We start from the raw sequence: 60,948 nt of genomic DNA on the forward strand, positions 1-60,948 counted from the left end.
AGACTTCAATCCTAACTATCCTCTAAATGACTTTAACACCCTTTACACTACCCGGGGTCTTTCCCTGCCAATCCATTGGCCACTTACTCTATGGGTTCTAACAACCAATTCCCATTGTCCAAACTGTGGTGCTTCTCAATTTGGGGTCTCACTCCCCCGATTCATCTCCCGGTGCCCTTGCACAATTTCTGGGCTGTGACGTGTAGCTCTCCCAGCAGGTCTACCCACCTGCACACCTCCACCACTGTAGTTGCCACCCGAGCTTACCTAGCTCCTCACCCTAACCTAACTAACTGGGGAAGACCCCTCCTGGCTCTGTCACCCCACTCGGTGCCCTCTGGCACTGGGCTACCCGGGTCCGTCCTCCGGATCCTCGGGCCCCATCCACAACAACTACTACCGGCTCCCAGAGCCCACCTGCGGCCTCACCTGGCCGACATCCTCACAGTGGTGGAGCGCCCAACCAACTACACACACTAACAGGCTACACGCCCAGCCATTTCCACAACACTAATGCACCCATCCAAAGACCATTCTTTCACCCGCACCACAGATGCCAATATCCAACCACAATTTACCTATACCCTCTACCTAACACTTACACTACCCGCCCCGGGTATCCGTGATGGGGGTCCACTCTTCCCCCATTCACACCTTCGCACCATCCACTCCACTCCACAATTTCCACCATACTCACTCCACGACCATCCATCCCAATACGCCATATATCCCATACCATTTATTCCACACAACCATTCTCCATACCTGTTGTTGCACACCTGTGCACTCATACCTGGTGCCACCTGCACCCTCCTTTCTTCCTGGACCATTTGGTCATCACAATACACAATCACCACTACTATCACTCAAACACTGCTCCACACACCTGTTCAGTTGCACACCTGTGCAATCACACCGGTTCAATTCTCAAACACACGGCATCATCTCAGCTAACTACTCCCCTCTGAAACTTGCGCTTCCCAGTCGTCCCTTTAACTATTGCGCTCCCTCGTCATTATAATCCACACTAATATACCTGCGTCCCCACTACAGGTATCCTTGTCACTAACTAACCTTAACGTCACCTAATGTCATCTTTGCTAGATCCCTACACACAATATCCTAACCCACCCGGGCTAGTTCTCACTGCCATACACCCCATAAGCTAGTGCTCCTTTGCCCCCCCGTCTGTGAGGGATGGTGGATTTGCCATCCCACCACATCGGGGGTCTCTCACTATAAATTTTGTTCGTCCAAATTCAATAAATCAAAAATTTGCCAATCACTCTACCATCATCAAATTTTGCTTTTTTCTAATTTCGGGGCCAAAACACTATCCTCATCACCCGTCTACTTATTAGATCCTCTCGGTGCGCCAATTCCCTTCTAAAGCTCGGCTTCGTACAGCCGAGCAATGAATACGGGTTGTTTTGTGCCAGCGGCTGGATACGTCCCGCATTCGGGGCAGGGACGGGGGCTTACCAGGGCCGAGATCCCACGCACCACCTCGGCGTGGAGCCATCCAATGTCCCGATCTCGACCTGCCGGCACGTCTCAACAAAAAGTGGTCGCCATGACGACCCTTCCTATCGAGCTGCCCGCTCCGCCTAGTGGAGCACGGACGCGGCCGTTCCAAGCGAGGCCCAGCGTGGCTCGCGTACGGCGGTCCTTTCGAACCCGCCGTGGCTCGGATCCCCGCTGGTTCTCGCGGCACGCGAAGCCCGGCACGCACCGAGGGCCCGATTCGGCTAAAAGTCGCTCTAACCGCTAACCCGGTTACCGTCGATGCCCCACCTGCATGCTTACACGCATACGCTACCCCTTTCTTGCCCATACCTCCAGCTGTTCCCATGCTCCTCGTACCTTTCCTTACACACCTCGATACACTCATTCCGCTCACAGACTTGGTCACACACCTGACCACCGAACACCTTGGCACACATTCGTTGTTCGCACACCTCACCAACACACCTCTTCGCGCCCCTTCCTCGGTCACCTCCTCTGTGACAATCACAGGGGTGCTCTCACTCGCACACCCAACCACGTGCCTCACTACCAACTCAAGTGTGCATTCCCACACACGCTCTACCATTCCAGGTGTGCATCCTTCGATGCCAGGTGTACATCCTCGCTCACCTGTCACAACCAACTCACGCTCCGTGTCACTCTCACTACTTTCACCTCCACTCTCGGTCGCGCACTCACCCTTACTCTTGACAGCGCACTCTTTCCTCATGCACCTGTCTGTTACACACCTTTCTCACGCATCCCCTTGCGCACACTCTTTCGTTACTTCCTCCGTAACACTCGCCACACCGCGCTTCCATGTGCTCCCTCGCAAACGCGCTACGACCGACTCACTCTCGACAGCACACTCACTGGTCGGCGCGCACGTTTTCCTCACACACCCCATGGTCGGACATTCTCGCACACCTCTTTTTTCGCACACCTCACCTGTCACACACTTCACCAACGGCCTTTCACGAACACCCGGATCCAAACCAATCCCCAAGCCGACTGAAGCTTTCCTCACATCATGTACATTTCCGATTATATCGCCACTCACCTTGGCACCTCGTCACCGCACCTCCTTTGCCACCTGCAAACTCTTTATTTGGTTAGTGAGCAGCACATCACGATTCGAGCACAGACCTTGTACCAATTCCATTAGTTCCTCCTTTATCTCCCTCTTAGTTTCTGTCCATCCCTTCTTAATTTCACTCACCTCTTCTTCCACTTCCTCTAATTTTTGCTTCACCTCTTTTATTTCCCGGTGCGTCTCCTCAAGTTCGTCCTCTAAGGCTACCGTGACCGTCTCTATGTGCATCCTCACCTGCCGGTCCTTTGTCTCCATTATCTCTGTCACCTCGTCCACCCTCATTGTCAGTCCCTCACGTACCATCTGACATTGCCTCTGTGTCGCTATTAATTCGTTTTTAATTTCTTTTTGTGTCGCCTTTAACCCTCCTAGTACCGCAGTGTTCTTTTGAACCTGTTCCACTAACTCTGTCTGTCCCTCTGTCAGCTGTTCCACCTCCTCTGTCAGGTCCTCTATGACCCCTTGTAACCTAGCCGTATTATTCCTCACCTCTTCTCCATACGCTTCTCACCTCGCTTTACCTCCTCGCGTAGCCCCGAAACCTCCTCACTTACATCTCGTCGTATCCCCTCTTTCATCCCCTCCATCTCTTTTGTAGATGCCACCCTCATCTGTCCCAATTCATCCCTCTGAGCATCCAGTTTACTTTCTAACCCGATTTGCACCTCCTCTATCTGGTTCCCCATTCGTTTGATTTCCCTGGCAGATTGTTCCCCTATTTCCCGCAATTTGTCTTCCATCCTATTTTCTAACCCCATTAACCCATTTTCACCTCTTTTATCCTGTTGTCTAACCCCTCAAAATTATTGTCTAACTTCCCAAATTTCTTGTCTAACCCCTCAAAATTATTGTCTAACTTCCCAAATTTCTTGTCTAACCCCTCACCGGTACTCCTCGCTTCGTCCCTCATTGCCCCCAATTGCTCACTCCGAGCCCTCGCTTCGTCCCTCATTACCCCCATTTGGCCCTCCAATCGCTCACTATTCTTGTCCATTAGGGCTTCAATTTCAGCCATAAATAATTGCATGTCTTCCACCGTTGGTACAAAGGGCGCGGCAAAATTTGGTGCCGCTACACCCACATGCGCGAGGACGCCATTTTGTGCGTCTGAAACTCCCTCAACCATATTGCCCATGTTCTCCTCTACTTCTTCCCCTAAGTCCTGGGTTACCCTTAACCCGTCTATCTCCCCCACCGACATCCGATCGCCTTGATTGTCCATGGCGCGATCTCAAAATTCGGGTTTTATAAAACAAAATTTCGGCAACTCGTAATTTTGACCAAAAATTTTTTTCCTACACGTTTTAAAAATTTGGTTCGGGCCTCGTATCTCACTCCTCGACACCAATTGTTACAGACGCGGTTTAGATGTTACTTTGGGCCGAGCGGATGGTCCAACCGCGACCGTTACAGGATCCCCAATTGGCCCGACTCCCCCAACGTTGAACAGATCGCACCACAGATATTCAATCGGGAAACCTCTAAAGCGACCGAAAGAGAAGGAAGAGAGAAGGAAGACAGAGTACAGAGGAAGAACAGATTTATTATACACACACAAGCAAAAAGAAGGAGCGACCAAAGTTATTTACAAGCAATGGATGGAAGAAGCAGTCACACAGTGAATCGTTAGCTTATACTATTCAATTTACTTAACCCCAGGACAACGATTAGGACAGACGACGTTCACACTTACACGGGGGAAATTGTAGGCAGGAATGGCGGAGGTGGGTTGCTGGAGAGGGAGGCAGGGTCAGGTCCCTGCAACCGGCGGGGCTGGAGGTAGCAGCTCCCAATTCTTCGCGTTTTTGGCGGGAAAACCCTCGGTCGCGTCGACGCTGCTGATGCTGTGGACGTCACGCGCTGGCTCGGTCACACCTGCTCCTCTCCTTCTGGTGGAGCCGTCTCCCTCCTCTCAGCGCGTCTCTCCAAAGCTTGTTTCCTCTCCAAGTATCTCTCCTTTTTGGTTTGGAGCGTCTCTCATCTCACAGCTCACAGCTCACAGCTCATCTCTCATGTCCTCTCTCATGTCATCTCCTGAAGCAGTCCCGTCCAGTCGCTTTTATTACTCGGGTAGGAATCAAGCCGCCGGCTGTGAGGGCACGCCTACCGGGTCGCTCACCGCGGTCCTGGTTGGCTGTTAGGGCTGTCCGATTCCCCCTTTGATCATGACGACATGCCACGCCTGTGAGTTGGCGGCTCCTACCCCCCTCTTCTCCGAGATGAGCACATGGGCAATGGCGGCTTGCGGGATTGAACACTACTCGCACCGCTTTTGAAAGGAACTTTGGAGAGCGGAGATGATTGGGGAAATTGAAAGGGGCCTACGCTTATTTCGTTTGATACAATGCAGTCAATCTAGTGGGAAACACATATTTAGCCTACATAGAATAAGGAAATAAACTATTTAAAAAGATATATCGTGGCCTGTGTGTAAGTTTCATGGAATTAACTAGGAGGACGGCTGCGACCATTATTTACATTACGAGGGTGTTACACACAACAAACCCATACTTTTCACATTCGTTACACTTTCTCCAAAATTGTTACACTTCTCCAAAACCGTTACACTTCTCAAATTCGTTACACTGCACCCTCCTTTCTTCGGGTCCGTGCTCGGGCCTACAAAACTTTAACTTAGTGTGACACGTAGGTGTAATTCCCTCTACAATTAACCTGACCCTGAGTGTGACAATCTTAAAACACAAATAAGTATGTCCCCCTATTGCATTGCACCCTGTCTAACAGACTCAAGCCCACAGCTAACCGAATTATGGAATTGTTCTCAAACTATACATTTACGGTGGGGAGCATTATTCACAGTAACGTTATTTCTTATTTACAACGCAACCCAGGACCTGTTTTTTTTTTTCTTTTTAGGGAACAAGAAAAAGAAATTCCTGTTGGGAGGGAGGAGACAGCACGCATTGCATCGATGCACCAGTACCAATACCACCAAAGCACCCAAAAGCACCACAAAGCACCAAAAGCACCACAAAGCACCAAAAGCACCACTCGGTGCACAGTCACCACGGTTCATAATAAATACAACAAAACAACTGGTGGTGGTCTTCTCTTTCTCTGCTGGGCCGATGTTCTTCCCGACGTCTTCTGGCTTCATGCGGCCTACTTGGAAATAATAAAAAAGCACAACTTGTGTTCATTTTTATTTAGGGCCTCAGGGGCCAACTAAGGGTGGTCCACCTGTTTGGCATAGGTGCCGCCTTACCGAGGTCCGCAAGCAAGATTCCCTGGCCACTATGGCCGGTCTCCAACAGAGGTGCCCTGCCCCAGAACCTGGGGTCCATCAAGTGGTACTTGGCCGCAGAACAGCGGTCCATAAAGTGGTACATCAACGCAATGCATGCTGGTTCTGAGAATCTCGTGCGCACAATGGCCATCTCACGCACGCTCCCCTCGGCACCCAATGGCGCACAGGTCCTCATGTGGGAGACAAAAGGGGGGAAGACAAATGAGCGAGGGGTAAGGTCACAAGGGTACATGTCAATAAAGGCAATGCAGGTTGAAGTGCGTACGGAGAGCGAAGTGAGAAAAACTCGTCCCTACCGTACGTCACCCCCCCTGTCACCTACACTACCCTTGCCCTTACCCCATATTTACAAGAATTTACACCTTTACAAATTCGTCACTACGTCTTGTCTTCCCCATCTTTCCCTTCTACACCAAATTCGTCTCCAATCCCTCTACTTCAAAATTTGCCATCATCAATTCATCATCAATCCTCATAAGGAAGGAGAGATGGAATTACGCACAATGTCACACCCACGTCATGATGCGTCTCACAATCCAAAACATTTGCATCAAAAATAATTAAACATGGCATGGTGCGGAGTACCTGTCACCTCAGGTGAGTGGATGCAGATGGTGCGAGGAGACTTCAATCCTAACTATCCTCTAAATGACTTTAACACCCTTTACACTACCCGGGGTCTTTCCCTGCCAATCCATTGGCCACTTACTCTATGGGTTCTAACAACCAATTCCCATTGTCCAAACTGTGGTGCTTCTCAATTTGGGGTCTCACTCCCCCGATTCATCTCCCGGTGCCCTTGCACAATTTCTGGGCTGTGACGTGTAGCTCTCCCAGCAGGTCTACCCACCTGCACACCTCCACCACTGTAGTTGCCACCCGAGCTTACCTAGCTCCTCACCCTAACCTAACTAACTGGGGAAGACCCGTCCTGGCTCTGTCACCCCACTCGGTGCCCTCTGGCACTGGGCTACCCGGGTCCGTCCTCCGGATCCTCGGGCCCCATCCACAACAACTACTACCGGCTCCCAGAGCCCACCTGCGGCCTCACCTGGCTGACATCCTCACAGTGGTGGAGCGCCCAACCAACTACACACACTAACAGGCTACACGCCCAGCCATTTCCACAACACTAATGCACCCATCCAAAGACCATTCTTTCACCCGCACCACAGATGCCAATATCCAACCACAATTTACCTATACCCTCTACCTAACACTTACACTACCCGCCCCGGGTATCCGTGATGGGGGTCCACTCTTCCCCCATTCACACCTTCGCACCATCCACTCCACTCCACAATTTCCACCATACTCACTCCACGACCATCCATCCCAATACGCCATATATCCCATACCATTTATTCCACACAACCATTCTCCATACCTGTTGTTGCACACCTGTGCACTCATACCTGGTGCCACCTGCACCCTCCTTTCTTCCTGGACCATTTGGTCATCACAATACACAATCACCACTACTATCACTCAAACACTGCTCCACACACCTGTTCAGTTGCACACCTGTGCAATCACACCGGTTCAATTCTCAAACACACGGCATCATCTCAGCTAACTACTCCCCTCTGAAACTTGCGCTTCCCAGTCGTCCCTTTAACTATTGCGCTCCCTCGTCATTATAATCCACACTAATATACCTGCGTCCCCACTACAGGTATCCTTGTCACTAACTAACCTTAACGTCACCTAATGTCATCTTCGCTAGATCCCTACACACAATATCCTAACCCACCCGGGCTAGTTCTCACTGCCATACACCCCATAAGCTAGTGCTCCTTTGCCCCCCCCCGTCTGTGAGGGATGGTGGATTTGCCATCCCACCACATCGGGGGTCTCTCACTATAAATTTTGTTCGTCCAAATTCAATAAATCAAAAATTTGCCAATCACTCTACCATCATCAAATTTTGCTTTTTTCTAATTTCGGGGCCAAAACACTATCCTCATCACCCGTCTACTTATTAGATCCTCTCGGTGCGCCAATTCCCTTCTAAAGCTCGGCTTCGTACAGCCGAGCAATGAATACGGGTTGTTTTGTGCCAGCGGCTGGATACGTCCCGCATTCGGGGCAGGGACGGGGGCTTACCCGGGCCGAGATCCCACGCACCACCTCGGCGTGGAGCCATCCAATGTCCCGATCTCGACCTGCCGGCACGTCTCAACAAAAAGTGGTCGCCATGACGACCCTTCCTATCGAGCTGCCCGCTCCGCCTAGTGGAGCACGGACGCGGCTGTTCCAAGCGAGGCCCAGCGTGGCTCGCGTACGGCGGTCCTTTCGAACCCGCCGTGGCTCGGATCCCCGCTGGTTCTCGCGGCACGCGAAGCCCGGCACGCACCGAGGGCCCGATTCGGCTAAAAGTCGCTCTAACCGCTAACCCGGTTACCGTCGATGCCCCACCTGCATGCTTACACGCATACGCTACCCCTTTCTTGCCCATACCTCCAGCTGTTCCCATGCTCCTCGTACCTTTCCTTACACACCTCGATACACTCATTCCGCTCACAGACTTGGTCACACACCTGACCACCGAACACCTTGGCACACATTCGTTGTTCGCACACCTCACCAACACACCTCTTCGCGCCCCTTCCTCGGTCACCTCCTCTGTGACAATCACAGGGGTGCTCTCACTCGCACACCCAACCACGTGCCTCACTACCAACTCAAGTGTGCATTCCCACACACGCTCTACCATTCCAGGTGTGCATCCTTCGATGCCAGGTGTACATCCTCGCTCACCTGTCACAACCAACTCACGCTCCGTGTCACTCTCACTACTTTCACCTCCACTCTCGGTCGCGCACTCACCCTTACTCTTGACAGCGCACTCTTTCCTCATGCACCTGTCCGTTACACACCTTTCTCGCACATCCCCTTGCGCACACTCTTTCGTTACTTCCTCCGTAACACTCGCCACACCGCGCTTCCATGTGCTCCTTCGCAAACGCGCTACGACCGACTCACTCTCGACAGCACACTCACTGGTCGGCGCGCACTTTTTCCTCACACACCCCATGGTCGGACATTCTCGCACACCTCTTTTTTCGCACACCTGACCTGTCACACACTTCACCAACGGCCTTTCACGAACACCCGGATCCAAACCAATCCCCAAGCCGACTGAAGCTTTCCTCACATCATGTACATTTCCGATTATATCGCCACTCACCTTGGCACCTCGTCACCGCACCTCCTTTGCCACCTGCAAACTCTTTATTTGGTTAGTGAGCAGCACATCACGATTCGAGCACAGACCTTGTACCAATTCCATTACTTCCTCCTTTATCTCCCTCTTAGTTTCTGTCCATCCCTTCTTAATTTCACTCACCTCTTCTTCCACTTCCTCTAATTTTTCTTCACCTCTTTTATTTCCCGGTGCGTCTCCTCAAGTTCGTCCTCTAAGGCTACCGTGACCGTCTCTATGTGCATCCTCACCTGCCGGTCCTTTGTCTCCATTATCTCTGTCACCTCGTCCACCCTCATTGTCAGTCCCTCACGTACCATCTGACATTGCCTCTGTGTCGCTATTAATTCGTTTTTAATTTCTTTTTGTGTCGCCTTTAACCCTCCTAGTACCGCAGTGTTCTTTTGAACCTGTTCCACTAACTCCGTCTGTCCCTCTGTCAGCTGTTCCACCTCCTCTGTCAGGTCCTCTATGACCCCTTGTAACCTAGCCGTATTATTCCTCACCTCTTCTCCATACGCTTCTCACCTCGCTTTACCTCCTCGCGTAGCCCCGAAACCTCCTCACTTACATCTCGTCGTATCCCCTCTTTCATCCCCTCCATCTCTTTTGTAGATGCCACCCTCATCTGTCCCAATTCATCCCTCTGAGCATCCAGTTTACTTTCTAACCCGATTTGCACCTCCTCTATCTGGTTCCCCATTCGTTTGATTTCCCTGGCAGATTGTTCCCCTATTTCCCGCAATTTGTCTTCCATCCTATTTTCTAACCCCATTAACCCATTTTTCACCTCTTTTATCCTGTTGTCTAACCCCTCAAAATTATTGTCTAACTTCCCAAATTTCTTGTCTAACCCCTCAAAATTATTGTCTAACTTCCCAAATTTCTTGTCTAACCCCTCACCGGTACTCCTCGCTTCGTCCCTCATTGCCCCCAATTGCTCACTCCGAGCCCTCGCTTCGTCCCTCATTACCCCCATTTGGCCCTCCAATCGCTCACTATTCTTGTCCATTAGGGCTTCAATTTCAGCCATAAATAATTGCATGTCTTCCACCGTTGGTACAAAGGGCGCGGCAAAATTTGGTGCCGCTACACCCACATGCGCGAGGACGCCATTTTGTGCGTCTGAAACTCCCTCAACCATATTGCCCATGTTCTCCTCTACTTCTTCCCCTAAGTCCTGGGTTACCCTTAACCCGTCTATCTCCCCCACCGACATCCGATCGCCTTGATTGTCCATGGCGCGATCTCAAAATTCGGGTTTTATAAAACAAAATTTCGGCAACTCGTAATTTTGACCAAAAATTTTTTTCCTACACGTTTTAAAAATTTGGTTCGGGCCTCGTATCTCACTCCTCGACACCAATTGTTACAGACGCGGTTTAGATGTTACTTTGGGCCGAGCGGATGGTCCAACCGCGACCGTTACAGGATCCCCAATTGGCCCGACTCCCCCAACGTTGAACAGATCGCACCACAGATATTCAATCGGGAAACCTCTAAAGCGACCGAAAGAGAAGGAAGAGAGAAGGAAGACAGAGTACAGAGGAAGAACAGATTTATTATACACACACAAGCAAAAAGAAGGAGCGACCAAAGTTATTTACAAGCAATGGATGGAAGAAGCAGTCACACAGTGAATCGTTAGCTTATACTATTCAATTTACTTAACCCCAGGACAACGATTAGGACAGACGATGTTCACACTTACACGGGGGAAATTGCAGGCAGGAATGGCGGAGGTGGGTTGCTGGAGAGGGAGGCAGGGTCAGGTCCCTGCAACCGGCAGGGCTGGAGGTAGCAGCTCCCAATTCTTCGCGTTTTTGGCGGGAAAACCCTCGGTCGCGTCGACGCTGCTGATGCTGTGGACGTCACGCGCTGGCTCGGTCACACCTGCTCCTCTCCTTCTGGTGGAGCCGTCTCCCTCCTCTCAGCGCGTCTCTCCAAAGCTTGTTTCCTCTCCAAGTATCTCTCCTTTTTGGTTTGGAGCGTCTCTCATCTCACAGCTCACAGCTCACAGCTCATCTCTCATGTCCTCTCTCATGTCATCTCCTGAAGCAGTCCCTTCCAGTCGCTTTTATTACTCGGGTAGGAATCAAGCCGCCGGCTGCGAGGGCACGCCTACCGGGTCGCTCACCGCGGTCCTGGTTGGCTGTTAGGGCTGTCCGATTCCCCCTTTGATCATGACGACATGCCACGCCTGTGAGTTGGCGGCTCCTACCCCCCCTCTTCTCCGAGATGAGCACATGGGCAATGGCGGCTTGCGGGATTGAACACCACTCGCACCGCTTTTGAAAGGAACTTTGGAGAGCGGAGATGATTGGGGAAATTGAAAGGGGCCTACGCTTATTTCGTTTGATACAATGCAGTCAATCTAGTGGGAAACACATATTTAGCCTACATAGAATAAGGAAATAAACTATTTAAAAAGATATATCGTGGCCTGTGTGTAAGTTTCATGGAATTAACTAGGAGGACGGCTGCGACCATTATTTACATTACGAGGGTGTTACACACAACAAACCCATACTTTTCACATTCGTTACACTTTCTCCAAAATTGTTACACTTCTCCAAAACCGTTACACTTCTCAAATTCGTTACAATATATATATATACATACATATATACACTCACTACCGAGTTCCAAACTGCCCCTGGAAGCAACGTCAGCACAACAACTGTTTGTCAGGAGTTTCATGATATGGGTTTCCATGGTCGAGCAGCTGCCTACAAGCCTAAGATCACTTTGCGCAATGCCAAGCGTCGGCTGGAGTGGTGTAAAGCTCACCGCCATTGAACTCTGGAGCAGAGGAAACGCATTCTCTGGAGTGATGAATTCTGCTTCACCATCCGGAAGTCTGACGGACGAATCTGGGTTTGCGGATGCCAGGAGAACGCTACCTGCCCGAATGCATAGTGCCAACTGTAAAGTTTGGTGGAGGAGGAATAATGGTCTGGGGCTGTTTTTCATGGTTCGGGCTCGGCCCCTTAGTTCCAGTGAAGGGAAATCTTAACGCTACAGCATACAATTACAGTCTAGACGATTGTGTGCTTCCAACTTTGTGGCAACAGTTTGGGGAAGGCCCTTTCCTGTTTTAGTATGACAATGCCCCCGTGCACAAAACGAAGTCCATACAGAAATGGTTTGTCAAGATCGATGTGGAAGAACTTGACTGGCTTGCACAGAGCCCTGACCTCAACCCCATCGAACACCTTTGGGATGAATTGGAAAGCCGACTGTGAGCCAGGCCTAATCGCCCAATATCAGTGGCCGACCTCACTAATGCTCTTGTGGCTGAATGGAAGCAAATCCCTGGAACAATGTCCCAACATCGAGTGGAAAGCCTTCCCAGAAGAGTGGAGGCTATTATAGCAGCAACGGGAAGACCAACTCCATATTAATGCCCATGATTTTGGAATGAGATGTGTGATGTTCGGGTGTCCACATACGTTTCAAGTCATCTTGAAAAGTAAGTTCACCCCCACAAAAAAAAATATTCCATATTAAATGCCAAGTCTGTATATATATATATAATTATTAGATATCATCATATATATATAAATTGGTCTGGTGTTGATATGGCGCAGTCATGGTGGGCCAAATGGCCTCCTTCTGCGTCTAAATTCCTTGTTTGTATCCTGTAGTTGCTCATAGCTGGGTCTAGCTTGACCTGAATCAATCTAGTAGCCCTGCGGTGAACCCTCTCCATGGCTGCTATATCCTTCTTGAGCTGTGGTGACCAAAACTGCACACAATATTCTACATGGGGCCTCATTAAATTCCGATACAATGTTAAAACCACCTCTTTTGATTTATAATTTATTCTCCTCGATGAATACAACCAAAAACCCGACTTGCTTTTCCTATATCTGCCTGGCATTGTGCTGTCTGCTTACCTCCCATATATATTACCACCCCCCAGATCCTTCTCCTGTGTGAAGCCTCCAAGATTGCCCCTTCCAGCATGTAATCTCTATTTTCATTATTTTTACCCATCCCCAGCACCTTACATTTATTTACAGTAGGTTAAATTGCATTTGCCAAAGTATCTATACTTTCCTGAATTTGATCACTACCCCCTCTGCTATCTATCTTACCTCCAAGCTTTGTCATCTGCAAATTATCTGCTTCTCCTCGTTCCACACACAGGTGCGTGTCTAATTTAGACTTTAATTAATTTGTTGCATCCTGGACAAGTGAATATTGTACACCGAATATTCGAGTTTACATTAGCGAGTATATCCAACACGAATAAGAAGTAAGGAAGCCCTAACCATGTGTCTGTTCACGCATGCGCAACCCCCACCTCCTCTAAAGACGTCAGCTTCCCATTCCACTGCACAACCAACATTCCTCCCTCCTATATTGGAAACTGTAACATTTGTTATCATGAAAATATACTTGACATTGGCAAAACATACTTTCAACCCATTACAAGTACCGCGGTAAGCCATCACCCAAACAGTTAGACTCGTCTTCTTAACATAGAACAAATGTTTAACTGAAATATGTTTTTTACCTGTTATAAACATACATGTAATAGTAAACACAGTAATTTGTGTTTTACATCACATTTCATGGCTACATTTTAAATCTTACAAATCCAGGCTCTGTGGAGTTCTAGATACTCTGTTGGACCTTCTACGTACCGTTGGAATTACTCTACTAAAGTCAAATTTTGAGCTAACGTTTGGGAACTGACCAGAATCTGATTTAGGGCTGGAGGTAATTTCTGGGACTGAGCTATCAGACGAAAATAGTAATGGCTGAGGAACCATACAAGGTTGAACAGGTGAATGAGGTTCCACTATTAAGTCAGGTGACTGCTGACTACTTCTAGGTATTAAATCAAGAACCTCTGACGTTGGGTTGTACTCAGGTAAACTTTGCTCTCTAGTGTGCCATGAGCATTTTCATTTTTACCTGAATCGTCAGCTATCAGATGGTCACCACGCACATATCTACGGTTATTTCCCAGAACTTTCACTACGTTCTGGGTTATTTCCCAGAACCGTAGATATGTAAGTGGAACTTTAATAGCCACTATCGTACATGGAATCCACTTTTCCTTTCCTCCCCTCACATTTCTGACACAGACGGGCTGGTACAATTCAAATTATCTCTTTGTAGAGTTAGGATCATCCCGGTGAACTTTTTTGTTTACTTTCTACCTTTCTTTGTAAACAGGGTTTGACCATAGAGGGAGTTCTGGGAGTTCTTTTTAAAAGCAATTCAACTGGAGTTCCACCCGCTGTAGTATGAGGAGTATTCCTGCAATGCTAAAGTGCATTTGCTACTTTTTGATACAAAGTCAGCGACTCGTCATATTTCTCAAACATTCTCTTGAATGTCTGAACATTTTTCTTAGCCAAGCCATTACTCACAGGATGGTATGGTGGACATAATGGGTGATCTATGCTGTTCGATAAAAAAAAAAATTCATCTGCACTGAATTGTGCACATTCACCCATTATCGGACACGACGTGTTGCGTGCGATAAACTATACCGAGCAAATAATGATCTTAGCACAGCAACAGTAGCATTAGCTGTTGTAATGTACATAGGAAAAACTTCAACAAGCCATTTTGAATAGCTGTCTACAACTATCAAAATAGTTTGACCTTTCACTTCAGCAAAATCTCTGCAAAAAATCTCAAAAAATCTTATTAAAAAATCCATCAAAAATCAAAAATCAAAAAATCTCAAAAAATCAAAAAGTCTCAAAATCAAAAAATCAAGAAAATCAAAAAATCTCAAAAAATCAGTCTCAAAATCCAAAAAATCAAAAAATCAAAAAATCTTATCAAAATATCCATCAAAAATTTAAAATCAAAAAATCTCAAAAAATCAAAAAGTCTCAAAATAAAAAAATAATAAAAAATCTAAAAATCTCTGCTCACCTTCATTCATTCATTCCTCTTTTCTCCCGCCTCTGGAACAAACTCCCTTACTCTCTTCAATCCCACTCCTCCCTCCAGTTCTTTAAAACATCTGTTCACCACCATCTCTTGTCTTCCCCCATCCAAAACCTTGATCTCTTCTACCCCCATTAATTCACCCCAGATCCACTTTTTTTTTTTTTTTTTGAATACCTACTTCTTTCCTGGAGGTTCTAGCAGTGTCCATGTGCTTTATGCCTCTCCCATTCCTCCTCCCACCTCCACCTTCCCCTGCCTCCTCCCCCCAAGCCCTCTCCCTCCCACAGATCTTCCGATGTCCCTATTCTCTGCTGTTGTACTTGTGTGCTCCCCTCTCTCTCTCCTCATCTTGTCTCCCGCCCCCTTTTTCGCATGTTTTGTGTGTCCGTTTTTTTTTACTCCCGCCAGGGAGTACTGCATTCGCTCGTGTCCGTCCGTGTGTGTGTGTGTGTGTGTGCGTGTGTGTGTGTGTGTGTGTGTGTTCGTGTGTTTGTGAACAAGATATCTGGAAAAGTTCTGAACGGATTTGGATGAAAGTTCGTGGGATGATTGCCCTTGGGATAACGAAGAATTGCTTAGTTTTTGGTGAAGCTCAGGATATTATTCTGGATCCAGGAATTTTTTGGGGCATTTGTTTTGGCATTTTTTTTGTTTTTCTTAAAAAACCATTTTCTCTGCAATAATTGGACCGATTGAGAGCAAATTTTCACCATAGGAGTGACTCGGTCTGTAGAATATTTTAATGGCAATTATGACGTCACAGGTCACGTGGTTCGGCCGCCATATTGTTTTGAGTGAAAAACACTAAAATCCAATTTTCTCCAAAACGCCTGAACAGATCGAGGCCAGTCTTTGCAAGCGGAATCGCATACTCATGCCGAACAAAAAGGTCAGCGATCACGACCTCATCCGACACATGGTTTCAGAGTTATGACGTTTTTAAGCACAAACCTTTAAAACCTAGCTCTTCCCTCATTTGTGATCCAATCGAGGGGAAACTTCACATATCTGTGCAGCATGTCAGTCTACTAAAATGTCCTTTTGGAATTTGCGATAGGTCACGTGGTTTGGCAGATATCGTTAATTAAACGCAAATAATAAAAACATTTATATCTCTTGAACCACTTCATTGATCGACGTGAAAATTCATACTGTAGTAGAAGTCATGAAGAGTAACAATTGTGCACAATTTGAAGATGATTGGATGTACAGTCTGGAAGCTAGAAGTTGTTATTGTGCGAAGAAGAAGAGTCTTCGACTGTGGACGATTAATTATTTATCACATGTACAGACTTGCAGGCATCGTTTGACACAATCTCCCAGGTTAATTTGATCCTCTAATAAAATTATAATTCCAGATTTGTCAATGGCTGAGGTATATTAACAAACGAATACAACAGATTTGGCAAAATTCCGAATTTTTAAAAAAAGATCGCATATTCACCCAGGGTTGTGAGAGGCTGAAGAAGAAGAAATATCGCATGGGCTTCCCAGACCAAATAAATAAATCTGGCTCTGCCATTTTCAGGTTAATTTTTTTGTGATTGATGTTAGCTCTTACACGAGGCTCGATCTTGTATACAAAAAAAATAAAAATAAATCTATGTGGATCCATTGCCACGGTTCCGTAGCCCAGGCCACAATAAAAGTGGAACAGTTTTTGGGGACCTTTGAGTCTTTCAGAAAATCAGAACATGATCTAACCATCTCCTCTATATCCTTATCCAACTCTGGCCATCAAAGGAATGACCTGGCTGGGGCCTTCATCCGACCCATACATCAGTGGTTTTCAGGTAATTCTGCAAGTATGTGTTCTTGCAGTGGGGATGGTATACCGGTAACTACACGTCTTCTCCATAACAGCCGTCTACAGACAATTCATGTCTGCGACACCAATATGGTTGAATGGCCTTGTCCTTACTGTGATTAGGCTAATCCGACATAGTGTACATATCTGACATACTCGTACACTTTGTTCAAGACCATGTCTTTGCTAGTACACTCTTCAATTAGTTTTGTGGTAATGGGTAGTGAATCTACTACAGTTTTGAAAACGTTTTCCTCTGGATCCGCAGTATTCAAATTATCCACCGGTAATCTACTCAACATATCAGCATTGGCATATTGTTCAGAGGTATGGTACTATATCTGGTGGGTATATCCTGACAACAACAATGCCCAGCGTTGACGTTTTGCTGCAGAAAGCAGTGGAATTCCTGCTTTTGTTCCAAATATTCGCATCTAGGGCTTGTGATCTGTTACCAGCTTGCAATACTGGCCAAACTAATACAAATATAATTTATTTTTGCCGTACACAATTGCTAACGTGGTCTAACCATCTTCATCAATTGCTAATCTGCGCATAGTTCTTCTATCCTTCCTTCTCCTTCTCATCTGCTTCTCCTTCGAACCATCCTTCTCAATCTGCGCATAGTTTTTTTTTTCCACAGCGCTGAGGATTCTAGAGGCATATGTCTTTCTGATCCATCTTCGAGTTTGTGACTTAATATCGCCCCCAACCCCTGGGAAATAACACCTACACTTAACACTCGTGGTTTCTTGGGGTCATAACGTAGGAAGAAATTGTCACTTGAGAGAAAGCCAGATCAGGAAAAGGTCCAAGCAATCGTGGATATGCAAATGCCCACAAGCAGGGCTGACTTCCAGTGCGCTGGGCCTAAGCAACTACTTATTGTGTTTCATTCCTGACATGTTGTCAATACAACCTCGCTTCAAAATTTGCTGAAGAAAGGCTCGCAGTGGCAATAGCAGCTGGAGAACGTAGCAGCAATCAGCAAGCTAAAACAAGCCATCGCATCTGCACCGGTGCTCAAAACATTTGAACGGTTGAGACCATCTGGTGTGCAGGCTGACGCATCATCAACTGGCCTAGCGGCCTGTCTGCTGCAGGATAACCGGCCGGTCGCATATGCATCTCGTTCATTGTCAATATCGAAGAGAACTATCCCCAGATTGAGAAAGGGATGTTATGGGTGATATTTGCCTTGGAGAAGTTTCATCATTATATCCATGTCTATAAGACTGAGATGCAGACTGACCATCAACCTCGGGTGACAATCGACAAGACACCCCTGTACAGAGCTTCACCTAGGCTTCAGTTGATGCTGCTTCGACTTGTACATTACGGCGTGGATGTAAAAACGTTCCTGAGAAGCTATTGTACATTCCAGACACTTTGTCAAGGGCACCAAGCAGCCCAATCGCAATGTACAACTCCATCTTCAAGGACATGCAGTTGCGGTGCACCAGCTAGTGACTCATCTTCCAGTCAGCCAGAGGAATCTGGAAGTATTACACGATGCAACTGCAGAAGATGACGATTTACAACTATTGTCTGGCTACATTCTGAACGGCTGGCCAGTGCACCAAGCCAACCTTCATGTGTCCATCAGTCCATTTTGGGATTTCAGAGATGAGCTTCATGTGGCAAGTGGTATGATTTTCATGGGTGAGTGTTTGGTAATTCCTGCTGCACACAGACATTTTCCGGACAATACACAAATGCCATTTTGGGAAAGATAAATGTGAAGCCAGGGCATGCCAAGTGGTCTTTTGGCCAAGTATCAAACAGGATACACAAGTACAACGTCTTGTTGCCAAGTGCTTCACATGTGCCAAGTATAAACCAGCTTTCAGAAAATAGCCACCTTTGCCACATGATCTGTCCCTGGGGCCGTGGCGGTAACTAGGAGTGGACATTTCTACTTCTCCAGGAAGCATTTCCTCCTGATTGTGGAATATTTATCCAGGTATCGTGAAGTCATGTGCATTTTTGGGCTCACTGCAAAACACGTCGTTGAAGCTCTGAAGGCCGTGTTCACCAAACATGTCATACCCATATCTGAGCATACCCAGACATTGGCATGTTATTTGCGGACACTATGCCTTTTGCCAGTCCCGAGCTCAGGAGATTCATCAAGGAATTGGGATTCAAGGTAATACGATTTGAAGTCCTACATATGTAATGCACAATCTGAATGTGCAGTACATACTATCAAGCAAGGAAGTTTTCTTGGTCAAGAAAACCATTGGTAGGATCATTAGACTTCTAATCCTAACACTTGTTTCACTTTTAGGACTTTCCAGATGTTAGTGATACAAAAAATATTCCGCATATTCAGCATATTCCTGAACGGTAAAGACCTAGTAGATCCTGTGTATAGGACTTATAGTTCAATCTGATACTAACAAGGCTGCTTTCTTGCTTTATAAACCCATACCTATAACTTCAAAGGACTTGCAATATCATGTATTATGTAATACAGTTATATCACAAATATAAAGACAATGGTTTTCAATTACCTTTGTTTGTTGCTTTTCTATAATCCTGAGCACTATTTTGAGGCCTTTATTGAATTCCTTGACCCAGAAAACATAGGATTAGTGTATTTAATTAAGTTTCTAGGTTGACTAGAAGCCGAGATAGCGCAAAATATGTATTTTATGGTGGCCATTTTGAAAATCCAAAATGGCAGCCATGCAGGTGTCTGAAAATGCCAAAATTGATTTTTGGATTCTCCATGCTCTGATGATTCCAAAAATGTACAGGTTTGCTAATCTCCCAAAATTTTGAATGAAATTATATTTGTTAACATAGTGAACCTGACGAATTGTTCAAACGAAAAAGAAACATTAACATATTTGAAATGAGGGCAAATATAATGGAAAAGCAATTACATCCAAATCCGAATATGCTGCTGAATGTGTCGTTCATCACGTTTCTGAGTTAAGTATGATGACTTTCAGGAAGAAGAAGAAGCCTTACTACCAACTTCGACCGCTTCTGGAATTGTTTTATTATTTGTGTTCAAATGTCTGGTGATTGTTTTGTATTTATTTATGCGAATGTGTACTTGTATATAACTGTCATTAATCAAAAAGACTTCGGCACAAAAGAGGGATTTTTTTAAAATCCCCAAAAAAGAACTTTTTTTTTTTTCAAAAAACTTTTTTTGGCCTAAAACACTCCCAGGCACTCTGATGAACCTCTGAAAGTTTGACGAAGATCCGTTCAGCCATCTCTTAGAAAAATGGCGACACACATACAGACAGACAGACAGACAGACCAACGGCTCTCTTATATAGTAGATAAACAATAACTATAAAGCGTCTGAAAATGCATATCCCATCAGCATCCGTTTGTATCCAAATGTCTTCTTCTTCTTCCGAATGCTCAAAATAATGAAAACAATTTTTAAAAAATACAAAATGAAAATTGTTAATTTTATGCAGCCTTGACCTTTCAGGTTTAAATCCCCCAAAAAATCAGCTTCTAGCTTTTGATTGGTGAACCAATTCTGTGACCCGATATGCAAATTCTTAAAATTTCAGGTCAATTGGACGAAAATTGACGATTTTATGCACCCTTGACCTTTGACCTTTTGATCCAAAAAAAAACATGGACTCTTACCTTTTCATTAGTGAACTAATTCAGTGACCCAATATGCCGATTCTTCAAATTTCAAGTTAATCAGGTGAAAATTGGCAATTTTATGCAACGTTGACCTTCGACCTTTTGATCTAAAAAAGACAATCAGCTTCTAGCTTTTGATTGGTGAACTAATTCAGTGACCCAATATGCAAATTATTAAAATTTCATTGCAATCGGATGAAAATTGACGATTTTATGTGACACTGACATTTGCCCATTTGACCAAATTATGAATTGGCCTTCCCTGTATTATCTTAATAAAGCTTTGTTGAAAATTTGATGACAAAACTCAAATGGTAAATTTAAATTTCAGGTCAATTAGATGAAAATGGATGATTTTAGGTGATGCTGATCTTTGACCTTTTGACCAGATTATTAATTTGTCTTCTCTGTATTATCATAATAAAGCTTTGGTGAAAATTTAATGACAATTGCTCAAAACGTTACGGCCCGGACAGACACACACACCCACAGTGCGCCGGGGATGGGCTAATAAAAACAATAATATGCCATGGACCCCTCGTTCGCCAGACCTCACCCCATGCAATTTATTCTTATGTGGCTTTTTTAAGGGCAAGGTTTACGCAACTCATCCAGCGAACATTCAAGACCTGAAGGAGCAGATTAAAGCAGCTTTTGGAGAAATTACAGTTGGAATGCACCAGAAAATGGCCTTGGAGTATCGCAAAAGGATGCACACGCTTCTTGAAAATGATGGGAATCACTCGAAATTCATGCGTAACTAATTTTGTACACTTCTGAATTCGATAGAACTTTTACCATGAACACTTTTCAACAACATTTCTAAATTATGCAACTATATGCTGTGAATATTTTTTTTCGATTTCGATTCTTAGCAACAGAATTACAAGGTTTGGATGGATGAATAGATGAATAGATCAATGGATGAATAGATAAATGACCCACTCTGCAGTTCAGGCCAGATCTCTACTTCACCTCGATTCAGCCGAATTGCGCACCAGCTGATACTGAACCTATCACACCACCTCAAAACATACTGGGACAGCCTGGCTCAGGCTTCTGCTAATGGGAAACATGGACTTTGGTTCTTGCTCAAATTTATAGCTCAAGCCTGACCAAGCTCATGACTTTTTAATCTTACTATAATTCACCAAATGTCTGTTTGTCTGTTCCCAGGTACCGCAAAAACGGCTGAACCGATTGCAAAGAAATTTTTGGTGGGTAATCCTGCGACCCACTGGAGTAAAATAGGCTATATTGTTTTTCCATTTTTTCCCCCAATTTTTCCAATTTTCCAGTTTTTCCAAACACGATGGAATAATATTTACCGATATGAACAGTGATGTGGCTTTTATTGAAATTCTACAAATACTGTTTAGATTTTGATGATTTGCGTGTGATATGATTTAACGGATGTTTATATGAATCGTTTAAAATAAAAAAAGCCTTCAATTTCTGATATTTAGCCTTTTCATTTGGGCCTCCCAATTGAAGCCCCGACCGTAGGGTGGGTACCGTTGCTAGTGAAGACAATGCATTAAGATTCCAAATCCTGAAAATTATAAAACATTTTGGGTTGTAGTGGAGCTGCCGCACACACATGGACGTCCAGACGAATACGCGAGACTGTTGCGTTTGTAAGAAATCCGATCCGGACGATAGGCTACAATATACAGGCTTTACTCAATCAAAGTCACCATGTTTAATCTCTCCTGTTCTTCTCCCGAATCTGTTTCCCATCGTCGAACGCCCTCGTGTGTCCAAAGTGGGATTCGCATTTTCCTCGTAAATACACGAACCACAAACAGGACACATTTCCCATTTTAATGAAGACATTTAGGTACTGCATAATTGCTTTTTGAAATGGAAATGGTAACGAAAGCAACCAGTAGGACAAAATGCAAGCACAGTAATTTTTTTTTTTTTGGTGCAAAATGCAAGGTGGAAAATCTCCCATATAGTCAGGTTCACTATGTTTTTTCGTTCAAAATCATGGTAGATTAGCAAACCTATACATTTTTGGAAACGTTATTACATGGAAAATCTGAAAATCAATGTTTACATTTGCCAATTCCGACCAATTCGATTCGACCAATTCGACCAATTCGACCAATCGACCAATTCCATTCGACCAATTCGACCAATCGCTTCGATCGACCATTCGACCAATTCGATCGATTCGATTCGATTCGATTCATCGAATTCGATTCGATCGATCATTCGACCAATTCGATTTGCCATTCAATTTGACCGACCTTTGCTTGTGTGGAACGGACTGTGAAAACGATGCGGACTATATTGTCGGATACGACACACAGGACAGTGATGACGAACTCTAAATGGCATATTCTGTAATCGTGTATGTTTGATGCCATTGACTGCCTGTGTATATTTTGTCATTGACTGCCTGTGTAGATGTGAAGTTATACTGACTGCATGTGTATATATGATTTTGCTGACTGCCTGTGTATGTTTGGTGATATGAATTATTGTGACACATTTTGATGTTATTAACTGCCTGTACAAAATGATAACATGTATTTGATTATGCAACTTATCGCGAATATAAAGACAGTATTTTGCAATTCAAAACCTTTGATTCGTGTCTTACCATTCCCCATAGCACTAATTTGATACTTTCATTGGATTCCTTGTCCCTGAAAATATAGGTCTAGTATATTTTAAAAAGTTTTTAGGGTAATTAGAGGCAGAAATAGAACAAAATCTGTATTTTACAGTGGCCATTTTGAAAATCCAAAATGGCCGCCATACAGGTATCTCTCCAAATGTAAACATTGATTTTTAGTTTCCTTATGCTATAACCTTTCCAAAAATGTATAGGTTTGCTAATCTACCATGATTTTGAACGAAATATAATTTATTGACATAGTGAACCTGACTAATATTTCCTTCTCTTCCCCAAAAAAATAGGGGCGGGGGAAGTAAATTGCGGCCCATTGTCAGTAACAACCCAGTGGAGATTCCCTTCTCTACTGAGCCCACAGTGGCCTTTGCGTCCCCCACACTGAGAGCAGGAAACATGAGTAATGAACACTGCGCTGACACTTGAAGTAAATGCCACCACGGGCTGCTTACTGTAGCCACTGGTATAGGTCACGGAGACGCTGTTTAGTGCACCCTCGTGATTTTCATGCGCCAGGTTGATCAGTTTGATGTGGAAGGACAGTGGCATGATCAAACGAGTCCCTCTCGTCACATATGCATTGTCCATGGCCAGTTCATGACGGACAACGAAGTATGAAGCTAGCTCAGGTGCAACTGCTTTCCTTGAGTTTGACCAGCATTTCTTAATGTGGGCATGCAACAGACAGTTCGGGCCAGGTTTCACAAGCAGCAGATAACTCAGCTACAGACAGAGCAGTCAGGGTGGGAGAACAGCGGAAATCAGCTCCTCTGCATCTTTCATCCTCTGCATCACAACCGGTATGGATAGACAATCGCCAGTCGGCAGTGCAATTGCATGTTTAGGGCAATAAGTCATGTCGTAAGAGAAGCAAACCAGTGGAGCCGACCATCTGGCGATTTGCAGTCTGGCATGACCAATGCCTTTTGTACCCAGCAGTGTGGTCAGTGCTTGGTGGTCAGTTCAAAAGGTGAGGTGACATCTCCATAGGTATGTCCTCCACTTTTCCACAGCCCAAAATACAGGCTAGAGCTTCGTTCTCAACTGTTGAGTATTTCCTTTTGACAGGAGCTCGTGTGTGGGATGCAAAGGCCACTGTGCGCTCACTCCTCCCAGACAATATCCAGACACATCCGTCAAAACAAACATGGGCAGGTTTGGATCAAAAAGAGAAAAAGCAGGACTCTCAACATTCAGTGTCTTCAAGGCAGTGACATTCCACTCAGCTTCAGCGGTCCAGGTAAGCAGTGTGTGCATCGGCTCCGCAACAGTGGTATAGTTTGGCAGGAATTTACAAAAGATGTACGTCCCAAGAAGGAGCACAGGGAAACAATATCGAGAGGAGCAGGCGCCTCAGTTATAGCTGTGATGTGGTCAGAGTCAGGAAGATCGTCTTTTGAAATGACATGTCCCAGAGAACGCGGATGGAATTGGTTGAATGAGCACTTTTGAGTGTTCAGGTTTAGTCTAGCCCCATGCAAGCGGTGCAGGAAAACATTAAGGTTTGCATCGTGATCAATTTTGGAACATCCGAAACAATTGTCATCCAGGTAGTTTAGTTTTGAAGAATTGTCACCAACGGATTTTGAAATGCAGCAGGGGCTGATGCCAAGCCCTATTCACCTTCACTCTTTCATTCCTCTTTTCTCCCGCATCTTGAACAAATTCCCTCACTCTCTTCAATCCCACTCCTCCCTCCAGGTCTTTAAAACAGCTGTTCACCACCATCTCTTGTCTTTTCCCATCCAAAACCTAGATCTATTCAACCCCCGTTAATTCACCCCAGATCCACATTTTTGAAATTCGGACTTCTGTCCTAGAAGTCCTAGCAATGTCAATGTGTTTTCTACCTCTCCCACCCCCCCACCCCCCACCTCTTCCGGTGCCTCCTCCCCCCAAGCCATATCCCTCCCACAGATCTCTGGATATCCCTGCTCTCAAATGTTGTACTTGTGTGCTTCCCTCTCTCTCCCATTTTGTCTCCCGCTCCCTTTATCTTATTTTGATGTGTCAATTTGTCTTTTTGTGATTAATGTTAGCTCTTACACGAGCCTCGATCTTGTATACAAAAAAAAAGGGTATGATTGTCGCACTTCCTTCACAGCCAGGTTATCACAAGTACCATCCTTTAGATCTATGTTAAGCTTGGGACGTGTGGTCTACTGGCATTAGTTTTTGGACGCTAAATACTCAAAATGAGCTCCAGTCAAACGCCAGGTCTGGTCAAACAAATCGTGAAAATTTTAGGCCAAACATCACGCGCCATCCTCCATGAGGCTCCAACCTCAACTTAATGGGAAAAGGCGCAATGTAGGAATATACCAATTTCAAAAAGCATTGTTGTTCTGATTGATGTGGGCAGTTTGCAAAGGTTTGTGTAATTGTAGACACAAAACCCCAAGGGCATTTATTCATCTTTGTTGCCCTAAACATCCAGCCTATTATGACTGTACATGTCAAGAAGCACTTTCCTGCTAGTCTGACAGGCCTGAAACAGTTCAAATTTCGAAACAAAGAGATAGGTTACCAACACGAGGGTTGATAAAAGCAGTCATTATATGAAACGTCAAAAGCATCTTTGTTCGTTCACCTTCGTGTGATCGGTCAAACCTCCTTTAGTTCTTTTGACTTTTATTTTTAAACGATCTTCGAAATGGAAGCTTCGGTTTCATGGTTATCAAATTACAGCCCTTGACCACGCAGCGGTGTTGCTCAAAGCTTTGCGTCCGACCTTTGGATCAATGTCGAGGTGTTGTGGTTTGTAAACGTATCCTCAAACATCCTATCGCATCTCCCACAAAGCATCTGCTTCATTTCATCAGATCAGTGAAATCCTATCATGTCAATTCTGGTACTTGGGTGACGTCACAATGAAATCGCATTGACGTCATAAAGGCTGCCATTTTATAATGAATCATTGTCACAATCAATAAAATAGAAACATTTATATTTCACAGACCTTGGTGAATCCTGTCTATTTTGACGAAACCACATTAAACTTAATTGATTGGCAAGTTCAGGAAATTATTCTGTTTCTCATTCTAGCCACCTGGTTATCGATGAATGAACAATACTAGTGTCCAGTATTAGATTAAAGCCCAACAGGGCGATGCAGAGGTACTGGACTTACCTTTGCGTTGTATTGTTTGAATTTGATTCCGACCCTTTGAGTTGCACAGTAGATGAGTTATCTCCGGCATCCTGAACAAATTACTCCGTCCCTAATCACCTTCAGTCAAATGTAAAGCATGGCCATCCGGTTCGTGAAAGACTTGGACAAAAAAGTTTCCCGACCACTCCCACCAGAAGGTGGGGATAGATAATTGGGGTCGTTGAAGAAGTACAGTGCCTCCAGAAAGTATTCACACCCCTTCACTTTTTAACATTTTGTTGTGTTACAGCCTGAAATAAAAATGGATTAAATTGAGATGTTTTGTCACTGATCTACACATAATACCCATAATGTCAAAGGGTAATTTATTTTTAGAAATTTTGACAAATTAATTAAAAATGAAAAGCTGAAATATCTTGGGTCAATAAGTATTCAACCCCTTTGCTATGACACTCCAAATTGAGTTCAGTTGCATCCAATTTCCTTTAATCATCCTTGAGATGTCTCGACAACTTGATGGGAATCCACCTGTGGCAAATTCAATTGATTGGAGATGATTTAGAAAGAAACACACCTTTCTATACAATGTCACACAATTGACAGTGCATGTCAGAGCAGAAACTCGACCATGAAGTCCAAGGAACTGTTCATATAACTCTGAGATAGAATTGTGAGGAGGCATAGATCTGGAGAAGGGTATACAACAATTTCTAGAGTGTTGAAAGTTCCCAGGAGCACAGTGAGCTCCTTCATTAGGAAATGGAAAGAATATGGAACGACCCAGACTTTTTTTTTCTTTTTTTTTGTATACTGAATCGAGGCTCGTGAAAGAGCTGCCATTTACTTCACAAACAAATCAACCAGACAAACAAAATATATAAAAAGAGGGAGCGCAAGACAAGATGGGGAGAGAAGGGGAAGCACACAAACACTTGCGAGCACACAACATTTGAGAGCAGGGAGATGTGTGGGAGGGAGAGGGCTTGGGGGGAGGAGGCGTGGGAAGGGGGGGGGGGGGGGTGGGAGAAGTATAAAACACAAGGACACCAAGGACTTCCAGGACAGAAGTTGGTATTTCAAAAAAGTGGAATTGGGGTGAAATTAGCGGGGGTAGAAAAGATCAAGGTTTTGGATGGGGGAAGATAAGAGATGGTGGTGAACAGCTGGTTTAAAGACCTGGAGGGTGGAGTGGGATTGAAGAGTGAGGGAGTTTGTTCCAGAGGCGGGAGAAGAGAGGAATGAAGGAGTGAAGGTGAGCAGAGAGTCTTGATTTTGGCAGTTTAACCACAAGAGGGTTGCAGGCAGATCTTGTGCGACCTGTAGGAATATTTGCGGGACAGAGCCCAGAGAGAGCTGGGGGGGCAAGGCCAGAGAGGAGTCGGTAGAAGACGGAAAGACCACCAACCTGCCTGCGGTGAGTGAGTGAGAGGCCCTTGGAGTTAGCTTCATCGCGGGAGATTCCAATGATTCTGAATGCTTTGGTTTCAACAGCGTGAAGACGAGCTAGGTGTGAGGCAGGAGCACCAGCCCAGAGGGGAGAGCAGTATTCCATTGAGCTGCGGATGAAAGCCTTGTATGTGGTGAGGAGCTCAGGTGTGCCAAGGAAGGACTTCGCACGACAGAGGATGCCCAGTCGGCGACTGGCTTTGGAGGCCAGATTTGAAATGTGGTTTTCCCAGGAAAGATCATGGCAGATAGTGAGACCCAAAAGCTTGAGTGACAGAACTTCTTGGAGAGGATTATTCAGAAAGTGGATGGGAGGGTTGTCCAGTCAGTCTTTTCGGAGAGACATCGTATAAGTGTGAGATTTGTCAGGATTGAAAGACATGTTCCACTTGTTTGCCCAGTCTGTGATTTTGTCTAGGTCTGCAGAGAGTGAGGAGGCTGCAGACTGCCTATCTGAGGGATGAAGAATGGAGTGACAGAGAGTAGAGTCATCAGCAAAGAGATAGAGAGGATTTTCAAGAGAGTCAGAGAGATCATTGATGAAGACCAGAAAAAGCACAGGGCCCAGAACACTGCCTTGGGGAACTCCAGCCTGAACAGGAAGAGGAGATGAGAGAAACCCATTCAGGGCCACACGTTGACTATGACTGAGAGGAAGTCCGCCAGCCATGCGTGGAGATTTCCATGGATACCAAAAGAGGAGAGTTTGGTGAGCAGAGCGGGGTGCCAGACCGTATCGAAGGCACGTGATATGTCAAGGGAGACAGCTCTAATTTCCTGTTTGGCATTGAGGACCTCCATCCATTGTTGAGAAAGCAGAAGCAGCATGTCCAGAGTAGAGTGACCAGGTCTGAAACAAAATTGATGATCAGAGATCAAGCCATTGGAAAAGAGGAAAGATTTCATATCTGAAGCAATGATGGATTCCATGACTTTTCTGATAATTGGGAGAAGGCTGATTGGTCTGTAGTTGCTGGGATCTGTTTTTGCACCTTTTTTGTGCAAAGCGGTGATGTTGGCTGATTTCCAAGCAGATGGCAGATGACCTTGAGCAAAAGAGAGGGTGAAGAGAACAGAGAGAGGGAGTGAAAGAGCGGAAGAACAGGATTTTAGGACCCGTGGGCTGATGCCGTCAGGTCCAGTTGCAGAATCAGAGTCGAGGGTTGACAGAAACTTTTCCACCTTGTCAGGAGGAAAGGACACAGAGTCCAGGAGCAGCTTGGTACGACTGGGTACGGTGGGTACAGAGAGGGATGGGTTTTGGACACAAGATTTAGAGGCAAACACAGAGTTGAGGCATTCAGCTTTTTCACGTGCGGAGTCAGCCGTGTGGCCGTTTGAGGTGAGGGAGGGGATGGAGGGGGAACAAACACCAGAAACAGATTCGACCAGACGCCACCAGGATTTGGAAGAGGGAGACAGATAAGAGTGTTCTGTCCTGAGAACGGAGAGATATTGTTTCCTGGCTCTCCTGAGGGTGGACACACACTTGTTTCGGGCTTTGTGGAAGGAAATGAGATTTCCTTCCATTGGATTTGCTTTCCAGGAGACGAAAGCAAGTTGTTTCTGGGCAATAGCCTCACCACAAGATTCCGTGTACCATGGACGGGAGGAAGGGTATGACAACTGAAGACGAGATGGGATAAATCTGTGCATGAGAGAGAGCCATTTACTTTGGAAGAATTCCCAGGATGAGTTGATGTCAGAGGCAGTAGAGATGGGAGACCAGACCAGATGATTGATGGCTGCTTGAAGACCGTGCCAGTTGGCCTGAGTGAAATGCCAGACTCGTCGACGCTGAGGAGGCTCTCTGAGAATGGTCAGAGAGATGTCCACTTTAACAAGCACATGATCAGATGAGCCGATTGGAGCAGAAGAAGAGCAGCAGACATTTGCAGGGAAGTTAGTCATAACCAAGTGTAGAAGCGAAGATGCTCCGTTGACTGAGATCCAGGTCGGGAAATTGACAGATTGTGTCAGTCCCAGTGAGTCACAGAAGTCCTTTGCTGAAGAGCCATGGCTGGTGAGAGAGGTACCCACACCCAGCCAACTGGCATGGTGACAATTGAAATCACCACATATGAGGAAGAGAGAGTTGGGATGGGTAGAAAGAAGTTGGTCCATATTATCAGACAGCGAGATGTAGATGGAGTCACCACTGTATGGTGGACGGTACAACACACATATGAACAAAAGGTGGGAGTGAAGGGGTAGCCGTAGCCAAAGGTATTCCTGGGGGTGAGGTGGAGAGAGGGCAGTGCAGGGCGAGTGAGGAAGAGAGTTTTTTTTTATAAAGATAGCAACCCCCCCCCTCCAGGACGAGGCTCAGGTCTATCGTACCGGAGGAGGGAGTAACCTGGGAGAGATACCAAGGAATCAGAGACATCATGAAGGAGGAAAGTTTCTGTTAAGCAGATCACGTCTGGTTTGTCAGAAGCAACCTGTATGGAGAGATCAGTCAAGTTTGAGCGAAGGCTCCGGATGTTTGAGGTCCATACTGTTAAAGAAGAGGAAGGGGGAGCATCGGATACAGAACAGGGGGGTGGGGGAGGAGCGGTAGGGTAAGATGTGGAAGAGGAGGAAGAGGCAGGGAGAGCTGTTGAAGGTGTGTCAGAGATTTCAGAATAGCTTGGAGAAAGGGAAGAATGGGGCGGACAAAAGGTTTGATGGTGATTGGGTGAGGCGCAGTGAGGTGTTATTTGAGGAGGGGGGAGAGTGAGGCAGAAGGTTGAGGGAGATGAAGGTGAAAGTTGGAAGGGGGAAGAAGCGGGGAGGATGCTTTAAGGAGGAGGGGTGAGAGGGGAGTCTAGGAGGGGAGGAGTGATGGAGAGTCTCAGAGGGGAGGGGTGTGGGGGGAGTTTAGGAGGGAAGGGGCAAGGGGGGAGATCTGAAAGAGATGGGTGATGGGGATGATTTGGAGGGGAGGGGCAAGGGGGTAGATTTAGAGGGGAGGGGTGATGGGGAAGTTTTGGAGGGGAGGGGTGATGGGGAAGTTTTGGAGGGAAGGGGGTGATGGGGAAGATTTGGAGGGGAGGGGCAAGGGGGAAGATTTGAAAGGGATGGGTGATGGGGTATATTTGGAGGGGAGGGGCAAGGGGCAATATTTGAAAGAGATGGGTGATGGGGAAGTTTTGAAGGGGAGGGGTGATGGGGAAGTTTTTGAGGGAAGGGGTGATGGGGAAGTTTTGGAGGGAAGGGGTGATGGGGAAGATTTGGAGGGGAGGGGTGAGATTGGATTTTGAAAAATGTACGATTAATGGGAAACGAACATTTATTGCAAAATGAGTTTCTTGAGACCTTCGAGTCAAAAATACGTTTGAGGACGCTGAAGGATGGGTGGAGTTCTGGAGAGTTTAGGGAATGTATGAAAGAGGCACTGTAACTGTAAGAGATGGAATTTTTTTTTGGAATGAATAGATTTGGTGAGCAAGTCGAAAGCATCCTTTTATAGAAGAAGAAGAAAAAGGTGTTATAGTATATGACAGAATACAGTTCTTCAGGGGACAGTTGAAACATTTTTTAACGACGTGAACACGTGATCACGACCAACGTGGTCGAAGAACGAACGAACAAATAAGAACGAACAACGGATAAGAACAGAGAAGGGAATTTTTTTTTTTTTTTTTTTGAGTTGAGATGAAAACAGAGACAGAGACCGAACGTGAAACGTGAAAAATAGAGACCGAAAGTAATTGCGAGCGCAATCGAAGAAACCGCTGAGACAGAAACAAAGCCTCAAGCCAAGGTCAGACACGGCCTACTAGTACTACACTAGGCCTCAGAATACGTGACACGAACTAACCGACGATTCTGGACACAGGTATGAAAAACCAACACCAAGAATACAATTAAAGACACACCAATAATTACACACACCGAAAGAAAGATACAGTTTCGACAAAAACACAATTGTGAAAAGTTACTTAACTTCGAAAGCGTGCAGGCATGGACAGCTTTGAAGAGACGTGACCTCCAAACTTGTGCATGCGCAGTGCATGACTCTTCCTAGAGCTGGCCGTCTGAACAAACTGAGGAACTTGGCAAGAAGGATCTTGGTCAGAGGGGTAACGAAGAACTCAATGACCACTCTGACAGAACTACAGATTTATTTGGCTGAGATGGGAGAACCTGCCAGAAGGACAACAGTCTCTGCCGCACTTCACAAAGCTAGGCTTTATGGGAGAGTGGCCAGATGGAAGCCATCCTGAGAACAAGGCACATTCTTAGCACACCTGGAGTTTGCAAAGAGGCACATGAAAGACTGAGAGTATGAGGCAAAATATTCTGTGGTCTGATGAGGTGAAAAGGGTACACTTTGGCCTGAATGCAAGGCACTATGTCTGGTGAAAATTGTGCACAGCTCATCAACCACATAAACCCATCCCTACCGTAAAGCATGGTGGTGGCAGCATCATGCTATGGGGATGGTTTTCAGCAGCAAGGACTGGGAGACTTGGAAGGATAGAGGGAACAATGAATAAATCCTAATACAGCAAATCATTGAGGAGAACCTGCTTCAGAGTGCAAAAGACCTGAGACTGCAGCGAAGATTTACATTCCAACAGGACAATGACCCCAAGCATACAGCCAAAGGAACACTGGAATGGCTTCAGAACAAGAACGTAAAAGTCCTTGAGTGGCCCAGCCAAAGCCCAGACTTGAATCCCATTGAGAATCTGTGGAAAGACTTCAAAATTGTTGGTCATCGACACCCTCCATCTAACTTGACAGAGCTTGAGCAAATCTGCAAGGAAGAATGGGAGAATCTTCCCAAATCCAGATGTGCAAAGCTGACATAGACATACCCAAGAAGACTTGAAGCTGTAATCGCTACCAAAGGTGCTTTTACTATTCAGGGCGTTGAATACTTATTTAAATTAGACATTTCTGTATTTCATTTTTAATTATTTGTAAAAAGAATTCTAAAAAAACAATTCCAGTTTAACTTTGTGGGGTATTATGTGTCGTTCATTGACATAAATTCTGAATTTAATCCATTTTAAATTCAGGCTGGAACACAACAAAATGTGAAAAAGTCAAGGGTGATTACTTTCTGAAGGCACTGTATGAAGATAGTCTGCGATTACACTGTGCAGCTTTTGGACTGGAAGCCCTCTTGTCTAGTGGCAATACTGGGAACTAGATGGTATTCATAGAATACTTACTCTGTGCAGTCAACTTGGTGCGAGCCAACCCTTCTGTTTTTGAAGGGTTTTTTATTTGATCCAATATGGCTGCCAGACCACGTGAGCGACGACATCATAAATTAATATTGTCGTGACTTCGGGGTCAAGACCCCAAGACTCCAAGGCGTATACCCAACTTGGCGGTAGTGACGCACGGGAAGGTTCGAGGTCTTGCCTGATCGGGAACACACGCAGGGGTTATCCGATCCCCACAGACACAGAGACCGGACCGCAAAATCCACAATACAAGGAAAGTATGATTCGACAAATAATGATTTTATGAAAATAAATGCAAGTAACAATGAAAGGTGAGGTAAAACAAAAATTCCTAAATTGAGATGTCTCCATTCAGACTCGTATACAAACAAGGGGTAAACAAAAGTAAAAATAAAATCCCTTTTATAATCGGCCGAACTCAGCTTTGCGTCCCCAAATGGCTGGTAAGGCTGCTGGTCGTCGCCTCGAACCACCACGCGGGAAACGCACAAAATGGTGCGGAATCGCACCCAAAGCCAGCCGTTGGCGTGAGGCAAGCAGGCAGTATCCCTTTTTGTTTCGCTCGCAACCCTCTCCTTCTCTGCATGACACCACCATCAACCAACACCTCCTCCTTCCATGTTGTAAACAGTACCAAATCCCAGACACGTCTCCTCACCAGCGCACCCGAAATCAGTGTCCACTCGCGACAAGAACCAGAACAAGAGAGAGCAAGATGGTGCGACCACGTCCTTTTTCTTTCACTCTCGAATCATCCACGATGACGTCACACTCTCTGTCCAATCACCGAGCGCTGCTCAATAGGCCGGGGCGTGGCGAGTCGTTGGGGGGGGGGGGGCGAGGTAGGGGAGAGGGGTGGGGGTTAGGGGCGGAGTCTAATCTCCTTCGGGAATGTTCGGACGACGTCGTTCCCTTGCCGATCGGCAAATGTGCTGGGTGTCGGTTAGCCCTGGCGGCATTGTGAGCGAATGAGTCCATTTACAGTGCGTTCGTTGTATTTATTGAGCCATTGATTTCCTGCCTGGCCGAATGTAATAAGACCATTAGGGAAAAACCACAGGGAGGCAATCACCTACAGGGGAATTTAACCTTACAGACCCTATAATTAATTAGCACAACTGCACTCCTTCGTGTGGAGACACCGAAACGATCTTACCCGGACAATCGGCCAAACTTAAATTTACATTGAGGTGGCTTCGCGGCATACGGATCATTCTAAACCTACACGATTCTATTTCCACTAAGGTATTTCATCCCTACCCCCAAAACATAACACAATTCTCTAATATAATTGTTGTGTAGATCAAGCTCAAGAAATTTCAACATGATTAGACGAAGCATTGTCCCTGTCAAATTATGACGTCATAACAAAGGCACCAATGACATCATCATTAACACATCTTATTCCTCATGGGGAGTACTTGACAACACACCACATTTCAATTTTTTCCATGGAGCGGTTTCGGAGATACGGAGGTGCAACGTTTTTTGATTTTTCCAAGATGGCGCCTATGACACGACCTATGACGGCATAATGATCATTAAAATATTATACAGGAGAAGGCACTCCTATGGTCAAACTCTCGTGTCCATCGGATTAAAAGTTCCAGAGAAAATTTTCTTTTTCATACTGATCAGATCAAGCGTTGTATTTGGTGAATTATGACGTCATAATGAAGGCACCCATTAATCACTAACCGATTAATCACATGACATCATCGTTAACATATCTTATTCACCATGGGGAGTCCTTCACAATGAGTCTAGTTTCAACTCTTTCCATTGAGTGGTTTCGGAGAGATAGAGGTGTAACTTTTTTCCAAGATGGTGACCATACCACGTGACATATGACGTCATAATAATGAATAAAAAAATCCACAAGTGGATTGTGGTAAAATTATGGTAAAAATTTTGCTCCTGTGGTAACATTTCGTGCCAAGGAGACCAACGGTTGCCAAAGAAAATGAATTTTTAAAATACAGACACACGTACGCCACATGTACGCAACGGAATGCCTAGCCCTGCTTTTCGTTTCACGAGCGCAGGTTAATTCATAGTTACTAGAATATAAGACCCGTCGCTTCGTTGACGGAAATACCAATCTTTGTTGCAATGGCTAATCTATGGGGGAAGAAAAAAAAGAAGACTCCTGGGAGATCCTGCTCTCCGTGCAGGGATAACTAACGTCACGTGTTGGAATTTGCAGTTTTGACATGCAAATATCATTTAAAAAAATAAAAATTGGATCACAAACACTCCCGGGAGTTACGCGAATTCACTGTAGTTGAACCACCTTTAAATGCCATTTGCCCAGCAGAGCAGGGGTTGGCCTTTTTCGGGCACCTTGGTCCCCTTTTTGAAGCAATGTTTTATGGCTGGATGCCCTTCCTGCCACCAACTCTGTTAGTCGCTTCTTGCGACACACAGGGAATTACCAGTGAACTGGTACTCAATTTGCCGACCTCGGAAGGATGACAGGCTGAGTCAACCCCCACCTTTTAGAGGCCATTTTTTCCCCGCAAGCAGGGGTTGGCCTTTTTCGGGGACCGTGGTTGTTGTTGTTTTTTGGTCCCCTTTTTGAAGCAATGTTTTACGGGCTGAGTCAACCCCACTGGCATTAATTCAGCGATCGACCAGGATTCAGAACCCATGATCCTTGGATCCCAAGCCAGCAACCTAACCGCTAAGCCAACACCAGGCTTAGTGGGTAGGGTGTAATTGGATTTATTGAAATCCGTCAGTCCGTTCTCAAGTTATAACACGACAAACAGACAAATAGACAGACAAATGAAAAATCACTCAGAGAACGACACTTGGCAAAACAGAACAAAGTAGCATGGCACTCAGTAGAGCATCCTTTTGATCTCAAAAATAATTAGTGGTTGAATTCAGTGACCTGATGTGCAAATCGTCTTCAAAGTTGAAGTTAATCGGATGAAAATTGACAATTTTAGAAATTTGGCCTATTTGACTTTTTGGCCGATGCTGATCTCAAAACTAGTTGGTGGTTGAATTCAGTTCGCTGATATGAAAATCCTTTTCAAATTTCAAGTCAATCAGATGAAAATTGAGGATTTTAGAAATTTGAAAAAAAGTGGTTGACCTTTGGCCTATGTTGACCTTTTGACCAATGTTGATCTCAAAAATAGTTGGTGGTTGAATTCAGTAAGCTGATATGAAAACCTTATTCAAATTTCAAGTTAATCGGGTTAAAATTGAGGATTTTAGAAATTTGAAAAAAGTGGTTGACCTTTGGCCTATGTTGACCTTTTGACCTTTTGACCTCAAAAATATATAGGATTTTGTCGGACCACGACCTCTACAGTTTGGTGACGTTTTGTGAAGATAGGTTTAAAATTGTGACCTGTCGGCAAGTATAAGTGAGCGGACAGACAAACAAACACACACAAACACACAAACCGGAGTGATCAACATACTTGTCAAAATTAATGTGTTTTTGCCAAGTAATAAACAGACAGACAGATAGACAGACATGGCTCCTTTTATAGAGAGCTTCGTAAGCGAACCTCTATGCCAATTGCATGTACATGTAAATCCATTCAAAATTTCATGTTGTCATTTCAAATGTCCCTTCCAAGATCCGCCAACCTGCTCACGTGATCTTGCTTTGGTCTGGCGTGACCGATAAATTATTTTCACCTCGTGATTAATATACACTAGAATCCCACATTCTCTGATGTTGAGTTTTTATTTAATGATAGTAGGTATTGTTTTTAATGTTTACTTCATCTCTTGGCCTTGCTGTGTTTTAATTTGTTGGGTGTAGTGACTAAGGTAGTGTAGCTGGTCGATGTGCTGCGCCTATGTTGCACTGAACTTTCTGAAGCAGTTTAATCTGGCACACAAAAACGTTTCTTTGATTGAATGGATTGATCGAAAGACTCAACTCTCAAGAGACAGTGGTCAGTGTCAGTGGCTATGCTGAACGGCCATGCTGAACAGCTGAGCTGAAGCATGCACAACCGGACCTATATAGTAAGTACGTACCTGCCAGTCGGACCTACATACCTGGTCCAGTCGACTCGAAGTCTGGACTATGTAGCCTACAGTAGGTAAGTCCTGCATTCTATCCCAATCTATCCATTCAATAAAATTAATTTGAATTTGAATTCCAAGCCCAAGATCAAACAACCTTGCCTAGCTAGGCCTAGGCCTACGGATGTTTGCGAGGGCTGCGTACTCGATCGACTGACCATTGTCGACGAAGCTCTCACTCTACGCAATGCGTATTTTCATATTAGGCCTACCCACTGTGTACAAGTACAGTATACAACATATTTCATCACGTGGAATTAATTAGTTGGTACCAGAAAGTATTTCGGTATTCTTATTATACCAAAAACGACTTTCCTAATCCACAATCAGTTGCGTCGACCTGGATGGAACAAACAGGTGTACTGTTTGGTAACAGGTATTTCGTACGTGCGAAAGGTGCAATATGTTAAAAGGTGAGAAAAGGCGTTTAAATAATAAATGGAATGTCGGTGAGTCTGTTGCGTAAATATTCCTGCAGTTTGAACTTGCAGCAACCTTGTTGTAAGAGGATACAGTCAATGCCTTACGGGGGGGCTTTCAAAAAGACCAAGGGGGCTGCGTCGTAAACTCTTCACCATCAGCACAGCATGACCTTTCGCTCAGGGCCGAGGGGTATTGCAGATTAAAAATAGATATCGCGAACACGGCAGTTCATTGGCACATATAGCTCCTTATACGGCGGGTCTTCACGATAGTCCCCTAACTCTCCTGGGGACTGTCGCAAGGCTGTGTTACTGTTACATATCTGCCGTCGATCATTATTCTAAGCCTTTAATATGCAGTCATTTGTGCCAAGTTGCACAATAACCAGCAATATGATCAGATTTGGAAGCTCGTCACGGTACCCCGTGAGTAACACCCTTTGGTTGTCGACAGTGACTCACGTTACAGGCGACCTTATCGCGGTCTTTGCTGCTTGCCTTTGCTTAAACATCTGCGTTGCGTTTCACCGTGCGAAGAAGCTTTGATAACCATCATCATCTAATACGTGCTGATGTTCACGCTCACGGCTTTATTTGTGCGGTTATTATGGGAATATTAAATGTCGGTGTACTGCGCTGCAGTATAAAAACGACGGGTTAAAAAAAATCGTGAACATGACCTCTTCCGTGAACCTTCATCCTTAATTTGTGACCATTATTCAATGTGCAGTATTTTCATTCACAAGGGAGGCGGGGTGATATTCAAACAACTGCCGGATCAAATAATTGTTTTCGACTCGCTTTGTGTTACGTGCGTGGTTCGTGACGTAATTTATCTGCTTGCGCATCCCATAGCCATATAGTCGAGGATTGATGGAACGGAATCATAGTACGGTAATTAAAAAAGGAAACGAAGGAATGGCATGTTGATTCAACGCATTCCAAATACCGAAAACAAGTCCATTCGATGGATGAGGTATTGATAGGGTACACATGAATCATAAATAATCCCGCGCTTCAAATCCTATAAACTCTTTTAACCGGACGTTGTATTATATTTTCGCTGCGATCGGAATGCTTGCTTGTAATTAAGCCGAGAGCAGAGCAGAGATATATTCGCGTCCATGCATTTATTATGTACGCACTGGGGGCGTGGCTAACATTTGGTTTTTGGCAGTAGGTGGGAGGAAGGAGGGAGAATTTCAATGGGAGGGAATGAGAGAAATGCTTGGGATGGGGGAAGGGAGGTGTAAAAGAATCCAGTGATATTTACGTACATAATAAATAGATGGCTCCTCATTAATGACCCATCTGATTAATAAAATCCATGGAATATCAATATGTGTGGCTTTATCTAATGATGTTAACATTCATCGATAAACTGGTCTGCAGACTGCAGGACGTACACTGTTCTCTAAAGAAGGATCAATCAAGTGGAAGCAAACATCGTTTGCGAAATCGTGGAAGAAAATTCTTCACACGATGAGGTCGGTGAGGTGCACAATTGACCAATCGGAATGGAGCACCTCCCACGATGACGTCACGCATCGGCAACGTTTAGTTCTCCTCACGGAGGTGCGCTTTCCAGTCGGCGTTCTGTCGGTTCCTGTTGCAGACCTCGTTAAAGGTGAGTACATTTGCCAGAAGCGTGCAATTCTGAAGTAAAAGCCTTGTCCCTCTTTCTCACCACACGGTTTAGGAATACATATTTTTCAATGCGGGTTGTTTGTAATTACGTTTAATGCAGTATTTTGTATTCTTGACGCCATTTGCGGAAGGGCGTCACTTGCTCTCCCGGTTACCTCTGAGATGGGTTCTCTTTACCTTCAAGCGATTTAACCTTGGTCACGTCAGTGCAGAGGTCGTGACGTCATTGCCGCAATATGACAAACGCGTCGCAGGCGATGGTTATGACGTCATCATGAAATTACGTTCCACCTGTAAGGGTTGTGGAACCGAATCGTGTGATTTGCAATTCGATGTCTGGCAATTTCATATATTTCTGAATCTGAGGTTTGTGAAAAATGTCCAAATTGTTTCTATTTAACACCTCTTTGTGTAATGACTGCTTTGGATGATTCTTTCATAGTCTACAAGGAACGATTTGGCAAATTTATTATTTTTTTTAATGAAGAAAGCTATATGCTACGTGCTGGCAATTACTTGTTCTTTCCGGCTCGGGTGTGCCGCATGAGATGACACGTGACTCTGACGTAACGTCCTTTTTCTGACCTTCGTACGTCCTCCCGGTAAGCACTGCGTGTGATGGCATCGGACACGTGACGTCCCTATAATCTGCATGAATGTTTGTCGATGTAGGGATGTAGCTGGACAGAGTGGGCATTTTGCAAAGCTTGCATGATGGGGTGAAATACCCTCATCCCCAAAGTGTTTGTAAAGCTCATGGATGCACGTATGACATGGAGGGCAACAAGCATGGTAAGACTAGGGGCTTGTAGTGGTAACACTTCAAATAACATTAATTTATAAAGTGCAATTAATGTTGGTGCACTTGATTTTTTTGGTTGATACAAGGTAGAGAAGGGTCCACTGTAGCCTCTTATTGCAAAAACTTGGTATTTAGTGATTATATATATATATATATAATCTCAAGGTCGTGGTAATGCCTAAAATGGAGAAAAATATTATCACCCCTTTGTTTATGAATAGATGAACAGGGGTTGGGGTTTTAAAAAGCCAGGGAGCAGCGATTCCTCCATTTTATGGCACTTGATGACGTCATTGGTTTGACATTGAAAAGTGCAAACTGAATAGTTCTTTGTCTGTCGGTGTAATCTTCCTCTGATAATTTTTCGACCGCTATATTTTTCTATTCAGGTACTATATATCAAAATGAAGGATTAACTTAATATAAGGCTAAAATATAAGGTTGTTGCAGCTAAAGAGGTGGCAAGAGGGAATGAAGCCTGCACTCATTTTTTAAAATATTGCTTCCGTTAAATCCTTGAATTTGGTGACTCTCCTACTTGCCAGCACGTGGTTTGGTGTCGCAAACAACCTGACCAAATATATGTTTTTGTATGGTGTTGGGCTAGCGGCTAGGGTGCCAGCTTAGGATCCTAGGATCCTGGGTTCGAATCCCGGTCGATCGCTGAATTAACGCCAGGGGGGTTGACTCAGCCTGTCATCCTTCCGAGGTCGGCTAATTGAGTACCAGTTCACTGGTAATTCCCTGCTTGTCGTAAAAAAGGCGATAAAAAGGGTTGGTGGCAGGAAGGGCATCCGGCCGTAAAAAAAACATTGCTTCAAAAAGTGGACCGAAAAACAAGAACAACCACGGTCCCCGAAAAAGGCCAACCCCCGCTTTGCGGGGAAAAATGGCCTCTAAAGGTGTTGTTTTTTTTTGTTTTTAATGCAATGTCGAGGCTCGTGGAGGATCTGGACCGTAGAAAAGATCAGGAAGGAACAGGAGGAGAAACACACGTGGCAGACAAGATGGATACATAGAGGAACAAATTCTGTATCCGTATTGTCCTCCCTGTTTGTTTAATAAGTGGTGTCATGCATTCAAATTGCTGACCATTGCCATACCCGTATGCCTTTGCAATGCATAATATCTGTTAGAACACCCGAAAGTCAAATGTATGATGGTGGATGGTGGTGGTTAGAGGGTTGCTTTGGCTTTGTGGGTGTTTTGAAGAGGCTGCTAAATTTAGCTTGTTGGGCCTTTCTTTTTTGCAGCACATACTGCGCCACAAAGAATGTGCCAACTCTCCTTGGGCGGAGTGAATCTTGGCAGCTGCTGAACTATTAGGTTACACCGGTGCATGGGGCATAGTAATAGGTGCGTGCTTCATTAGCTGCTGAAGTTGGTCTGAAAGTGATTTGAGCAGCTTTGGTTTCACCAGATCCTAAATGTCAGGGAATGAATTGTAGGTTATGGTTATATTTGACTAGATCTGAATATTCGGCAGGACTTTCTAAAACTGGACGCTCGATTGCTTTGGTTGTGACAGCATTGCAAGAGCTGGGGAGTCATTTTATTTTATTTTACCTGCTTCTCAAGGTGCTTTTGTTATCATTGCATTGTTTGCTACAGATGAATGCAAACCTGCTGACTGGAGGTTCCATTGTTGAAATTTCAATGCCTGGCTCTCCATAGGCAAAAGGCGCTATAAAAATACAATTATTATTATTAATTGCTAACAAATACCATCCATTGCTTCGCTGATGAGAATACTATGAGAGGTGGCTGGAGGACATGGTGGCAGCCTCTCCAATGCTGTGGAAAATCCTGTCCTCTTTTTATTTATTACGAGCAAAGGTACCCGGCATTGTTGAGCAACAAAGTCGCTTTGTTGTGGAAATATTGAGAGGGGAGAATGGGGGAGGGGGAGAAGGAGGAGGGGGGGGGGGGGAATTGGGGGGTTGGGGGAGAAAGAGGAGGGGGATGGAGAAAAGTGGGGGTGGGGGTGGTGGTGGATGAGAGATGGTTGTGTGGTGGGGTTGGGGGGGGGGGGGGGGAGGGGAGGTGGGAGAATAAAAAGAGAAAAAAGGTGGGGGGAGAGGTTAGCAGAGAGAGTGTTATGACACACACACACACACACACACACACACACACACACACACACACACACACACACACACACACACACACACACACACACACACACACACACACACACACACACACACACACACACACACACACACACACACACACACACACACACACACACACACACACACACACACATATATATATATATATATATATATATATATATACACACACACACACACACACACGTATGAGCGCTTGTGAGTGGACTGTTGCAGCCGACGCATCAAAATCTGTTTGAAGTTATGTTGCGGTCATGTATACACATGCGCATAAAGTAATCAAAACGACAACCCCAAAGGTGTAGCTTGAAACGGAGGTCTTTAAAAGAGGAATTCAAGTGGGAAATTATTGAAATTCAAATCTCAAATGTATCGAGTTACATAGAGCACAAAATGTCAGGTGATACCTTTGGCAGACCTAACATGGCGGAACTCCAGGCACGAGGATGATGGACGTTATTTTTTATGCATCTATTTATGTGGAAGTGACAGGTCCTATAATAGCAGATTGCACAAAAGGGGAGAAATAAAAAAAATGTAGCAACATTTTTAGCAGGCAAAGCATCGCACGACACAGTGGGGCCCAACGAGGGGGGGGGGGGGGGGGGAGGAGGAGACTGCTGCCTTCATCAATTTTCTACTTTTTGAAGGAAATAAATAAAATATACTCGGAGGAGGGAGTTGATTCGGAACTTGGTAAGTGGTTAGCGATTCAGTTAGGAAGATTAGGCCTTCGATCCCATCCTCAAACCAAAAATAGATTTTGATTATCAACTAAATTAATCCGTTTGAGTCATCGTACTTCCAAGGCAAAGCATGTTTGAACAGGCCGAAACAAAATGGCGGCTTAAGAACCCAGCAATGTGACCGAGGTCTGACCAAGATGGTGCACCACCATTTTGGTAAGGCTTATTATTATTATTACTTGCAAAATCGAAGATTTTTCAAGTAAATTGGTTCGGTTGCATTTGTGGTTCTGTCTGTCTGTTTGTCACCGGCTTACAGGTCACAATTTTCCACCGATCTTCACCAAACTTCACCAAATAGTAGAGTTGGTCAAAAGCAAGAAGCCTATTGTTTTTGGGGTCAAAAGGTCAAAAGGTCAACATAGGCCAAAGGTCACCAAATATGCTAAGTTTCTAAGATCCTCAATTTTCATCCGATTGACTTGAAATTTGAAGAGGACTTGCATATCTGGTTACTGAATTCAACCACCAACTATTTTTGAGGTAAACATAGGCCAAAAGGTCAACATAGGCCAAATTTCTAAAATCCTCAATTTTCATCCGATTCACTTGAAATTTAAATGGGATTTACATATCGGCTAACTGAATTCAACCACCAACTATTTTTGAGATCACCATAGGCCAAAAGGTCAACATAGGTCATAGGCACAAGGTGACCCGCTTTTTTCAAATTTCTAAAAGCCTCAATTTTCATCCGATTGACTTAAAATTTGAATAGGATTTTCATATCAGCCAACTGAATTCAACCACCAACTATTTTTGAGGTTAAAAGGATGCTCTACTGAGTGCCATTCCACTTTGTTCTGTTTTGCCAAGTGTCGCTTTATGAGTGATTTTTCATTTGTTTGTTTGTCACCGGCCTACAGGTCACAATTCGAAACCGATCGTCACAAAACTTCACCAAGTTGTATAGGTTGTCCCAATTGAGAAGCCTATTGTTTTTGGGGTCAAAAGGTCAAAATAGGCCAAATGTCACCAACTTTGCCAAATTTCTAAAATCCTCAATTTTCATCTGACTTTTAATTTGAAGAGGACTTGCACATCTGGTCACTGAATTCAACCACCAAGTATATTTGAAGTCAACATAGGCCAAAAGGTCAACATAGGCCAAATTACTAAAATCCTCAATTTTCATCTGACTTGAAATTTGAAGAGAACTTGCATATCTGGTCACTGAATTCAACCACCAAGTATTTTTGAGGTCAACATAGGCCAAAAGGTCAACATAGGCCTAAAGGTCAACATAGGCCTAAAGGTCAACATAGGCCAAATTTCTAAAATCCTCAATTTTCATCCAATTGACTTCAAATTTGAAGATGACTTGCATATCTGGTCACTGAATTCAACCACAACTTATATATTCGGTGAACATAGGCCAAAAGGTCAACATAGGCCGAATTTCTAATCTATCTATAATTCCACTAATCTCTGTCTGTGTGTGTGTGTGTGTGTGTGTGTGTGTGTATGCGACCGCTGTTTCTCGACAACTACCGGTCCGATATACTTGAAACTTGCCAGGTATATTGCTGGGGACCCGAGGATGTGCCTTTTCAAGGTTTCATATTAATCGGACAAGTAGTTACCGAGCTATGTCCAAAAAACGATTCAACCAATCAGAGAGCAGCGAGCTATCACGTGTGCCGAACGTGCCGAACAGACTCTGCCTCGGACGGCACATTTGAGAGCGTATTCATTTATTTCACGTTGGCAAACTATGTTGGCGTTAAACTATGTTTTAAAACTAATTAAAACTACTTTGCGATTCATCGTAACTGCGATTCGTAACTGCCGTTCGCTTTGGCTTTGCGAATGGACCAAACCATTTCATGTAAATAGAGGGGGGGGATTGTCACCGTACTCGCAAGCCGTTCGCTTTGGACCAAACCATTTCATGTAAATAGAGGGGGGGGATATAATTTTAGATATAGATATAGTACGGGCATGCCCTAGTATCTTCAATTTTCATTTGATTGACTTGAAATTCTAAGAGGATTTACATATATGGTCACTGAATTCAACCACCAACTATTTTTTAGGTCAACATAGGCCAAAAGGTCAACATAGGCCAAATTTCTAAAATCCTCAATTTTCATCCGATTGACTTGAAAATTGAACAGCATTTGCACATCGAGTCACTAAATAGGGAAACTAAATATTTTTGAGGTCAACTCTAGGTCAACCTTGCAAAATCATCATTTTTCATCTGAAAAATCATCACTTTTCTTCCTGTAGACCCGGGCTTTGCACAAGATTGTCAATTTTAACCTTGATGAAATGACAATTTGCTGTATCAGTGGAATTTTTTTTCTTGGGGGTAGGAGGTGGATTTTGCAAGTATCGTGCTCCGCATGACGCCCTAACATGGCGGACCAGAGACCATTATTGTTATTATTATTATTTTGTTGTGATGAGCACCCCCTAATGATCTTCAAAAGGGGTGTTTGAACACATCCAAAACCCAGTTTTAATTCATGCACTCCATTGGAGTTCCATAAGTATGCATGCAAAGTTTGGGGCTGATAGGTTTCATGGTTTTGGAGTTATGGAGGAGACCCACACTGCCTGACTGACAAACAGACACACACACACTTTTTATTATGGACTAGCAAAGGTACCTGGCATTGCCTCCTCCTCCGCCTCCATCTTCTCTGGACTCCCACCCCTTCCTCTCCCTCCAGACTCCCACCCCTTCTTCTCCCTCCAGATTCCCACCCCATCCTCTCCCTCCAGGGCAAAGATGGGGTGGAGGGAGGAGAACATGCGACAGATGTGCCGCCCAGTTTAATGACCATCTGAGGGATGGCACACACATTGATGAATCACACTGTCTGGGAAACACCTGGATGACAGTTTATAGCTGGGCCGAGATTCAAACCCTGGCTTGACAGCTTGGAGCGAGTGTGCGTACCTCTTGGCCATCCTGCCTTGGTGTGGGTATTCATTGCTTTGTGGCCACTCAAAACATTTTTCAATTCTCTCTTGAAGTCATAGTTCACTTGTCCTGTTGCTTTAATAATTCTAATCCTATAATTTATTTTGCCTTCCGAACTCTGGGGATGTCCCCATGGAGAACAGAGCTGCGGTATCGCCATGGAGGCTTGTAGAGCACTCGACAAGTGGGTTAAGCCCCCGGGCAAGCACTCCAGGGAAATGGTCCACTGGGATAATCTTCTTTTTAAGTTTTATGGACTTTTCAGAGCTCTATATACGTCACATGCCCAGACATAACAGTGGTGAACAAAGAAGCCTTTATGAAATTAATAATACTAAGTGGATTTCCCGCTTTCTTTAAAAAATCTCCGAATTGCCTTGTAGAGTCGAGAATGCTTCTGATTCAAATGGCCAAAAATGTTAGGCTGATCCGACACGTCAATCCACACCTATCTAAGACTTTGAAATCGATGTAATCTGGACTCGTCATATTGGGGAAATTTTAAAAACGTGATTCAAATCGTCAGGTTTCCTACAAGTATTGCAGGTCCCAGTAAAATATTTAGGTATGAATTAAGATGACAGAGCAGGAGGGATGACAGCCTTCCTTAAATAAATATGCTTGTACACTTAGTTACAAGAATTGCTGATTTCTTAAAATTTACAGATTTTGCTCCAGATTTCGAGAGTTGTTTAGTCCACGAGCTCCGATATTCAAATCGTAAAGCAGATTTTTATTATATACATTAATTTTTCCGTGAGAGGCTATTGTGGAAAATCGTATCATAGAAAGCATAAAATCAATCCCAGCACCTGCAAAAGTAATGTATGCAGTAGTTTGAAGATCAAACATTCAATGATGTGTGAGGAAAGTGGAAAATTTTATTTTTTGAGCACTTTATCGTGCAGAAAACGTTGCGGCCTGCTCCAAGGCAAGGCGTTTTGAGCAGGCCAAAACAAAGCCTTAGACCCCCTGCAAGGGATATTGGCTAACCAAGGATAAAGCCTTTTTTTTCTTTTAATTTAATTATCTGCAGAAGGCGTGTTTAAATTTATCCAAACACCCAGTTTTCATTCATTCACTCCTTTGGAGTTCCCTTTATCTTCCCTTAGATCTGGAGTTTCCTTGCATAGGCATGCAAAGTTTTGGGCTGCTGAGGTTCATGGTTTTGCAGTTTTGCAGTTATGCAAGACAGGCATGCACAATGCACATGCACACACACAGACCTTGCAAGTGTACAAAGTACCCTTGCACACCCAGATAAGAATCTATAATTTGTTCAGGACATCAGTGATAAAGACACCTTGGGATCTAATGTCTACTAATGCGAGGAGAAGGGACACAAGGTTTAATATCCATTTGTGAGACTGAGCACAAATTGATGCCTCTACCTGCTTGTGCAGCGCCAGGATGGCAGTTTATTGGTGGGTCGCGATTTGTACCCAAGATAGACAGCTGAAAGGTGAGGAAAAAAAAAAATTAATGCTCCACTATACTGCCAGCCCAACTGACTGGTATGATCCATTTTTGTATATTTTTATTGATTTATTAATTTTTTTAACTAATGTGAGGCCCTGGAGGAGCTTGTGTAACCACATCCACAACAAGGACATAGGTTGTCCATTTGTCTGCCAAACCTGAGATCCTAGCATCATGAGCTCCATGTTCAGGTGGAAGCAGCAAACAAGGTAACCCATAATTTGTCATCTGAGAACATCGTTTTAAATAAAATTTAACTTTGAATCGCTGCTTTTGTTGGTTTTTATTTGATAGGCAATGCAATAACCCATCCTTATGGATGAGTTTATTTCCCTCAATATTACGGATGGGATAATTTTTCCTTGAATTATCGTATTTTAGTATCACCTGTAATGCCCACTACTCCCATTGGGAGTGGCACTACACAATACATGTTTACATGGAGAGAAATTATCCTCCCTCAGGACTGAAGTGTCTTTACCAACTAAAACCGTCCCGTACACCTCTTTCCCCTCCCGAGTACAACTACCAGCTTTCATCTTATTCCGTCCAGTGGTTCAGGAGTGCGTAGTCGTACACGTATGCAGGCTCGCTCGCTCACTCACACTCTTCCTGAATTATAGCACAATTGTTCCATTTCTTTTACCACAAATTCAGGTATCTGTATGCAATCCCATATAATAAAACCATGATATGTGACTGTGATGCTGCCAGTTGTGGAGAACCGTGTCTCCATTGTTGGCAAATTGCTCATTTTTTTTTGTTGATTAATTGAAGTACAGATATTGAATGTTGTGTATCGAGTCCTGTTTCTACGAGTAGATGTATTCATCAAAATGAATGAATTGGACTGCTCGTACAGACTGCTCGTACACCAAATAGATTCATATCGTCTTTGATTGATTGCAAAAAAGTTTTTTTTTAAATTCTTGTTTTTCTTTGTCCCTCAAGACAAAAATCAACAATGACTCTCCACCCAGCACTCACCCCGGAGCAGAAGAAGGAGCTGGCAGACATTGCCCATCGTATTGTTGCACGTGGAAAGGGCATCCTTGCAGCTGATGAGTCTGTTGGTGTGTACTGTCCCTTTCCAATTACCACATGACTTTATTGTCTTCACCTTTTGCCTTTATTCTGCCCTTTTTTAATTACTACCTCTCGCAATACCGTTAGGGTCGGTCTCAACATGGGACTTTCAAAATGACGTTTGAATGCTAATGGGACCTTTCGCACATATGCTGTATGCTTAATACTTGCTTCTGCTAGCACTTCTGCTTGTTTCTGCTAGACTTGCTTCTGCTAGCACTTCTGCTTGTTTCTGCTAGACTTGCTTCTGCTAGCACAGGCATTTTTAACCTGCCATTGTGATGGCAAAATCTGTAATCGAAATTCTTTTAAACATTATTTTCAGAATTTGGATGGAGTGGCAATTTCAAAATAGTAAACCATAATTGTTGTGTTCCTGGATGCGAATTGGACTCGTGAAAATATGGGAAATACTAGAAATATCCATGGATGAGAGGTGGCGACTTCCTGTTGATACAAGCAATTTATATACATGCACAGGGGTGTCGAAAGGAGGGAGGGGGGGGGGGGATCAGGGAGTGGTTTCTGCCTCGGGGGAGCCTGGGGTCTGTTGGGGGGCCCAAGCTTCTCCTGTAATTTTTTTTAAACAGTACAGTGAAACCCCTCATCGGTTCATCCCCACTTCCTCATCATTACATTTAAACCCAGAAGCTGATTTTGCTTTCTTGCTGGAAACAAAACAACATTTACCGCTGTTAATGGTACAGTTTCAAACTTCACAGAAAAGGGCTAATAACCAGAAATGTGCGTTATAATGAAATGGGTTTGTATCCTTTGTCCAAAAAAATTATTAACCATCTTCTCACGGATTTTTTTTTTCCGGTCTTATGGAGAAATAGCGTTCAACAGTCCAGGGTGCGAATTGACTTGATCGGTTCAAACGTCTTGCTATCTTTATTTTCGATCATGCGGCTAAATAAAAGTGGCCATTTGTTTTGAAAGTTTTTTTGTTTTTCGTTATAGTCAGGTTCACTATGTCAATAAATTATATTTCGTTCAAAATCATGGTAGATTAGCAAACCTATACATTTTTGGAAAGGTTATAGCATAAGGAAACTAAAAATCAATGTTTACATTTGGAGAGATACCTGTATGGCGGCCATTTTGGATTTTCAAAATGGCCACTGTAAAATACATATTTTGTTCTATTTCTGCCTCTAATTACCCTAAAAACTTTTAAAAATATACTAAACCTATATTTTCAGGGACAAGGAATCCAATGAAAGTATCAAATTAGTGCTATGGGGAATGGTAAGACACGAATCAAAGGTTTTGAATTGCAAAATACTGTCTTTACATTCGCGATAAGTTGCATAATCAAATACATGTTATCATTTTGTACAGGCAGTTAATAACATAAAAATGTGTCACAATAATTCATATCACCAAACATACACAGGCAGTCAGCAAAATCATATATACACATGCAGTCGGTATAACTTCACATCTACACAGGCAGTCAATGACAAAATATACACAGGCAGTCAATGGCATCAAACATACACGATTACAGAATATGCCATTTAGAGTTCGTCATCACTGTCCTGTGTGTCGTATCCGACAATATAGTCCGCATCGTTTTCACAGTCCGTTCCACACAAGCAAAGGTCGGTCAAATTGATTGGCAAATCGAATTGGTCGAATGATCGATCGAATCGAATTCGATGAATCGAATCGATCGAATTGGTCGAATGGTAGATCGAAGCGAATGGTCGAATTGGTCGAATGGAATTGGTCGAATCGAATTGGTCGGAATTGGCAAATGTAAACATTGATTTTCAGATTTTCCATGTAATAACGTTTCCAAAAATGTATAGGTTTGCTAATCTACCATGATTTTGAACGAAAAAACATTGTGAACCTGACTATTATAAAAGAGAGAGAGAGAGAGAGGGTGGGGGTGCGGGTCCCGAGGTTATTTGCCTCAGGGCCTGTGCTGGCTCTCGACGCGCATGCATATACATATACACACACACTTTTAGTAGTTCATCTTGTTGTCCTGGAGCCAAACAAAAAAATATTTAGAACAGCCCTCGTAGCTCCCACTCCCTTTACCTCTGCCCTCTCCCCAAGTGTGATTAATGTTGTAAATATCATTTTTATAATTTTAAACTTAACCTGTGCTTCCACAATTCTAAGATCGCTGTTAAGAAGCACCCAAACCAGATATGGTGTTCCCAATTGCAGACGTCCATTAAATAAATCAAAAAGCCTGCCATGTTCACAGGAGACAATCCCGCAAGGTTCAAAGCTCATTCACTGGTAGCAATCCATCGGGTATTTGGGCAGAACGTGCCCGGCAATAGTTCTGGCCTTGCACCGGCCCACATAGTCGTTAGTTTTTGTGGTATGAGCAACTACAAGATCTCAGGTTTTTGGGTGAGGTGAGAAAGTTCTCCAAGTCTGTCATTGTGCAGAGGCACATCCCTTTCTCTCAGGTACCTTTCCAAGTACTTTTGGCTTCTTTATAGCTTTGTGAGCCATTTTAGATAACGATCCTTATTTCACAGGCATACTATTCGTTAACATGCCTCGATCAACATCATCGTTGAGGGGTTCTGTGTATGCGCGCCAAGCATTTTGGGGCAGATTACGTCATTTACAAAGTCCCGTATTGCACAAACCTTTATAACCTCAGCTCCGATTGATGTGGCAATAGTTCTCCAAACTCTGTGCCAAAACGAAAGGGCAAGTATTCTGAGTCATTGCCTCCCCATAATGCCCAAGGTGATTTTCAATTCATTTTTATTGCTTGCACAATCAGGTACCATGGGGAAGCGGCTGACACAAATTGGATTGGAGAACACCGATGAACACCGCCGCTTTTACCGTGAGATCCTCTTCTCTGGCCCCGAGTCCATGAAGGAATGCATTGGAGGGGTCATCTTCTTCCATGAGACCCTTTATCAAAAGGCCGCCAATGGCACTCCTTTTGTCAAGATGATTCGGGACAGGGGCATTGTTGTTGGAATCAAGGTTTGTGGCCCGCATGTTCTAGTTTCCAAAGTAGGTTGTGACTTGGTAGTTTTCAAAGAAACTGATGGTTTTTGTGGTACTGAAGGGTATTTGTTTAATTACAGGTCGACACCGGTGTTGTGCCATTGGCTGGAACAAATGGGGAAACAACTACCCAAGGTAAGGGAATGAGTGAAATTTTTTGTTTTGTTTTTGGGCTATGTGCGGTGCGCTTGCCAACCCATCTCACATTAGGCAAAGCTGACACAATTGCAAAGCTACCCTTTTTGTCTCATTCCATTTGTCTATTTATCCATTCCATTTTATCTTGAGAAACGTAAATTATAGTGCCTTTTGACTTTTGCAGACATAATGGGGACCCTATGGTGGTTGTCATGTGGGGAAGAGAGGGTTCTCTTCCCTCTCTGAAGCCATATTCGATTGAAGGGAAAAACGATTAACATTGTTTTTTTGTTTTTTCTCTGCCACATCATGTGACTGTCATTGTTATGAAAGTATGCTCCCCATAGGGAGTCGGTGACATTGGTCACGTTTCATTTATTTTTGTTGAGCCAGTTCGGAGAAAACATTTTTTCTTCGATGTAATATGGCTAGGGCAAAATGGAGAAGATTGTCATGGGGACCGCAAGGCTAACCCCTGCTCTTGCAGGGGAAATGGCCTTAAAATGCATGTTGTTGTTTGTTGTTGTAATATGGCTGCCAAACCACGTGATCAATGATGTTATAATTATCAAACTATATGCAGCAAGGGTAGTGGATCATGTATGTAAAGCATTGCATCGATGGGTTAAGCGGTTTCAAAGCATAAAAAAAAAAAAAAGAAGTTTTCCTTGAAACCAATATGGTTGCCACACCATGTGACTGATGTTTTAGTTATCAAACTTTTATCCCCATGGCTAATCGATAACGCACTTAGTTTCACATTGATAGGTTAAGTGCGGGACGTCTTGAGGCCCGGCATAACTACGTGCGATACTACGTGCGATTGAAGGGTGCTTCTAGTTATTATTATTATTTTTTCAACTGATTATGGTCGTTGAAGGTGCCCTTTTGCATGACTTGTAATGACATCACCAGATTGTAGACAAATTGACATTTGTCTATGGGACATATAAAAGGCCATGTCTAAATTGAAGAAAGGTTGTGGTGTGTACAACCACAAGTCTCCTTCAATAATGCCTGTTGATAAAATTTGTGGTCTTCATTCCTTGCAGGTCTGGACGGACTGTCGGAGCGCTGTGCTCAGTACAAGAAGGATGGCGCCGACTTTGCCAAGTGGCGCTGCGTGCTCAAGATTGGACACAACATGCCATCGCATCTTTCCATCATCGAGAATGCCAATGTGTTGGCTCGCTACGCCACCATCTGCCAACAGGTTCACTTTAAAGAAATTTGTATTTATTTATTTACAGTCGAGGCTCGTGGTGGAGCTATAACAAATAACGGATCAGGATGTTCTCTGGGGAAGAACGAGAGCAGTGGTAAAGAAAATGGCAGGTGGGGCTGTTCGGTTTTGTTTGGTTGTTATATATAGGCCTCTGTGGTGTTTGGAATTTGAAATGTTGAACTCTGGGTCATGACCAAATACTATTTCCAAGATGGTGCTGAGGATGCAGTAATTCATACCATTAAAGGCCTCCAGTGGCATGTCACTGTACTTTTAGCAACCGCTGGTGTCGTATCTCAACTTGATGCCCCGATTCCCACCTCTACTCCTTTTCTGGGAGTTTGTAATTGTATTAAAATTCGGCAATTCTTCATGGATATGTCTGAACCTCGTATAATCAAAAACTGCTTGGCTGATTTCTCTCAAAATTTGCATGCATGCTTGGGGTACCCAGAGGTAGGTTAGGTGCATGGAATTGATTCCCCCTTCGTCCTCGAGGTTGGTGAACAGACTTGGAATTTTATCCTGTAAAGGTGGTTTAACCACTGACCCCCTACCCGAGGGAGGGTGGATTGAGGGTGGGGAAACGATGATGTACATGTGGCATGGTGTAAGTGATTCACTGACACCATATTTAGCTTCTGTAGGGAGTGTGCATTACTGGTTTAACAATACAAAGGTAGATCTGTTATTGTATTTGCTTCAGGCACTGCTGCAAAAGGCCAACTTTATTTTGATTAAAGGACCATTGTCCAAAATATTTGTTTCAAGTTGCGCTTTGAACTTTTTTTATTTCAGAATGGTCTGGTGCCAATCGTTGAGCCCGAGATCCTTCCTGATGGAGACCACGATCTCAAGAAATGCCAGCATGTTACTGAGAAGGTGTGTTACATGTAGTAGGAATGAATTATTATGGATATTGAGCTGGAGTCTTTGTCTACTTCACACCTTGAATGTGCCTTTAATTATTGTTGTTAATATATATTTTTGAAATGTAAATTTGAAGGTCCTGGCTGCTTGCTACAAGGCTTTAAGCGATCACCACGTTTACCTGGAGGGCACTCTGTTGAAGCCCAATATGGTCACTGCCGGCCACTCCAGCACCGCCAAGTACACTCCCGCGGAGGTGGCCATGGCCACTGTGACAGCGCTGCGCCGCACCGTACCACCTGCTGTGCCCGGTACAGACTATTTGTCGTTTCTATTGGTTTTGTTGTCGGAGGTTTGCCTGGTATGAACCCACAAGGGGTATGAACCCCTCCAAACCCACAAGCCCACCTCTTTCGAAATTTCTACTTTTTCTGTCCTGAGTTTGTTTCTGTATCCATCTTGCATACTTCCCTCTTAATTCCTCTCCACATCCCTTATTTGTCCAAGTCTCATTTTATTTTGTCCTTCAACCCTGCCATTGTCCATCTCTTTACTGTTGCTTTTCTTCTGTTGCATCCTGATCCAGAGTGTTCTAGCTCTTACAAGAGCCTTGACTTTGTTTGAAAAAAAAATTAAGTGTAATTCTTGATGAGGACAACGTTTCCTCTGCAGGTGTGACCTTTCTGTCAGGCGGGCAGAGTGAGGAGGATGCCTCCATCCACTTGAGCGCCATCAACAAGGCCCCCCTGCATAAGCCCTGGGCTCTCACCTTTTCATACGGACGTGCCCTGCAGGCTTCCGTGCTCAAGGTATGGGCTGGGAAGAAGGAGAACGTCAAGGCTGCTCAGGAAGAGTTCATGCGCCGGGCTAATGTGAGTCAACTTTTCCTTACGCTCCACTCGCCACACTATCTGTATTGCCTTAAAGTCATCTTCTCTTCATATTGTCGACATAACCATTTGTTGCTTTTAAGGTTTAGGTTGCAGACATGTTAAATCTACAAACGGCTCATGGTGCATTTCCATCTACCAAAAGGCCAGTGCAGGGAATACCAAACACTGTTCTGTCTTTATCAGTGCAGGAATACACGTGCGGCAGAGATGTGCATAATTGCAGTCCAGGCTTTTTTGGGGTTGGGCAGATTTAGAGAAAAAAGTATTTTCTAAAAAGCATTTGAGGTCAGTGGTTAGTGGTGTAAAAAGAAAAACCAATTAGGTTGACTCACAGTTGTAAAAGTGCAATTTAAACGAGGTTTGTTTAACGATGCGCATTTAAATATTCTCGGCATTTAAAGACACACAAATGTATCACACAAGCACTAGCAATAATTGCATGTTAGTTTTCAGGCAGGGTACTTTGTCGTCCATTTTATTTTTAATATTGTACATATACAGTGGCCTGCAAAAGCATTCACCCTCCCCCCTCTAAGTTTTCAGAAATAGAGGTGGAGACTCATTAATCCTTTGAGTTCATCGTTAAGTGGAAGTTGTATCATACCACCCAGATCATGTTGCCCATCCAAACTCAGTAGCCGGGCAACCAGGAACCTGGCTGGTTTGGGATGTCACTGTAAATGCAACAATGACTTTGAAAGATCTGCAAGGCTCTATGTTGAAGATGGGGGTCAGTATTCATCAATCGATATCCTGGTCCCTTCACATCATGAAAAAGCATCTTGATACTGCAGACATGTGGAGAAACTTTGTGGTCAGACAAGACAAAAATTGAACATTTTGGTTTAAATTCAAAGCGTTACGTCTGACGGAAGCCTAACAATGCACATTGTGCAGTCAACACTATCCCTACTGTCAAGCATGGTGGTGGCAGCATCATGTTATGGGGCTGCTTTTCATCAGCAGGGACTGGCAAGCTTGTTAGGTTAGAAGGGGCAATGGACGGCACAAAGTACAGGAGAATCCTTGATGAAAACCTGTTTGAGTCAACCATGAATCTGATGCTGGGTAGGAGATTCACATTTCAGCATGAAAATGATCCGAAGCACAAAGATAAAGCCACACTGGAGTTGCTGAATCAGAAGAAAATAAATATTCTTGCGTCTCCCCAGTCGAAGTCCTGACTTGAACCCAATTGAACATTTATGGTGAGACTTGAAGATTGCAGTCCGTCGACAATCCCCATCAAACTTGGCAGAACTAGAACAATTCTCACATGAAGAATGGGAAAATATTTCACCATCTCATGTGCAAAGTTGGGAAAAAAACCGACCCAGAAAGACTCATCAGTCATTGCTGCAAAAGGTGCTTCCACAAAGTACTCACGTAAGGGGCTGAATACTTTTGCAACAAGTGAATTTTTATTTGTACATGTTTCTTGCAGGTATTCCTGACATGTAACCTCCTTCAACTATGACATTGTTTAGTTTGATCAGTTTTGAATCAGATCAGTTGTGAATTAAAAAAAAAAAAGTTCATTTCGAAAAATTGTTTCTACTTGCTACGAATTTGTTGCTATGCACGTGTGGGAGGCCAGAAGCAAACAGGCAATGCAGATACGGCGAATGCTAAAGCATGAAACCAATAAATTCCACATTCCTGTAGCACCTTCAGTCGCACGTCAGACATGGACAGCAAGTTCGTGAAGGACTTCCATGAAAAACGTACCCGTTGGGCTGACCCGAGGATCTCACCAAACCGTCCGATCAGTAGTAGTGACGGGCAGTGTGTACAAAGGGCAGGGACTTGATCAACGCGAGCTGATGACTCAGGCTTACTGGGAATTCCTCGTTCGTGGGACACTGTCTCAAGCCCCAGTCCCCATCACGGATGGGGCTCTGCGGTTTACCCGAGCCTGACGGCGAAGGGCAAGGTACACGCTGGCCCATCCAGTGTAGCGCGCGTGCGGCCCTGGACATCAAATTGTATTAAATGTTCATGAAACATTAAACGTTCATTGAACATTAAACGTTCATTAAAGGATTACGAAACGAAAAACATTACGAAATTACCTTCACACCGTCACGTCAAACACTACCGTGAACACATAACATCGTCACAACATCGTCACAATGAGAACATCGTCACGATGAACGTTATGCGAACGCGAATGTTATGCGGGAGTCCAAACCTGAGAATGCTGGAGACCAAAGTTGAAATTGGGAAAAATAAATAGCTTATTTTACTCCTGGAGATCCCAGGATTATCCACCCAAAATATCTTTGCGATCGGTTCAGCAGTTTTTACGGTACCTTCGAACAGACAGATGGACATTTGGTGAATTATCGTAAGATATAATTTGTAATTCATGTAACTGTGGCATTATTGGTAATTCATCTATCTTCTATCTAAATTATACATATACAGTGGAACCTTGACTTACGAGTTTAATTCGTTCCGTGACCGAGCTCGTAACTCAAATTGCTCGTATCTCAAATCAAATTTCCCCATTGAAATGCATTGAAATGCTATTAATCCGTTCCAGCCCGCCAAAAACCACACCAATTTTTAAAAAAATATACAGTATATATAAAAATATCTCGCGCTTTATATTTCACCTGTATGCAGCATACAAGTTGGCAGGATGGCCTGGACTGGAGGTACGCACACTTGACTCTAAACTGCCCAGCCTGGGTTTGAATCCCGACCCAGCTATAACCTGTCATGTCGGTGTTTCACAGGCAGGGTGATTCATCAATGTGTGTACCGCTAAACTGGGCGCCCCGTTTGCGTCCCATTAGTTGTTGGATGTTAAGGATCTCACTGTGTCTTCCACAAAGAGAAGGCGAGCTATCGCCGGCACTCTGAACAAGTTGTGGCCTGGCATGGCATGAACATGAAAACATGAACATGAACATGAAATGTTCGACATGAACATGAAATTTTCCGAAATAACCAAAATGCGAAAACAAAAATGCAGCGCTATACGACAGAGATACGTACTGTACTTGAACGGCAAGATAACCACGTGACCAGAACCTACCTGGCGGCGTAAACTCGAAATAACCAAAATGCGAAAACAAAAATGCAGCGCTATACGATAGAGATACTGTACGTGCACGGCCAGATAACCACGTGACCAGAACCCACCTGGCGGCAAAACTCAAAATAACCGAAATGCGAAAACTAAAATGCAGCGCTATACGACAAAGATACTGTACTTGAACGGCAAGATAACCACGTGACCGGGTGGCGAAAGCTCGTAACTCGGATCTCGGCTCGCATCTCAAAGCAATAAACCGCCGGAGCGACGGCTCGTATCTCGAAAAACTCGTAAGTTGGGGCACTCGTAAGTCAAGGTTCCACTGTATATATTATATATATATAAATATTAAGTCTATATATTATTATTATGTTTCTTCTTTATTATATATATATATATATATATATATATATATATATATATATATATATATATATATATATATACACACACGTTTTTGTTTGTCTGCACGCGCTAATCTCCTGAATGGTGAAAGATAGGAGGAAACCTCTGAAACAACAAATGTCGGGATGGGCCCCGGGAAGGTTGTAGGCTAGGTGGCGAGGCCGGTCGAGGCCCACCTTGGCTGGGCTGGGCCCATTTCGCAATGAAAAGCTGAGCTGAATTATAGTAGTCAATCTTCTACAGCCGTGAGTAAAAGCTGAATTATAGTAGTAAATTAATGCAAAAAGAACCCGGGCAATGCCGGGTGCATTAGGCTAGTTATGAATACTTTTGCAGGCCACTGTACATTGTAAAATACACTAACCTTAAAACATCTTACTATAATTCACCAAATGTCCGTCTGTCTGTTCGAAGGTACCGTAAAAACTGCTGAACCGATCGCAAAAATATTTTGGGTGGGTAATCCTGGGACCCTTGGGAGCAAAATAGGCTATTTAGTTTTCCCAATTTCAGCTTTGGTCTCCAGCATTCTCAGGTTTGGACTCGCGCATAACATTCGCGTTCACATAACGTTCATTGTGACGATGTTCTCATTGTGACGATGTTATGTGTTCACGGTAGTGTTTGACGTGACGGTGTGAATGTAATTTCGTTATGTTTTTCGTTTCATAATCCTTTAATGAACGTTTAATGTTTAATGAACGTTTAATGCCCTTCGATATCCGGGGCCGCACGCTCGCTACACTGGACGGGCCAGCGTGTACCTTGCCCTTCGCCGTCAGGCTCGGGTAAACCGCTGAGCCCCATCCGTGATGGGGACTGGGGCTTGAGACAGTATCCCACGAACGAGGAATTCCCAGTAAGCGCGAGTCATCAGCTCGTGTTGATCAAGTCCCTGCCCTTTGTACACACCGCCAGTCGCTACTACCGATCGGACAATTTGATGAGATCCTCGGATCAGACCCTGCACGGGCCGTTCTCGGCTCGTGCCGGTGCACCGAAAAGATGAGCGAACTTGACTATCTAGAAGTAAAAGTCGTAACAAGGTTTCCTTCGGTGAACCTGCGGAAGGATCATTATCGGTACAACAGAGCGAGTAAGATGCGAGACCATGTACTGTTTAGCCATGTACTGTTTAGATTTTGATGATTTGCGTGTGATATGATTCAACGGATGTTTATATGAATCGTTTAAAATAAAAATAGCCTTCAATTTCTGATATTTTACCTTTTCATTTGGGCTTCCCAATTGAAGCCCCGCCCGTAGGGCGGGTACTGTTGCTCGTATATATTAATGAAATGTTGGGACAGAAATTAACATGAAACGTGAATCGATTTTATGTACATTGTTAATTTCCTTTTCTTTTGAGATCTATCTGTTTGTGTACTGGTGCGCTCATGCAATTCAATTTATGGTTTTATTATCAAATCGTCGCCGAAGCTGAATTGTGAATGATTTACAATATAAAATGAAAATCAAGATAATGAAAAAAATTAACCGGAAGGCTTTACATTTTTACCCCGCACGTGAAAAGCGGGTTTAAGGAATTTGATCACTCTGTCTGCAAACATTAGTTTGATTGAGGAACAACTTTATTTCAATTGAATTTTATATCTTGAACATGAACCTTCAGTTTAGCAGTACCTTGGCTATGAATTTGGCAAATCAATCTTATTTGCCACTCCACTTCCCGCGTCCTTGTATTAATTTTTTTCTCCAAGATTCGTGTGGTGAGGTGCTCTATCAATATTATATTTTAATAAATTATATTTATATTCTAATCAATATTATATTCAATATTATATTCAATATTATATTCTAATCAATATTATATTTTAATTCTAAGACTCAAACCTGAGCTCAATGTGATCCCTATTCGCAGATCAATGCCTTGGCAGCCAAGGGCGAATACAATCCTACTGGCGGTGCAGGTACTGCAGCCGGAGAATCCCTGTTTGTGGCCAACCACGCTTATTAAAGATCCACCGGAGCCGTCACCACCGGCCACCCCAAATGCCATCTACACAGTTGTGCTTTAATCCCTGCTCTGTGGAATTGTCCCGCTTGTTCCTTGTCTTCCACCTCGAGTCATCCGAGCGTCGATGAGCATAAAAGCCACCGTGTGTATGATAACCTTGTGGATGTAACCTTTTTGCCTAGTGCTAAAGCCCCATAATATAACATCGTTAATGTAATCTCCTCCATCAGTTAATTTGCACCGTTTGAGATTTGAAGATTTGTGGAGATGGACGTTCAGCAGGACTTTATTTGATGCTCTTTTGATTCGACCATCTCTTGCAATCGTTGTGGCGTTAAATCAATCAATGATCGTTGTTGCTTGATATTCAGTAAAAATGTTCTGATGAACGTCAACTGTTTTGCACCTGTAAGGCATGAGAGAGTAAACCAGTCCGTCGCTTGACATTGAAGTGTTGGTGCAAGGGCGACTCTTCAGTTAAAATTGTTGGAAAAGTATTTTGTGGAGAGATGTTTTGCCAATTTTGACATATGCCAGGCCCCAGACTTGTTGATGCTCCTACTTTACTTGGTTGGAATTTATCTGATTGACTTGGATTTGTTGCGAAGCTTAACTGTGTTGTTACATTTACTTTTTCAGCCAAACTTGTTCAATATCATGGTAAATCTTGCTGTTCGGTTATGGTTGTCGGTCGAGTTGCTCAACATCTCACCTCGGTGTCCCTAGGATGTGCATCGTACATTTTTTTTTGTCTATCGAGAAGCTGCAAACTGAGCAATACTAATAAACCTGCCTGAAGCTCTGATTCACTTCATCGATTGTCTTTAAATTAAGATTTCGGATGGACTGTTTGTATTGCTGAGGCACGTATGAAAATGTTCTACACAAATCGCTTCTGTGCCGAGTGTGCAAAATTACTTTGGTCTAGTGATTCTTTGAAAGTATTTTTAATTGATTCAACATTTCTGTTGACCACACATCCACAAAGGTCGGAGATGGGAACCATTAAAAGGCGCTCCGTTTGACCGATCATCCGTACATGTACTTTTGTGTTCATATTTCAAAAACGATTAGCTTTGACATTGCAGATGTCTATTCGTCATGACATTATCTCGACCTGATTGGATTACGGCTGTGATTGGTGATTGTGTTGCCATTTCAACCGTCTCGGTAACTTGGCTTATGTACACAATATTTCAAAAAACCGTTCAAGATTTTTTTTTTTTTTTTTTTTATTTATATTTTTTTGTATACAATATCGAGGCTCGTGAAAGAGCG

At 44.0% G+C, this 60,948-nt stretch overlaps 1 protein-coding gene across 8 annotated transcripts; it reads left to right on the plus strand.

Moving 5' to 3' along the window:
• The first annotated feature begins 37,586 nt into the window (after positions 1 to 37,586).
• Positions 37,587 to 60,475, plus strand: LOC137418124 (fructose-bisphosphate aldolase, muscle type). Of its 8 annotated transcripts, none has more exons than XM_078780244.1 (10): positions 37,587 to 37,717; positions 38,684 to 38,918; positions 47,984 to 48,105; positions 50,883 to 51,094; positions 51,199 to 51,253; positions 52,309 to 52,469; positions 53,280 to 53,363; positions 53,488 to 53,662; positions 54,024 to 54,223; positions 59,575 to 60,475. In XM_078780244.1, exons 3-10 carry the CDS (start codon positions 47,997 to 47,999, stop codon positions 59,668 to 59,670), a joined length of 1,092 nt encoding a protein of 363 aa, XP_078636370.1. In that variant the 5' UTR covers positions 37,587 to 37,717; positions 38,684 to 38,918; positions 47,984 to 47,996; the 3' UTR covers positions 59,671 to 60,475. The 8 variants fall into 8 exon arrangements, with proteins under 8 accessions (XP_078636370.1, XP_078636369.1, XP_078636367.1 ...); XM_078780243.1 differs by lacking the exon at positions 37,587 to 37,717 and adding an exon at positions 38,341 to 38,375; XM_078780241.1 differs by lacking the exon at positions 37,587 to 37,717 and adding an exon at positions 38,345 to 38,428.
• The last annotated feature ends 473 nt before the right edge of the window (positions 60,476 to 60,948 follow it).

This window comes from Myxine glutinosa, chromosome 6, assembly GCF_964187855.1.
Source record: "Myxine glutinosa chromosome 6, kmMyxGlut1.1, whole genome shotgun sequence".
NCBI lineage: Eukaryota > Metazoa > Chordata > Myxini > Myxiniformes > Myxinidae > Myxine > Myxine glutinosa.

Coding starts and splice junctions, on each gene's coding strand:
- LOC137418124 (XM_068104113.2), top strand. Junction 52,470..53,279: donor ACGCCACCATCTGCCAACAG/GTTCACTTTAAA, acceptor TTTTTATTTCAG/AATGGTCTGGTGCCAATCGT. Junction 53,663..54,023: donor CGTACCACCTGCTGTGCCCG/GTACAGACTATT, acceptor TTTCCTCTGCAG/GTGTGACCTTTCTGTCAGGC.